At 45.2% G+C, this 60,948-nt stretch overlaps 1 protein-coding gene across 2 annotated transcripts; it reads left to right on the forward strand.

Annotated features, from left to right (window-relative positions):
- The first annotated feature begins 8,147 nt into the window (after positions 1–8,147).
- On the forward strand, positions 8,148–60,594 carry LOC110501322 (cytoplasmic protein NCK2). Of its 2 annotated transcripts, none has more exons than XM_021578799.3 (4): positions 8,148–8,407; positions 47,716–47,960; positions 54,932–55,752; positions 56,025–60,594. In XM_021578799.3, the coding sequence occupies exons 2-4, from the start codon at positions 47,732–47,734 to the stop codon at positions 56,217–56,219; spliced, it is 1,245 nt and encodes a 414-aa protein (XP_021434474.2). In that variant the 5' UTR covers positions 8,148–8,407; positions 47,716–47,731; the 3' UTR covers positions 56,220–60,594. The 2 variants fall into 2 exon arrangements, with proteins under 2 accessions (XP_021434474.2, XP_090071515.1); XM_090215389.1 differs by lacking the exon at positions 8,148–8,407 and adding an exon at positions 34,177–34,314.
- Positions 60,595–60,948: the final 354 nt, after the last annotated feature.

The raw sequence follows: 60,948 nt of genomic DNA on the forward strand, positions 1-60,948 counted from the left end.
ATCTCAGTTTACTTACTTACTTATGGAACTGCCTACTCCTGATGATTAGTTTTTCAAATCATATTAGCAACAAATATGTTGCTTTATCTGGGATGCTAAACCAGACTAAATAGGCACTAAGCGTGCCTATCTATATAATTAATATGAACTGGGTTGATTGAGATGATTAAATATAAAATCACTAAACCTCTCTCTAAAAACTTTACTTATCCAAAAGTTTTACTTGAACTCTAAATGGTTCTCAACTAGATTTCTAAGAAAAGCTCATCCATTGTTTAAAACTTCTTATGGCTGAGATCCCTTTAACGGGATCAATATGACAACAGCCAGTGAAAGTACAAGGCACCAAATTCAAAACAACAGAAATCTCATAATTAAAATTCCTCAAACATTCAAGTATTTCACACCATTTGAAAGATACACTTCTTGTTAATCCCATCACAGTGTCCGATTTCAATTAGGCTTTACAGCGAAAACACCACAAACGATTATGTTAGGTGAGTGCCTATTCAGAGAAAAACAGCTAAAGAGAAGAGTCACAAAAAGCAGTAATAGAGATAAATGAATCACTAACCTTTGATGATCTTCATCAGATGACACTCATAGGACTTCATGTTACACAATACATGTATGTTTGGTTAGAATAAAGTTCATATAAAAAAATCTCAGTATACATTGGCACGTTATGTTCAGTAGTTCCAAAAACATCCGGTGATTTTGCAGAGAGCCACATCAATTTACAGAAATACTCATCATAAATGTTGATGAAAATACAGGTATTATACATGGAACTTTAGATAGACTTCTCCTTAATGCAACCGCTGTGTCAGATTCAAAAAAACTTTACTGAAAAAGCAAAACATGCAATAATCTGAGTATGGCGCTCAGAGCCCAAAACAACACCCGCCATGTTGGAGTCAACAGAAGTCAGAAATAGCATTATAAATATTCACTTACCTTTGATGATCTTCATCAGAATGCACTCCCAGGAATCCCAGTTCCACAATAAATGTTTGTTTTGTTCGATAATGTCCATCATTTATGTCCAAATAGCTCCTTTTGTTAGCACGTTCAGTTCACAAATCAAAATTCATGACGCGCGTTCACTAGGAGCAGACGAAAAATCGAAATGTTCCGTTACAGTCCGTAGAAACATGTCAAACGATGTATAGAATCAATCTTTAGGATGTTTTTAACATAAATCTTCAATAATGTTCCAACCGGAGAATTACTTTGTCTGTAGAAATGCAATGGAACAGAGCTCGCTCTCACGTGAACGAGTGTCACCAGCTCGTGGCTCTCTGGCAGACCTCTGACTCCCCTCTCCCCTTCACAGTAGAAGCATCAAACAAGGTTCTACAGACTGTTGACATCTAGTGGAAGCCTTAGGAAGTGCAACATGACCAATATCCCACTGTATCTTCAATAGGGAATGAGTTGAAAAACAACCAACCTCAGATTTCCCACTTCCTGGTTGGATTTTTTTCTCAGGTGTTTGCCTGTCATATGAGTTCTGTTACACTCACAGACATCATTCAAACAGTTTTAGAAACTTCAGAGTGTTTTCTATCCAAATATACTAATACTATGCATATATTAGCAACTGGGACTGAGTAGCAGGCAGTTTACTCTGGGCACCTTATTCATCCAAGCTACTCAATACTGCCCCCAGCCATTAGAAGTTAAAAATGTCCTTTTACCTTTATTCAGATTGTCATGTCTCATGTTTGATTAATTGAAAATGAAACTTTTTTCAAAGTATCTCTCTTTTTCAAACAAGCATTGCAGAACTGGCTAGAATTTCAATTTCATCCCCCTGAAAAGATAGAACAACCATTACAACAAATATTATGGCTAAACTCTAATGTATTGGTTAATAAAATACCTGTATTTATGGAAAATAGTATTTTTTGTTTGAAAAGGGTATTTTGTTTTTAAATTATATTTGACATTGGAATGGTAGAGTTATGTCTTTCATGGAGTTATCAGAATTGTAAAGGAAGGACTGCTCAATCCAAGATTACAACCAATTGATAACAGCGTTACCCCAAAAATGGAGGACAGGTGGCAGCGGGAGGAGGTTGGGAACTGGTCTGTCTGCCCAATATAAAGGATCAAAACTGGCGGAGGAATAAAAATAGCATAAATAGGAAAGTATACCAGTTTCATTTGAGGACCAGGATGTTGACAGCTGTGCCGTACAGATTGCAAAATAGTTGGGAAGAGATTTTTGATGTACCGATTCCATGGTACAGGGTGTATGAATTGATATATAAAATGTTGCAAGATTCAAGACTTCGTGCTTTTCAGCAAAAATTATTGTACAGAATTCTTGCCACCAACAAAATTTTGAATATTTGGGGCATACAATCATCGCTGCTCTGCAGATTTTGTTGTGAGGATACAGAATCATTAGACCATTTGTTTTGGTATTGCTCTAAGGTAGCCTGTTTCTGGTCTCAGGTTCAGGAATGGCTGAAAATGACATTGATAACAGTCAAGGTGCCAGGTTTAGAGGTTCCAAAACCCTTCTATGGGTTATATGTCTATGGCCACAACACAACAAGCTGTTCCACAGATATAAGAAGTGATTGGAGGGGGTAAAAAGGTTATTGTGCATTGGTGAGCACACCAAAGACGGCATTAACGATAAGTAAAAAGATAAAGACGGCACTTCTAAAAGCCTATTTCACACCATCACCAGCTTTCACTCCATCGTCTCTCCTACAGCAGCACCCTGGAGAGGCGCGCTGGGAATGGACAAGATAAATATTTTGCACCTCTGTCTTTGAAAAAGTGTGAACTGCTTATCATAGGACAGCATCAGCGTTCACATAAAAAGCCCATACGCCACTGGCTGTCATTGTTTTTGGCCAGAATTATGTGAGATTTGTGTTGCTGGATGTGCGTCTTGGTCAGTTTAGCTCAGAAAATTACGCCCTCTTCAAACCGCCTAATCCTACCTAATGAGCGGGTCAGCCCTGCCTGTATTAGCGGACCAATCGCAGTCTTCTGCAGTGCAAAACATTTTTATCTGGATTGACACAGCTTTCTGCAGCGTGGGGGAAATTATTTTTCTCCCATAACCCCCCCACCCATGCAAAATATTCACAGCACCCCCATACAACTTCCCACAGCTATACCAGTCGATCAGTTACCATCATAGAGCGTTCTTCCATCCGTTGGGGATAGTAACACTAATAAAGATGTCTGCAGCGCTCTCCAAATGTAATGGTCTCCTCAGTCATTCTTCAAATCACTGATTATCTGTTGGCCCTATGTTGCCACAGTAGGGACCACTCATTAAGGAGAGAGCCGATTCAGTCTAATTGAACCCATTACCCAATTAATTGTTCTCCCGTTTTGCAATGACCGCATTCAAATTGTCTCCATTAGAGGAATTCACATTGTTTCCTTCCTTGCATTGTATCGTTGTCATGTTTGTTTACACTATGCTATTAAATGGAGCATGTAATGCAATGATTTACTTCTAAAGAACCAAAGCCAAACCAGATCAGGGAGGGAAATGGAAGTGCAACAGAGAGATTAGTTCTAGTAGTTTGTTGTTCTTTAGCCTCGTCGAGAACCAGGCTTACCTATACGGAGGGGTGTCACGCCCTGACCTGCGTATTCTTTGTTTTCTTTATTGTTTTGGTTAGGTCATGGTGTGACATGGGTGATGTATGTGTTTTTGTACTGTCTTGGCGTTTTGTAGGTTTATGGGGTTGTTTATCATCTAGGTGTTTATATATGTCTATGGTTGCCTAGATTGGTTCTCAATTAGAGGCAGGTGTTTATCGTTGTCTCTGATTGGGAACCATATTTAGGCAGCCATCTTCTTTGGGTATTTTGTGGGTTATTGTCTATGTCTAGTTGCCTGTGTCTACACTTGTTTATAGTATAGCTTCACGTTCGTCTTATTAGTTTGTTTGTTTTGTTTAAGTGTTCTTCGTCTTATTAAAGAAGATTTATTCATATCACGCTGCACCTTGGTCTCCTCCATACGATGAACGTGACAGAATAACCCACAAACAAAGGACCAAGCAGCGTGGTAAAAGGCAGCAGCAGCGATCGCAGGACTCATGGACTTGGGAGGAAATTCTGGACAGCGGAGGCCCCTGGGCACAACCAGGGGAATATCGCCGCCCCAAGGTAGAGCTCCCCGCACTCACCCTGAGGTGCATGTCCTCGGCCCGGTACCACCAGTGTCGGCACCATGTACCAGGCCACCAGTGCGCCTCCAGGATCCAGTACTCCTCGCATTCGCCCTGAGGTGCGTGTCCCCAGCCCGGTACCTCCAGTACCGGCACCACGCACCAGGCCTACAGTGCGCCTCGCCAGACCAGAGCGTCCAGCAACAGTACCCAGTCCAGAGCGTCCGGCAACAGTACCCAGTCCAGAGCGTCTGGCAACAGTACCCAGTCCAGAGCGTCCGGCAACAGTCTACAGACCGGAACCTCCTACGACGGGCCGCAGACCGGAATCTCATACGACGGGTCGCAGTCCGGGAACCTATCACGACGGGTCGCAGTCCGCATCCGCCAGAGTCTCCCTCCTGTCCGGAGCCGCCAGAGTCTCCCTCCTGTCCGGAGCCGCCAGAGTCTCCCTCCTGTCCGGAGCCGCCAGAGTCTCCCTCCTGTCCGGAGCCGCCAGAGTCTCCCTCCTGTCCGGAGCCGCCAGAGTCTCCCTCCTGTCCGGAGCCGCCAGAGTCTCCCTCCTGTCCGGAGCCGCCAGAGTCTCCCTCCTGTCCGGAGCCGCCAGAGCCGTCAGTCAGCCAGGAGCCGCCAGAGCCTTCAGCCAACCAGGAGCTGCCAATGCCGCCTGTCACGCCGGCGATGCTGGTGGAGTGGAGGACAGAGGAGCCTCTTAAAGAAGAAGGTCTGTAAGAGCCAGAAATCTTGCTTGTTTGTAGGTGACCAAATAGTTATTTTCCACCATAATTTGCAAATAAATTCATTAAAAATCCTACAATGTGATTTTCTGGATTTTTTTTTCTAATTCTGCCTGTCATAGTTGAAGTGTACCTATGATGAAAATTACAGGCCTCTCATCTTTTTAAGTGAGAGAACTTGCACAATTGGTGGCTGACTAAATACTTTTTTGCTCCACTGTATGTGTTTTTGTACTGTCTAGGGTTTTTGTAGGTTTATGAGGTTGTTTATCATCTAGGTGTTTTATGTCTATGGTTGCTTAGATTGGTTCTCAATTAGAGGCAGGTGTTTATCGTTGTCTCTGATTGGGAACCATCTTCTTTGGGTATTTCGTGGGTTATTGTCTATGTCTAGTTGCCTGTGTCTGCACATTTATAGTATAGCTTCACGTTCGTCTTATTAGGTTGTTTGTTTTGTTTAAGTGTTCTTCGTCTTATCAAAGAAGATGTATTCATATCACGCTGCCGTTTGGTCTCCTCCATACAACGAACGTGACAAGGGGGGACAACGACCTAATTTTGTAGGTCTGGCTACACCAGACTAGTTGTTCTGTAATTACACAGAGAGCAGGGTTTCCTTATTGGAATTAAGAGCTGGTCAAAGGCAGAGTTGGCCCTCTTCTTCTTTGAGGTTTAACGGTGGTTGGCATCCAATAAATGTTGCATTGCCGCCACCAACTAGACTGGGGTATAAATCCCTTATACTTTGCGTGGAAAAAGGGGAAAGGGAAAAAATAACCACTATATTAAAAAAAAAAAAATACCCTGCCATCTAACCCTGCACTCATTAAAAACCCACCACCCTATTACACTATTGAAACCTACCTGGTCCTAGCTCAGGCCAACGGCCTGGGAGGACGGGATTCAACCACTCAACACACCCTGTAACTCTTCTGACATCAAATCTCGTACACTCAAATTGTTCTCTGCCACCGCACGACCTCTATTTTCTGCAACTGAAGTTCCATCGCTGAAATACAGTTAACTATTGCTATGAACGTTATAAAGTACGTCTTACTGAAGCATATATCACTCAAGGTCCTATCCCTCTGTGTTGGCACAGATCTACTGCTCACACGAATCCTCTCAGGATCCCTCCCCATTGACCCATCTTCCTCCACTTTTTTATTTAATGTTTTTATTTCATCTTTATTTAACCAGGTAGGTCAGTTGAGAACAAGTTCTCATATATTACTTTCTTCACTGCCTCATCATATGACACCCTCTGCACTACTCTAACACTGGTAACCTCAAACTGCCTCTCTCATACTGGACACTTCTGATCCCCAACCCCATGAGCACCCCTACAATTAACACATACCACTTCTTTCCCCAATACTACACATTCCTTTGTCTCATGCCCTTCTGCACACCTACCTCCCTCCTACACACTGCTGCCACATGCCCATAAGCTTGACACCTGTAACAACGTAATGGATTCGGCACAAAAGCTTGTTTGGGATAACAGAAAAGCTTGTATGGGATAACGGGCAAAGACTCAACATCAACTCAAAATAACTCTTCTGTTCAGTGAGTCTTCTGTTCCACCACTCACGCCACCCTGTATGCGTCACACCAAACAATGAGATTCACAAATACCTGGAATCTTCCCCTTCAGTTGGTCCACTTTTTCATGTACAGCTACCCCAGTATTCACTCCTTTCAATGGCACTATTTTTTGAGAACAAAACAAGCCACAGCTCTTGACCCCATTCGTGTGGCGCCTGTTCCCTCTGACTGGCAGAAACACAAACAATTATCACAAGACCACTTCGTATTACCTTCACCGATTCCACAGCAACCAACTCCATTTTCACCCACCCTGAAACCACATATGGATCAGCCAAAAGGCAGGGGATCCACTTTCTCCAAAAATATGACTCATTTTTTGTGTACTTGCAATGTGGAGGAGGTCGAAGAGAGTGAGGGAGGTAGAGGGTGAGCTTGAATCGGTTGAAGATGGCGGGGAAAATGTTTTGTCATATTTTTGGAGAAAGTGGACCCCTTTTATTCCCGCCATCTTCAACCAATTCACTCTACCTCCCTCACTCTCTTCAACCAATTCACTCTACCTCCCTCACTCTCTTCAACCAATTCACTCTACCTCCCTCACTCTCTTCAACCAATTCACTCTACCTCCCTCACTCTCTTCAACCAATTCACTCTACCTCCCTCACTCTCTTCAACCAATTCACTCTACCTCCCTCACTCTCTTCAACCAATTCACTCTACCTCCCTCACTCTCTTCAACCAATTCACTCTACCTCCCTCACTCTCTTCAACCAATTCACTCTACCTCCCTCACTCTCTTCAACCAATTCACTCTACCTTCCTCACTCTCTTCAACCAATTCACTCTACCTCCCTCACTCTCTTCAACCAATTCACTCTACCTCCTTCACTCTCTTCAACCTCCTCCACATTGCAAGTACACGTCTCCTAACATGATAATATTGCACTTCTCCTAACATACATCTAGCTTTGGAACTCCACAGTGATGTTTCTTTTTATTCCCTGAGACATGGGCCACGTTCAGTAGTGACAACATTTTTTTTAATATGGGTGAAACAGGAAATTCTGTACAAAATAATACTGAACATCACAGTGGGTTGCATTCAGTAGTCACAAACTCCATTTAATTGGTTATACTTCCTCAAAATAAAAATGGATAATTGCTCGGGCTCCTGAGTGGTGCAGTGGTCTAAGGCACTGCATCTCAGTGCTACAGACCCTGGTTGGATTTCAGGCTGTATCACAACCGGCCGTGATTGGGAGTCCCATAGGTCCAGCATTGTCTGGATTAGGGTTTGACTGGGGTAGGCCGTCATTGTAAATAAGAATTTGTTCTTAACTGACTTGCCTAGTTAAATAAAGGAAAAATAAAGTTTTCATGAGGAAACAGTGCTGCAGAATAAACATTGAACAAAGGTCAGATTGGAGTGATTGTCCTGGCTTCCAGGCCAAGGCAGCAACTTGCCCTTTACACAGCAACCTGGAAACTCAACATGTCACGCAAATGCAAATAAAAACAGAATAAAGCTGATTACTTGTTATATCACTGTGTAAATTGAGCTGAATACCTATAAAGTAGACTATTTCAATTTCCTCCTTGATTATGAAGGCAACTTCCGAATGCAAAATAACCAGTCATTCAACAACGTATATTGTATGATTAGTAGCAGTAAATCAATCTCATGTCATACCACGCATTGTCCCTCGGCGGTGACGTCACCAGTCGGACGAGTGGATTGTGGTGGAGGCAGCTTGTGCTAGAGGGGGAGAGAACTAGCAAGCAGCGAGTGGAATAGCTGGGCCAGAGAAAGGAATCGTTCTGAGAAACCGAACCAAATACGTGAATTTAGTTTTGTTGCGCTTTTGCTCACGACTCGGTTGGTTTGTGACAAGGTTTTCTGTTTCTTCCCCAGTGTGTGTGGCTCTCCAGTCCCCGTTGCTTGTTCTCGTTGGAGTGAACACCAAGGTAAGGACAATTTTCAACTGAGCGTAAAGTTGGTGTGGTCGCCCGGGCTTGATGTTTGTGGCGTGAACTATAGGCTATGGCTGCTGTGTTTTCTTTTCACAAATGTAGTAATGCAAACTATGACACGTCAGTGGGTACAAACATACAACGTAGCCTATCCTTTGTTTGGTACAAGGCCTAGACGGGGACAATATCCATGGACCATGTTGTCCGTTCACTAGTGTAGACCGTCACTTTCTGATTCTTTAGGGCACTGTCTTTGTGTCCACACTCCACACGGTGCAGTTGATAGGCTATATGTGCGTTATTACAGGCTTCCAGTAAAATATGGTTAACATACAAATGTAATGTTTTCCTTTTACATTAAAGAATGCACTTATTATATTAAGTAGGCTCGAATATGTTATTACCGAGTAGCCTTCGACTCATTCATTAACATCACTTGTGCTTCCACTGTTTGATACCGTCGTGTTTGGTTTACATCGTAGGCTGTCTGTTTTCTTTAAATAATTCTAATTGCTTCCCAGTTTTTCCATTTGTTTCCATTTGTTTTGTGCTTAAATCAATTGGGGAATTGCTAAATGCTATCCCATAGCCTATTGGCTTGTTCCACAATGGGTCTACAATCCAAAAATCAAATTCCCGCACACAGTTTATATTCGTTGGGATGATTATTGTTAGCCTATTGTATCGCTGGTTGTTACACTGTTGATTTAACAGCTGCGCTTAGATGGACATTAAACACTCTTCATAGCACACTTTTTTTTCCCACACATTGCAGAAAGTGATGTTTATTTGCCAGAATAAAAGAGCTTCACATTGTAGGCTACTGTAGCCGACAGGGTTTACATACAGTAGCCTGCTTTGCTGTCTGGCAGAGTAGTTCATAAACTGCTCTCACCCACAGCCCAGACAAAAGAGCAATGACAGCAATGTGTAAGTAAATCCCATTAGAATCCGCCATGGTGTGTCCACTCTTTTGTCTACTACAGTTTAAAAACTGTAATTCAGCCCAAGGCCGATTTGTGATATTTATGCAAACTAATGTGCGGTTTGAAATGCACATTAGTTTGAGTAGCCTAATGTAGCTTCCAGTTTCTATCCACCTACACCCCACAGTTCTCTACTGTTATTCCTTCCATTAGGCTTCCGGATGTGTGAAGTGGTTCCAGCTGAGAGATACTATTTTATTCACATTGTACTGTAAATGCCGCATAAATGCCAGAACTAACCCATTTCGCTCCTAGATGTGGACAATAGCATGGACATGTTCTAGGGAATAAGAGACCTGTATGGAAACTGAGTTTATCAGTGTTCTTCTCCTTATCAGACAGTTTATTGTGATGACGGATTAAGGTACTGTAGGCTATCTGGGACAGTCAGACAATACGGACGCTCAGGGGTAAGGTGTAGTTTCAGGGCGCACCCACAGCGCCGCCACACCCCTGTGTTAAGGTAGGTCACCGTGGCAACACAGTTTTTATGGTACACGGTTTGCTGCCGCTGTTGCAATGACAGGTATGTATGTGGAATGCAGGGTTTGGCGCTCTCTGTAGTCCTGTTGTTAAATTTGGGAGGAGACCTGTTTGATTTTGGCATTAGGGAAACTACTGTTTGCTGACTGAGGGAGGGCAAGCCATTCTGCTGCTCTGTGTGGCCTGCACTTGTGTTTTTGGTTGGGGGGAAACGTGGCCTAAAGGACAGAAGTCAGAAACTACCACAGAGTCTTCTCAGCACACAACCATTACCCTCAATCCACGCCTAAAATTATTAACGAATCACCAAGCTGTTGATTAGTTGAAGGGGTGTGTTAGTGCCGGGTTAAAGGGAGACTTCGGGATTTTGTCAATGAGGGCCTTTATCTACTTCCCCAGAGTCAGGTGAACTCGTGCATAGCATTTTTATTTCTTAGTGTCCAGTATGAAGGAAGTTATAGGTAGTTTCGCGAGTCAATGTTAACTAGTGTTAGCTCAGTGACTGGAAGTTTACGGGTGTCTGCTAGTGTGCACGTGAAACTACCTCTTTCGTATACTGGACACAGAGACAAAAATGGTATCCACCAGTTCACCTGACCTCTGGGGAAGTAGATAAAGGGCCTCATTGACAAAATCCCAAAGTATCCCTTTCAAACTTACAATACAGAAATAGATTGAGCAACACTGCTGTACAACCTGATTGGAAATCAAGGTGCTAAATAATTTAGTGCTGACAGTAGAAATCATTAGTTTGTTAGCGAGACCAAACACTAGCCTAGCTCAGTTGGGTTTTCTATGGCTGACTCAACTGTTTTAAGAAAGGCCGACACAACAGTCTTAAACTCAATCACGTCAGGTCTGATAAAGGGGATACCTAGTCAGTTGCACAACTGAATGCATTCATCGGAAATGTGTCTTCATCATTTAACCCATCTGAATCAGAGAGGTGCGGGGACTACCTTAATCAACGTCCAGGTCATGTGCGTCCGGTGAAACGAAAGACTGTCATGATTCCAAGACGAAACAGTTTGTTAGAGTTCATGCATATATTACCACATTTTGTGACGTTTTTGTTCAGACTTTGGTGAGGTTTTTTTCGGGATTTTTGGGAGCACACTTTTTTCTGGAGATAGACTTTGTCTTTGAACTTTAGTTTATGCCCCTGCATCAGTGATTGGTCAACAGTAGGCATTCTTCAAAAGTCTTTGTCATTCAACCAGAGACGACTCGTTTTCATGCAGATTTTTCATTTTTTTTTTTAAATCTATAAAATTGTGCGACTAAGATCTCGTCAGCAAAAACTTATTAACTCTAATCTGTCATTAATTATCTTAGATGAATCCAGACTATATTTTGAGGAAGTCTACTGGCTACGGTGTCTCAAAATGGACAAACTGCACTATTGCCCCTTTTTTTGTTTTTCAAGTGAAGGTCTTTCAAGGGAGTTTGTGAGCACACTCGTTCGGCTGGGCTTCAGCCAAACTGAAGCATGCTGACGCCTTAAACCTGCTTTGTCATATCACAACAACTATGGGACAGTGTTCTTTCTTAAATAGCCAGAACATTTAGGCCTAATGCTATCACAACCCACCATCCTACTGAGCTCTGGAATTTGTTGTGTACACACTGTGCCCCTTCAGTGCCATTATATGATTTTACACAAAAGAGCTGTATGGAGCTCCCACTTGGTCTGGTGTATTTGTAGAGAGGGTGTATTGACCCCACTGTGAGAGAGAAACCACTATTTGTCCCTTGACGACATGGGCTCTTTCAGGCTCCTAGACACATAAACCTCTAATGCGGCGGTTTCCAAGTCCGGGCTACCGGATTCTTACATTTTTTTAAAAATATAGGCTACATGCAATGGTAAAGAAACCTCATCTGTTGTGCTTGTTATAGAGACAATCAAGGAGCTCCACATCAGAAGCCATGTTGGAAAACCACTGATTTGGTAGCAAAGTAGCCAATGCTGAAAATATCTTTCTGTGACCTCTTTCTCCCACTGCAAAATGTTAATCTTCCCAAAAGGGGAGGACTAGATGGGCACAGACCCAGATGAATGGATCATCAGCGAACATGGAGAGAGATTATTTCATACAGGCAGATAGAGTGATGGGAGCCAAATTAATTTATATAGCCCTTCGTACATCAGCTGATATCTCAACGTGCTGTACAGAAACCCAGCCTAAAACCCCCAAACAGCAAGCAATGCAGGTGTAGAAGCACGGTGGCTAGGAAAAACTCCCTAGAAAGGCCAAAACCTAGGAAGAAACCTAGAGAGGAACCAGGCTATGTGGGGTGGCCAGTCCTCTTCTGGCTGTGCCGGGTGGAGGTTATAACAGAACATGGCCAAGATGTTCAAATGTTCATAAATGATCAGCATGGTCAAATAATAATAATCGCAGGCAGAAAAGTTGAAACTGGAGCAGCAGCATAGCCATTGCTGGGGACAGCAATGAGTCATCATGTCAGGTAGTCCTGAGGCATGGTCCTAGGGCTCAGGTCCTCCGAGAGAGAGAAAGAGAGAATTAGAGAGAGCATACTTAAATTCACACAGGACACCGGATCGGACAGGAGAAGTACTCCAGATATAACAAACTGACCCTAGCCCCCCGACACATAAACTACTGCAGCATAAATACTGGAGGATGAGACAGAAGGGGTCAGGAGCCCAATGGTTCTCATTATTATTCTCCCTCTAGTCATTGTGGTAATTTGGAGCATGGCAGTCAGGGCAGGGCAGCCGTTAACCGTGGCAGCAGTTACAGTAATAATGGAACTGAACACACTGTGACCCAGGAAGAGAAAGAGGATTTGTTGTGCCATTGAGAAGACGAGACACAGTGACGGCAATCGACAGTGGTGTTAGTGTGTTTTGTTCTGTATGCCATATCGATCTGTGCACACACACATTGCAAGCCTAATGATAACATGGGGAGAGCAAATGTTGAAGAGATTCATGCCATTATAGGCACCCAATACATGATTTCATAAGAACCGGCCCTTCGAGCTTGGAACTCTTAAAGAGTTCTCCGGACACAGACAGTTCCAGGAGTCTTTGGCCTTTGGCTGAACCTTCTTAATTCTGCCCTCTCATCAATTATGGTTTCACAGCCTTCACCTTTCCTCTATTTTATTACAGAGTGTACCAGCTCTCCCTCTTCGTCACTCTTTGTTGCTCACTCACTCTCCCTGGCTCGCTCTTTCACTCATTCTCCCATTAATGATTTTAAGCTGTTTATCTCACTTCTGTCTCAATGCTCCCACTCCCATCCTTCCCTCCCTCTTTGCCCTCTCTCTCAGGCCCTCACTCTGCCTGAGTCCACCTGAACCTCCAATGCCCTTGTGTCACCACTGGGCACCCAGCCTAATCCTGTTCTGGGATGCATATATGGACAGAGAGGGGGACAGATAGAGGGTATGGGATTGATATAGGGAGTGGGAGATGGCACTGGCATGTCTCTCTCACTACCCATCCACACCCCCTGCCCCCAGCCCCTTAAACTAGGCCCTTAAAAAGACTGACCTCTCCCATGGATGCTGGAGGACAGGGAAAATAAATTGAGCATGCTTGGGAGTCACTGAAAAAAATCTGTTAACTTGGTGCGTCATGAAGACATTACGTACAGAGACCGTATACAGACTGTCAGTGTGTAAGTCCAAGAGCTTTAGAAACTCCACAGGGATGGGGGGGAGGGGAGGGGGGGGGATTTCACACCACCACAACTCTCCCTATTTGTCCCCCTCGAACTGATGTCTCCACCCCCTGACAGACAAGAGGCCATTAATTCATAAACACCCTCAGAAGTGCTCGTTAAAGAGTAATTAAGGGTCGAAGGCACTCCCGTGCCCTCTCCCAGTTTGCATGGCTGGCTTCGAATTACCCTGGTGAAAATTGCCACTTTGGGCCGTGGAGCAAGACGGAGCGAGCAGCGAAACCCAACACTCCCTGAGAGAAAGAAAGAGAGTCCTCAGTTCAGGACCTCCACACACACACAGTTAGGTAATCGCTGCATCAAGGTCTGCATTTACTTGGCTTGCTATCTAGTCACAGGAAATACAGTGGGCGGCGGGATTCTGTGTGTGTGCACTTGCCTTTGCCTGCCACCCTATGTGCAGCCTGATTGTAGGGCTCCCAAGTAGCACAGCGGTCTAAGGGACTGCATCTCAGTGCTTGAGGCGTCACTACAGACACCCTGGTTCGAAACCAGGCTGTATCACAACCGGCCGTGATTGGGAGTCCCATAGGGCAGCACATAATTGGCCCAGCATCGTCCGGGTTTGGCCGGTGTAGGCCGTCATTATAAATAAGAATTTGTTCTTAACTAACTTCCCTCGTTAAATAAAGGTTAAAAAAAACATGTATGCTGAAACTGAAATACAAAGACAACATAATTTAGTTCCGTGCAACTCGTGCACTCTCCCTGACAACTCGTGCCAGTGCTGTTCTGTGAACGTTGTGAAAAACATCCTTTCAACTTGAACACTGGGGTACTAGTGTGACTCCCCCAGAGGCAGCAGTCATATGCTGCTGCCAGTTTAAAGCAGCCAGTCACTAAGAGAAGGCAGGTTGCCAGAAGTAGCATGGAGCTGTGATTTTCCCCCTCTGCCTCCTGGCTTCAGTCATGTTCAGATAACAACCCAGATCCCCCGTGTGTTCTGAGGACAGGTCAAACCCTCAAGGAGCTGGACCGGCATTACAGAGAGAGGGGGAAGGCCGAGTGAAGGGTAAAGAGATTGGGGGGGGGGGGGGGCAGTGGAAAGATGGAGGGTACAAGGAATGGAAAAGGTCAGGCTAAAGGAGGGAGGATGGAGGACATGGTTCTTGAAATTTAAATAGCGAGGGAAGGTAGGGACGGTCCTATGAACACACAGTAACTGGTAGAAGAGTGATGTTTGTCAATTTGTTTTAGTTAGAGCATGAAGGGCCTACCAACATATCTGCTAAGTTGACACTGCAATCCTTTCTCTCTCTCTCTCTTTCTCTCTCTTTCTCTCTTTCTCTCTCTTTCTCTCGTTGTGATATTTTAATGGATTTGCTGCAGGACATCAGTTTGGCTCAGTCCCAAAATGATGGAGAATGCTTTCATGAGTGGCTCACACCTGTCCAACGGCCTCTCTGTCTCTGGGGGTGTAAATGGCATTTCTCCTCTCATGAAAAGGGAGAGTTTTTCACTCCTTCTCTTCTCTTCTTACCTCGCCATTACTGTGTTGGATGTGATCCTCTGTCCCGCTGGCTGTGTATGGATCACATAGCCATAGCCCTGATGATGAGACGGCTGTAAGGGTTAGACGTGGCTGCTATACCCTATCCCTACTATACCCTGTGTAGGTGTAATATGGCCTCCTTTGCGTACACACTCACACATGTTGAGGATGCACTACGAAACCACTATTTATGAGACGGGTGGCTTAAGAGTGACAGGGTCCTCGGGATTACCAGGGCCAAACAAATACACAGTGGACACAGTGATGCCTGTTGAATGTGGCTGTTCAGTGTTTTGCGTGACAGGGTTTCCGTGGAAGGAGACATCACCATTCTGCCTGGTAATACAAAACATTGAAACACTTCTGTTGTCAAGAGCTGGGTTGTTTAGCATGCCATTTTCAGGGGGAAAATCTATTTCATGGGGTGTTATTCTGTGACTACTTGTTATGGTGTAATGCCAGAAGTTTGTCCTGACCAAAAAATGTCAAGCTCGACTGACACGCACACACAGGTTGATGCAGAAAGTCGTGACATTTATTTATTTTGTCCTGGGCCAGAGATGTTCCACCACACACAGACTGCTTCCGTTTCTCTCTCTGATTGTGCGTCAGACTTACTCCCTGGGTCTGAGGGCCTTGTCACAACGTCAGAGCAGGGCTTGTGTATATATAACACGCACGTGCTTGGGCAAGGCAAGCAGGACAGCAGTGACTCACCCCCAGTATATACCCGCTGCTCACCAGGCCAAATGCCATGAAAGTCTCACTCACACACTCACTCACTCACTCACTCACTCACTCACACAGAAAGATCTCTTCAATCAAATCAAAAATAAATCTGATTTTATTTTTCACATGCGCTGAATACAACAGATGTAGACCTTACAGTGAAATGCTTACTTACAACCAACAATGCTTTAAGAAGTTAAAAAAAAGTGTTAAGTAAAAAATTAAAATAAAAGAAACAAGTAATTAAACAGCAGGAGTAAAATAACAATAGTGAGTCTATATACAGGGTATTAATGGTACAGAGTCAATGTGGAGGCTATATACAGAGTCAATGTGGAGGCTATATACAGAGTCAATGTGGAGGCTATATACAGAGTCAATGTGGGGGCTATATACAGGGGGTACCGGTACAGAGTCAATGTGGAGGCTATATACAGGGGGTACCAGTACAGAGTCAATGTGGAGGCTATATACAGGGGGTACCGGTACAGAGTCAATGTGGAGGCTATATACAGGGGGTACCGGTAGAGAGTCAATGTGCGGGTGCACCGGTTTGTCAAGGTAGTATGTACATGTAGGTAGAGTAAAAGTGTCTGCATAGATAATACACAGAGCGTAGCAGCGGCATAAAATAGGTGTCTGGGTAGCCCTTTGATTAGCTGTTCAGTAGGCTTATGGCTTGGGGGTAGAAGCTGTTAAGAAGCCTTTTGGCTACCGCCTGCTGTGCGGCAGCACAGGAACTATGGTGGTCTGCTTGAAACATGTTGGTATTACAGACTCAGTCAGGGACAAGTTTAAAATGTCAGTGCCATTTGGTCAGCGCATGCTTTGAGCACATGTCCTGGTAATCTGTCTGGCCCTGCGGCCTTGTGAATGTTGACCTGTTTAAAGGTCTTACTCACATCTGCGTGATCACACAGTTGTCCAGAACAGCTGATGCTCTCATGCATGTTTCAGTGTTACTTGCATCGACACGAGCATAGAAGTAAATTAGTTCGTCTGGTAGGCTCGTGTCACTAGGCAGCTTGCGGCTGTGCTTCCCTTTGTAGTGTGTAATAGTTTGCAAGACCTGCCGCATCCGACGAGCGTCAGAGCTGGTGTAGTACGATTCTAGTTTTGCCTGTTTATGGTTCGTCGGAGGGCATAGCTTCCGGTTTAGAATCCCACTCCTTGAAAGCGGCAGTTCTACCCTTTAGCTCAGTGCAGATGTTGCCTGTAATCCATGGCTTCTGGTTGGGGTATGTACGTACAGTCACTGTGGGAACGACGTCATCGATGCACTTATTGATAAAGCCAGTGACTGATGTGGTGTACTCCTCAATACCATCGGAAGAATCCCGGGAACATATTACGGTCTGTGCTAGCAAAACAGTCCTGTAACTTAGCATCTGCTTCATCTGACCACTTTCTTGTTGACTGAGTCACTGGTACTTCCTGCTTTAGTTTTGGCTTGTAAGCAGAAATCAGGAGAATAGAATTATGGTCAGATTTGCCAAATGGAGGGCAAGGGAGAGGTTTGTATGCATCTCTCTGTGTGGAGTAAATGTGGTCCAGAGTGTTTTTCCCTCTGGTTGCACATTTAACATGCTGGTAGAAATTAGGTAAGGCGGATTTGAGTTTCCCTGCATTAAATTCCCTGGCTAATAGGAGTGCCACCTCTGGATGAGCATTTTCCTGTTTGCTTTTGGCCATATACAGCTCATTGAGTGTGGTCTTAGTGACAGCGGCGGTTTGTGGTGGCAAATAGACAGCTACGAAGAATATAGATGAAAACTATCTTGGTAAATAGTGTGGTCTACAGCTTATCATGAGATACTCTACCTCAGGCAAGCAAAACCTAGAGACTTCCTTCAATCCCTATGTTTCTTCACCCATCAGTTACTTCTGGCGAACCACTGTGTATTTAAGAGGTTACGTGCCAAGTTAGTTTTCCGTGGCTTTAGCTCAGTGAGCTAACACTCTTGTGGTATGCCAACAACCAGCAAGCAGTGGGTGGTAGTGTAATGAAGGGTCATACAGTAAACATACACTCGTCACTTCAAATTGTTCTCTTCACATTCTCTCGTTACCCCTCTCTCTCTGTCAACCCCCGTGTACTGTCACTCTGTTCACTCTGTGGGGCACTGGGTGGGGCACTTAATAATTCAGCTATTCAGAGCAGTTGAGGAGGAGAGAGGGATGGAGAGGAGCAGAGAGGGATGGAGAGGAGCAGAGAGTGATGAAGAGGAGGAGAGCAGGAGGTACAAAGAAAGTGAAGCACATGCTGGGAGAGAATCAACAGCGCTTTAATGGAGGGAGGTAGAGCAAGAGATGCTTGTTACTTTTTATTATGGAGTGTGACTTTATATACAGTATGTAGCAATACGACTATTATAGCCTTTCTTAAAGTGTGGGTTGCGGACCTGTTAATGGTCGTGACGTGTCCGAGTAAATGTCTAATTATTTCATTTATTACTAAGAAAAATTTGTCCAAGTGCAACTGCGCTCTCTGTTCGGCGGCGCTCTCTGTTCAGCAGCGATGTTTGGTAGCTGTGCGAAGCCACTGGCTTCTCATTCCCACTCGCCGTCACTCACCTCTCACATTGAATTGACACAAGTTATGACTGAGCTCAATCGTCATGAAACGCAAATACAGCGATAAGTTTCTCTCTTGGTTTCATACAAACTTTGAGAAATAACTAGGAGCGCCCATAATGTGTTTTGTTTGGGAAGTACTTAGTATTGTAAGATGTAAGATGCTCCCGAGTGGTGCAGCGGTCTAAGGCACTGCATCTCAGTGCTAGAGGCGTCCCTACAGACCCTGGTTCAATTCCAGGCTGTATCACAACCGGCCGTGATTGGGAGTCCCATATGGCAGCGCACAGTTGGCCCAGTGTCATTAGGATTTGGCTGGGGTAGGCTGTCATTGTAAAATAACAATTTGTTCTTAACTGACTTACCTAGTTAAATAACAAAACGAACAAATCAAAACAATACATCCTGACCAAACATCCACAGCATGACAGTAAACCAAGGGACTTCTTTCAGAACAGGGCAAAAGGCTTCAGGACAGTTGAGTACTTCAGCTAGCATGGAATTATCATTTTATTACGTGTTGATAGTACTCCCTTATTTTTGCTTATTATATCTCATAGTAGTCGATGGGAGTTTCTCTTTCAAACAATCGCCTTGTACACAGCTAATAGCTATCTAGCGAACGTTAGCCAAAGCAAGCTAGCTAGCTACTGATAGTTCAACCCTAAGTAACCGTACAGATTAAAGAATATTAGGCCTGCTGTTAAGGATGCACGATATAGTCGGTGAGCATATCGGAATCTGCCGATATTAGCTAAAAAATGCCGACATCGGCCCGATGTCTAGTTTAACCTCTCTGATCTCCCCATCCCGGATCCGGTATCGTGACTACAGCCTCAAGCTCATTACCATAACGCAACGTTAACTATTCATGAAAATCGCAAATGAAATGAAATAAATATGCCATCTCTCAAGCTTAGCCTTTTGTAAACAACACTGTCATCTCAGATTTTCAAAATATGCTTCTCAACCATAGGAAAACAATCATTTGTGTAAAAGTAGCTAGCTAGCGTAGCATTTAGCGTTAGCATTAGCGTTAGCATCCAGCACGCAACATTTCAACAAAAACATAAAATCCTTAAAATAAAATCATTTACCTTTTGAAGAACTTTGGATGTTTTCAATGAGGAGACTCTCAGTTAGATAGCAAATGCTCAGTTTTTTCCAAAAATATTCTTTATGTATTAGAAATAGCTCCGTTTTGTATATCACATTTGGCTACAAAAAAAACCCCGAAAATTCAGTCCTCAAAACGCGAACTTTTTTCCAAATTAACTCCATAATATCGACTGAAAACATGGCAAACGTGGTTTAGAATCAATCTTCAAGGTGTTTTCACATATCTCTTCGATGATATATCGTTCGTGGAAGCATGTGTTTCGCACCAATTTCGACGCAGGACACCAGGCGGACATTTGGAAAATGTAGTCTCTTATGGTCAATCTTCCAATGATATGCCTACAAATGCGTCACAATGCTGCCGACATCTTGGGGAAACGGCAGAACGTCTAAGCTTATTCCTGTCGCATTCACAGCCATATAAGGAGACATTAGAAAACAGAGCTTCAGAAATTCTGCTCATTTCCTGTTTGACGTTTCATCTTGGTTTCGCCTGTAGAATGAGTTCTGGGGCACTTACAGACAATATCTTTGCAGATTCTGAAACTTCAGAGTGTTTTCTTTCAAAAAACTGTCAAGAATATGCATAGTCGCATCTTTTCGTGACAAAATATTGCGCTTAAGGGGTACATACCTATATAACGTAGGTAGATGACCTACATACCTATATAACGTAGGTAGATGACGTGCATACCTATATAATGGAGGTAGATGACCTACATACCTATATAACGTAGGTAGATGAGGTACATACCTATATAACGTAGGTAGATGAGGTACATACCTATATAACGTAGGTAGATGACCTACATACCTATATAACGTAGGTAGATGACGTGCATACCTATATAATGGAGGTAGATGACCTACATACCTATATAACGTAGGTAGATGACGTACATACCTATATAACGTAGGTAGATGAGGTACATACCTATATAACGTAGGTAGATGAGGTGCATACCTATATAACGTAGGTAGATGAGGTGCATACCTATATAACGTAGGTAGATGAAGTACATACCTATATAACGTAGGTAGATGAGGTACATACCTATATAATGGAGGTAGATGACCTACATACCTATATAACGTAGGTAGATGAGGTACATACCTATATAACGTAGGTAGATGACCTACATACCTATATAACGTAGGTAGATGAGGTACATACCTATATAACGTAGGTAGATGAGGTACATACCTATATAACGTAGGTAGATGACCTACATACCTATATAACGTAGGTAGATGACCTACATACCTATATAACGTAGGTAGATGACCTACATACCTATATAACGTAGGTAGATGACCTACATACCTATATAACGTAGGTAGATGAGGTACATACCTATATAACGTAGGTGGATGACCTACATACCTATATAATGGAGGTAGATGACCTACATACCTATATAACGTAGGTAGATGAGGTGCATACCTATATAACGTAGGCAGATGAGGTACATACCTATATAATGGAGGTAGATGACCTACATACCTATATAACGTAGGTAGATGAGGTACATACCTATATAACGTAGGTAGATGACCTACATACCTATATAACGTAGGTAGATGAGGTACATACCTATATAACGTAGGTAGATGACCTACATACCTATATAACGTAGGTAGATGACCTACATACCTATATAACGTAGGTAGATGACCTACATACCTATATAACGTAGGTAGATGACCTACATACCTATATAACGTAGGTAGATGACCTACATACCTATATAACGTAGGTAGATGACCTACATACCTATATAACGTAGGTAGATGAGGTGCATACCTATATAACGTAGGTAGATGAGGTACATACCTATATAACGTAGGTAGATGAGGTACATACCTATATAACGTAGGTAGATGAGGTACATACCTATATAACGTAGGTAGATGACCTACATACCTATATAACGTAGGTAGATGAGGTACATACCTATATAACGTAGGTAGATGACCTACATACCTATATAATGGAGGTAGATGACCTACATATCTATATAACGTAGGTAGATGACGTGCATACCTATATAATGGAGGTAGATGACCTACATACCTATATAACGTAGGTAGATGAGGTACATACCTATATAACGTAGGTAGATGAGGTACATACCTATATAACGTAGGTAGATGAGGTACATACCTATATAACGTAGGTAGATGACCTACATACCTATATAACGTAGGTAGATGAGGTACATACCTATATAACGTAGGTAGATGACCTACATACCTATATAACGTAGGTAGATGACCTACATACCTATATAATGGAGGTAGATGACCTACATACCTATATAACGTAGGTAGATGAGGTACATACCTATATAACGTAGGTAGATGACCTACATACCTATATAACGTAGGTAGATGAGGTACATACCTATATAACGTAGGTAGATGACCTACATACCTATATAATGGAGGTAGATGACCTACATACCTATATAACGTAGGTAGATGAGGTGCATACCTATATAACGTAGGCAGATGAGGTACATACCTATATAATGGAGGTAGATGACCTACATACCTATATAACGTAGGTAGATGAGGTACATACCTATATAACGTAGGTAGATGACCTACATACCTATATAACGTAGGTAGATGAGGTACATACCTATATAACGTAGGTAGATGACCTACATACCTATATAACGTAGGTAGATGACCTACATACCTATATAACGTAGGTAGATGACCTACATACCTATATAACGTAGGTAGATGACCTACATACCTATATAACGTAGGTAGATGACCTACATACCTATATAACGTAGGTAGATGAGGTGCATACCTATATAACGTAGGTAGATGAGGTACATACCTATATAACGTAGGTAGATGAGGTACATACCTATATAACGTAGGTAGATGACCTACATACCTATATAACGTAGGTAGATGACCTGCATACCTATATAATGGAGGTAGATGACCTACATACCTATATAACGTAGGTAGATGAGGTACATACCTATATAACGTAGGTAGATGACCTACATACCTATATAACGTAGGTAGATGAGGTACATACCTATATAACGTAGGTAGATGACCTACATACCTATATAATGGAGGTAGATGACCTACATACCTATATAACGTAGGTAGATGAGGTGCATACCTATATAACGTAGGCAGATGAGGTACATACCTATATAATGGAGGTAGATGACCTACATACCTATATAACGTAGGTAGATGAGGTACATACCTATATAACGTAGGTAGATGACCTACATACCTATATAACGTAGGTAGATGAGGTACATACCTATATAACGTAGGTAGATGACCTACATACCTATATAATGGAGGTAGATGACCTACATACCTTTATAACGTAGGTAGATGACCTACATACCTATATAACGTAGGTAGATGACCTACATACCTATATAACGTAGGTAGATGACCTACATACCTATATAACGTAGGTAGATGAGGTGCATACCTATATAACGTAGGTAGATGAGGTACATACCTATATAACGTAGGTAGATGAGGTACATACCTATATAACGTAGGTAGATGACCTACATACCTATATAATGGAGGTAGATGACCTACATACCTATATAACGTAGGTAGATGACCTACATACCTATATAACGTAGGTAGATGACCTACATACCTATATAATGTAGGTAGATGAGGTGCATACCTATATAACGTAGGTAGATGAGGTACATACCTATATAACGTAGGTAGATGAGGTACATACCTATATAACGTAGGTAGATGTTGTAATGACACCATGAAAAATGCAGCGCTACACAGAACAAAAGCAGAAAAACACTAAGAGCTACACTTCCAACGACTAAACAAGTTCAAGTCGAGCAGTCATTTGAAATAATAATAACATTTCAGCAAGACAACACAAAGGCAAATCCATCAACGCCAAGATAATGGAATTAATTTCCCTTGACAATCAACCGTCCTCTGTCGTGGATGATATTGGCTTTCGCCGGCTGGTCAAGCCCCAGGACACACTATATTTCAGATGTTGCCCTACCAGAGTTACAGTATTGTTGAAACGTACGTCTGTGATCTACTTGCTATGGGTGTCACTGTTATTAGCTTCACGACTGACATTTGCACCAGCAATGTCAACCCCATGAGCATGCAGAGTCTGACAGCACAGTGGGTCGATGAGGATTTTGTACTGAGGAAAGCCGTATTGCTCGTATTCCCTCCGAGCCTCTACTCTTTTGCCACCATGCTCCATGCTAGGTACAAGGACTGCTACTTCGATGCAGACAAGAAACATGGTTTACGTGAAATGTTACACACACAGCTGAACAAGATGGAAACGGGCACCAAGGAAGAGAAGCCACGGACAGACAGCTGAAACTTCACTGCTTGACATGCATGATGAAATCCTGGTTGAGAATGAAACAAATGAACAATGAAACAGCACAGCAAGTAAGGGATATAAATAGGTTTTGATTATGTTCTACTGGTAATGGGGACATGGGTAAATGCCAACAAAATAACTTTTGTTATTTTTCTTTACCCCGGCCAAACCTGGAGGACGCTGGGCCAATTGTGCTCTGCCCTATGGGTCTCCCAATCACGGCCGAATGTGATACAGCCTGGATTCGAACCAGGGACCGTAGTGACGCCTCCTGCACTGACATGCAGTGCCTTAGACCGCTGTGTCCGTGTCCGTGTGTGTTAACTATTTAATTGTACTAAAATGCTTAAAAGGGCGCTAAATATTATAAGTATTGGTGGCGTTTTTTTACCAAGGTAAATATCGGAAATCGGTATCGCTAACTGACAAAGCAGTAGATGTTCTGATCCAGTTTGGCACCACATACCTACGCGAGTCAGGGTTCTCAACTCTGACGCACTTAAAAAAAAAAAAAGTACAGAAACAGACTAAAAAACGAAGCCCAGAATAGACCTGCTTGTTGAAAACTTCAACCAGCCACACACCTCTTATTAGGAGTGTTTTTGTTTGTTTGTCTTTCTGGTCAACATCTGTGTGATTTGATCAGTTTATTCTAGTTCATAATAACAATGACCTATTTTATTTTAAGTCACAGTTCCAACAATCATTTCTACAGTAAGATGTACAGTAGGCCTGACCATTTATCTGTACTGTTACTTAGGGTTGCACGATCAAACGGAGCCTGTCTGTGTTCTGTTATACCTGTGTGATGCGATCAGATTCTTCCTGTTCAGAATGAAAATTACTTATTGTATTTTGACAGCAACAGTTCCAACCTTGACGAATATGTAAGTGTTTTTAATGGGGAACAATAAACATCCATAGCTATTCATATGGGTATCTAATTTCATTGTTATTGTCTATATTGCTATAGTTTTAGGCATAAGGGCAATGTAATGTACCCATATTTACGTATAGTTGCATGTTTTCCTAAGCTTGGGTCCCGTGCTGAAAAAGTTGAAGAACCCAATGGCTATTAGCATCGAGCAGTGATGTCATCTTCCTCAGGGCTTGAAGTTCAGTTGCAAGGGTACACGACTGCCTTGTGTAGTCAGATGGAGGGCTGGGAGATGTATCGAATTCATGTTTTTGTTCCAAATGCCTGTACCAAATGCCTGTACCAAATGCCTGTACCAAATGCCTGTACCAAATGCCTGTACCAAATGCCTGTACCAAATGCCTGTTCCACAAGAATCAAGCTTTTTTTGTATTCGTTTTTATGTGCGTTTCTTGTACGCTTGTTCTCATGTTGTCTTTTTAGTCTTGTCTCCTTCTGTGCTGTGTGCACATTCCTATTTACACCAGAAATCTGCATATGACGAGATGCTCATGCCTCCCACCTTAACAATGGGAGTCGTTGTCCCAAAGGCGGGAAGGCAGGCGACAAGCTTAGGTCCAAAATAATCCCATTGGGCTTCTTTTGGATCCATTTTGGAGAGAGAAACTTCTCTCTTTTTATACACACACACCAAGCCCCTCCCCCTGCCACTCACACCAGTTTAAGTTTAGAGATCACTTCTTCCTCTCTGACATTTGCATTTGAGGTTTGGCCCAACAGAATCGGTCATATAGATACCGAAACGAACACATTGAGCCATTATTTTACTGTAATAGAGGTAGGGCTGTCCCCGACTAAAAAATAACTTGGTCGAACGAAAGTCTTGTATCGACCAATCGAATGGTCTAAATGATAAAACCTGTATTTTTTTCATAGACACACCCTATGCATTTTAATAAAATCAATTATATTTGCATTGAGCTTGTCTGATGCAGGAAGCCTGATGGTTAGAGCGTTGGGCCAGTAACCGAAAGGTTGCTGGATCGAATCCCCGAGCTGACAAGGTGAAAATCTGTCGTTCTGCCCCTGAGAAAGGCAGTAAACCCACTGTTCCCCGGTAGGACTTCATTGTAAATAAGAATTAGTTCTTAACTGACTATCCTAGTTAACTAAAGGTTCAATAACAATAAATAAATACAATTTAAGGGCACTGTTTGATGAAATCAGACACAAATGACTTGAGGGAGCCAGAGATCAAGATAACCAGGAAATATACCCTCCTACTGGTTATTGCAGATTCTGCCGTTACTCTCCTGAAGTTGTGGGTAATAGGCTACATGAGGAGTCTCCAACCTTTCTCATGTGGAATGGCAATTTATCTGACCATTTCTACCGATCTGCGTTGCGTGCCAGTTTATGGTTTTCAGATGCACATTTTTGTGGAACGTTTTCATTTAATTTCGACTAATCTCTCAACTAATCCAATTGCGCGCAGAGCAGACACTACTAAAACAAGAGTATCAATGAACATTGATTTTGGAAAAAGTATGCTCAGTTTGTCTCGCGGCATTGCACATACCACTAGCTGCATTTCAGCCAACGTCTGTTATACTAGCTGTCTAGTCTGTTTTAGAAATGGACAATAATCATAACACACAATTCTATAAGGAATTGTCAACTCGTTCTCATTCTGAGAAATAAGGTAGACCACTTGAGTTCAACATCTGAACGAAGTGGACAGCCTGGCATGCTGTTCAAACAGTTGGAGATGGACAGAAGGGTTTGTTCATAACAATTCAAATGTTCCACCTTGTTCTAGTAAATAGATCAAATGTGTCTAAACTTGAAATATAAAGATTAGCTGGCTACTCTCTAGCATGTGGGCTTGTGCTAGAGAGATGAGACCTGTGTTAATGTTCTGTAAAACCTACCACAAGAAGTTATTATTAGTGAATGTGCATTTTGCATAGTTCTGGGTCAATTTGTAACAAAAAGGGAAGAAAATTGTTTTTGTACAGACTTCAATGCCAGATCGATCAGTGCTTATTTTTGATAACATGATTAGTGGGGCTTATATTTAGTGTAGTTTCACACACCCTTAATTCATTCAATTATTGCTGACGGTTTAAAATGCAGTTTATTTGACCTTTTTAATTGTACAACAAAGCTTATTTAGAGAGAACATTTGAAATATGTAGATACCATTTTTAGGCCATGTTGCCCAGCCCTAGTCAGACTCTGTTACACATGCTGATCTGAACTCCCTGAAGGCAGGCTGTGCGTGAAGCCTGGGAGACACACAACCACATGTTATGCTTTGCTTCTTGAATATACACACACACACACACACACATTATCACACCTAATGGTGCCCACAGTGACTGCACTGCACCCTGTATGTGTACACAAAGCTGTCGATCTCTCTCACACACATGTAGTTAATGTAGTAGAGAATAGTCATCCTTCCCAGGTTAGCTGCCTTCCATTGCCTTGGAGGGATCCCACCCACTTGGGAGCCAGCCATTTGAACATCTTGGCCATGTTCTGTTATAATCTCCACCAGGCAGAGCCAGAAGGGGACTGGCCAACCCTCATAGCCTGGTTCCTCTCTAGGTTTCTTCCTAGGTTCCTGCCTTTCTAGGGAGTTTTTCCTAGCCACCGTGCTTCTACACCTGCATTGCTTGCTGTTTGGGGTTTTAGGCTGGGTTTCTGTACAGCACGTTGAGATATCAGCTGATGTAAGAAGGGCTATATAAATTAATTTGATTTGGTGTCGTGCATTTATACGGAACAAAAATATAAACGCAACATGCAATTTCAAAGATTTTACTGAGTTACAGTTCATATAATGAAATCAGTCAATTGAAATGAATTCAAATCAAACCAGGCCCTGATCTGTGGATTTCACATGACTGGGCAGGGGTGCAGCAATGGGTGGGCCTGGTTTTGGCATAGGCCCACCCACTTGGGAGCCAGCCAATTAGTTTTTCCTGAAACATGGGACCAACACTTTACATTGCGTTTTACATTTTTGTACAGTATATAATTACACATGTACATAAACACATCATTACATTAATGATGGGTGAAGGTGTCTGATGTTTGAACCCATTGTAGTACCAGCCCCCATTGTAGTACCAGACCTCTTCAACCCCCCCTTTAGGCTTCTACGTTTCTTAACTCAAACTCGTAACATGAACACCCACGTGCACACTGGTCTGCTGCGTCTGTTCTCCCAGGTAGGCATGGCACCGGTACTAATGAGCAAAACAGGAACAGTTCACTAACAGGAGTAGCTTGGAGGTTCTTGTTTCTGTTCACGTACTTGTGAACAGCGAACGAGAGAGTTTGTGGCATCTGAAGCTAAATCTTCCCCCACATTGATTCTGAAGTTCAGACAATGTTTTCCCCCTACACGTGTTTGCTGTGTGTGTGTTCAATTCAGCTGGCGTAGTGGTCTCCATTGTGTTGAGTGACAGATAGTTAGGTGGAGCTCTACTAAATCAGAGAACACATGCATCATGTTTTGACAGGTGTTTTAGCAGCCAATCACAGGAGAAGGACACAGCCTGACCTGTACTAAATGGCAGGGTAAACAGTAGTGGGAGACTAACCTGCAGGTAACTGGACACTAGTGGCATCACATTCCCTCTGTGTGCTGAGTGTGTATAAGCTACAGACAGCTGAGTTTACCCTTTGAGCTAACTGTATTGCTTACACCAGCAGATCTGTGTTCTGCTTCACTGTTTCTTACTCTTTCCTACATATCGGAGGGGTTGTGGAGCGTGGAGGGGTTGTATAGGGGTTGTGCAGCGTGGAGGGGTTGTGGAGGGGTGGAGGGGTTGTATAGGGGTTGTGGGGTGTGGAGGGGTTGTATAGGGGGTGTGGAGGGGTTGTGCAGCGTGGAGGGGTTGTATAGGGGGTGTGCAGCGTGGAGGGGCTGTGGAGCGTGGAGGGGTTGTGGAGGGGTTGTGCAGCGTGGAGGGTTGTGCAGCGTGGAGGGTTGTGCAGCATGGAGGGTTGTGCAGCGTGGAGGGGTTGTGGAGGGGGGAGGTTTGTGCAGCGTGGAGGGGTTGTGGAGCGTGGAGGGGTGTTTAGCGTGGCGGGTTTGTGCGGCGTGGAGGGGTTGTGCGGTGTGGAGGGGTTGTATAGGGGTTGTGTAGCGTGGAGGGGTTGTATAGCGTGGAGGGGTTGTATAGGGGTTGTATAGCGTGGAGGGGTTGTATAGGGGTTGTATAGGGGTTGTATAGCGTGGAGGGGTTGTATAGGGGTTGTGTAGCGTGGAGGGGTTGTATAGGGGTTGTGTAGCGTGGAGGGGTTGTATAGGGGTTGTGTAGCGTGGAGGGGTTGTATAGGGGTTGTGTAGTGTGGAGGGGTTGTATAGGGGTTGTGTAGCGTGGAGGGGTTGTATAGGGGTTGTGTAGCGTGGAGGGGTTGTGTAGCGTGGAGGGGTTGTGTAGCATGGAGGGGTTGTATATGGGTTGTGTAGCGTGGAGGGGTTGTGTAGCGTGGAGGGGTTGTATAGGGGTTGTGTAGCGTGGAGGGGTTGTGTAGCGTGGAGGGGTTGTATATGGGTTGTGTAGCGTGGAGTGTTGTGCAGCGTGGAGTGTTGTGCAGCGTGGAGGGTTGTGCAGCGTGGAGGGTTGTGCAGCGTGCGTTTGTGTGTGATCAACAGAACCAGGAATCTTGTTGATGTTCAGGGGATGGGTTTTTACATACCTACATTACTGCCGTTACATTATAAGTGTTACCTACATTACTGCCGTTACATTATAAGTGTTACATATCCCAACCCAGTCCTTGAGGACCTCCACATTCCACGTCTTTGTTCTATTCGAACATTAGCACACTTGATTTGACAAGTCAACTATTTGTTGTCATCAGAGAAATATGATGCGTATCTGTCCCTGTATCAGTTCTTAGGCTGGGCCAACGTCTAGCTACTCTGTCACTCCTGTCCTTGCTGTTCCACCGAAAGGGAAAGTAATCAACTCATGTTAAATCACACCGCTAACCCACAGGATGTCAGTGGAGGGGCTGGCCTTATTATGTGTTTCAGACGAGAAACATGATCTGTCTCTAAGTCTCATTAGTCAGCTGGGTCGGTGGGCTCCCTCTCTCTTTGCAGACTGACTACCCTAATTTGTTGTTCCTCTGCTGGCGGGCTGGATGACAAACGCCACCATCTTTGCCTCTTTTTTTGTTCATGTTTTTGAGATTGCGGTACACGTCCAGACTCGTAACGACGTTCGGGCTGTAAAATCACTAGACTATTACACCAGTGATAATGGAGAGTCTCAAAATGCTTCACATTGTGTCTAATTCTATGAGCACCTAGCGAGACAATTCAGATGCCCCAGGAGTCATATTTGCTCCAGGTGGTTGTGCCACAGAACCCCTTCCTGTACGGTCACTCACACCAACACAAAGGAGGCTGCATAAGTAAAGTGATGAGGATTGTGTTGGAGTGTGCTGGGGGGAGAGAGCGTGTAGTACTATAATCAATGATGATGTTCAATACAGTGCAGTGGCTTTAGCCCACAGGCATTTCTGTTGTATTTTCCCCTTTGGTTGACCCTATGGCTGATTACACTGTGGCACACACACACACACACACACACAGGCATTTAGCCGCACTCACAAACCACAGCGTTACTCCTCCAGACAGGACTTAACAAACAGATCTGTACATCAAAGCTGTTATTTTCAGTCCATTGCCTGTCATTTGCTTTGTATTGTGTGCTTTGTGATGCTGTGCCCAGGGACATGGCGCAAGCATCCAGACTCACCTCTCCGGGAGTAAAAATATAGAGAACATGATTAACACTGTTGTCGGGTGCACATCCATTGAAGCGGTAAGAAATGAACAAAGAAGGGGAGATTAACAGGAACTAAACAACGGTCATACAATAGAACCCTGAGGTAGTGAGTCATGAAAAGGAAAGGGAGGGGTTGAGACTAGTCATGTAAATAAATCAACTTTCTCCAGCACCTATACCTTTATTGGTTGACCACATTTTTAAATTCCGATTTCAATCCAACTCCGATCTGAATACTTTCTGAGTGTACAGGCATAGCTTTATTACAAATATTTTTGTCCCAGGACCCCAAACGTAAGTCATTTTTGTTTTGATCTCCTACGTCATCGTTTCCCGAGCTCTGTCCTCGGGACCCCAAGGGGTGCATGTTTTGGTTTTTGACCTAACGTTACACAGCTGATTCAAATGATCAAAGCTGGATGATTAGTTGATCATTTGAATCAGCTGTGTAGTGCTAGGGCAAAACCCTGAGTTTGGGAAGTCCTGTCCTATGTAGATGGTGAGACACAAGGATGCAGGGAGGTAATGTTTATAAATGTATGTTTAGAGTAACGGAATTCAAGGGTCAAATTATCTTTATGATAGACATATTCATGATGGATGATCGGGAGAGGTGGAAAAGGGGGGTGTGTGTGGGTGGAGGGGAGTAAGAGATGGTAGCGTGGGAGGCAATGAGAGGAAGGAAAACTCAGGAGATGTAGGAGCCATTAAATGGAGAAGAATAAGTATGGAAAGAATGAACAGAGAGTGAGAATAGAAGAGTAGCAGAGGAGAGAAAGGAGGATTTCAGGGGGGGGGGGGGGGGACCAGTCGCAGTCTGACCAGTCTGATATAGGACCAAGTAGAACCATGGAAACTCACTAAACAATGTCTCTCCCACTCAGGGGGAGGGAAAGAAATGACAGAAAACGAGTGATGTGAGAAAGGAGAGTGAATGGAGGAAAGAAGTAGGGGGGAGGACAGCCATAAAGGGAGAAATCCCTCATTTCTGTAGTCAGCCTTTTAATGAAGATGGGCATAAGTGTGAAAGCGCTGTCCAAACGCTGTCCAAGGCTGCTGACAAAAACAGAAAACCCATGCTACTATTTTCTCTGTGCAGAGGAGAAAGATGGAGTGGGGAGTGATACTGTCAGAAAATAATCACATCGCTGCTTTCTGAAGCACTAACTGAGTGGGAAAGCATTCACAGAAAGTAGACTATATCCTGATTTAGAAACGGTGTACACTGTACAGAAAATCTATCAAATGTATTAGTTTAGCTTTGATGTGTAACTTTTGTAGAAATGATGAGGAAGAGAAGGGAATCTGGCTATTTCAGTCTAACACTTACACTCCATCCCATCCACTTTGCCAAACAGGGTTTTGTCAGTGATATGGTTTAATCAGAGTTGCTTTGATCAGGACTTGCAGGAGCTTCTTCAGTCCCTATGATATCACCATGAAGTGGCTGGCTAAGTGACTGCAGGAGTGGTTCTCGTTCTGTGGTCAGAGCGTTCTCAGTAGCTTATCTCCTGAGGGTTTATTTTGAGTAGGCAGTTGAAAGGACGGCATGATGTCGTCTGCCTTTCGGACCTCCCTGAACCATCAGAACATTCGGTCTGACATTTTTCACTCTGTCCTCTTTGATGACTTCAAACACGATAGTCATTTTCCACCGCTCAAACTGAACCCTGTCAGAGAGATGGGCCTAGCCAACTGCATTGCATACCAGGGCAGGTGTGGAAAGAATGCTCTGGCATGACAGTGGCACTGGGCTCACTATAAAACAGATCATTAACATTGACAGTGTTCCAATTCATTTGGCCCCGATGACGAGGGCTTTGACCTGTTTTCATTCACAACCAGCCAAAGCAGTCTGTTGTGGGTGCTTTTCAGATCACAGTGAACCGGTTGGTCTATGGGAGTACCAGGAGCTTATTCTGTATGCTGCAGTGTATTTATTCAGGATGGTCCAAATGGATATTAACCAGCTTCCTACTCTGAGAAACAACTCAAAACAAACAGCATCAAACAAATGAGAGTACTGGGAAAAGAAGGGAAGGAGGAGAACAGTTTGTTCCATTGGTTTTTTCTCTTACTGTGTTTTTGACCTGAATGCCAAACAGAGAACTGTGCCAGTCTTTTTCTCTTTAAAAAAAAAAACTTTTATTTTCTTTAATCCTCTTTTACTATCCCTTCCTCTTTGTGTTGTGCTGAAAAGGCCTGGGAGCTTTTTTCTCTCCCCCTCAATGAGGAGCTGTGAAGTCCAGGAGGAATTCAACTCAGCATTCTGTCGTGCTTCTCTCCTTTTAACTCTCTCAATAGAGGGATGGGGCGAGCAGAGACTCCCTCTCTTTCTCCCCTTTATTCTCCCGCTACCTCCTTTTTTTATTTTCCATTTGTTTACCTCAATGTCTCCCTTCCTTGGTTTCTCCCAGATTTATCCTTTACAGACGCAATTCGACAATAGCAGGCAGGCACACATGGCAATGCAGCTAAAGCTAGATGGCTGTAGGGAAAGAGACTCAGTAATTGAATTAAGAGAGTTATGTACTACAGCTCTGCCTGGAGACCAGAAGTGTGAGCTGTAACACATCTCACACAGAACTGAGGTAAGCTGATCGTGTGTGGCTGATGGTGTGTTTGCCGCCTGTTGGCGCGTGTGTGAGCGTCCAGCGAGGAGGATTGATGTGATTCTGAGTGGCATCCCCATCACTCTCCCTAATGAGCACGGTCATTGGGGAGACTGAATAATCATCGTTGATACGCGGGGAGGCAGGGCCATCACTCTGAGGGAGAATGAGTCAGTATTAGAATGCTGATAAATGGGGCGATAAATGAGAGCGAAAGAGGAGAGGGAGAACGAGAGGAGAGAGAAGGGGGGATACAGGTGGTTTATTGTAATACTCTTTTTGCCTGTCGGATCCTTGCAAATCTACACGAGTGTGTGCGGTTGATTTGAAATTGGATGTGTGTGTAATCTCGATACCAGACACTTCCGCCCCATTATCGCCTGGGGACAAAATTGGTGTGTAACTGTGACATACAGCTGTTCTGTAAGCCACATTGGTTATACCTCACTAACTGATCATTCTACATTTCTCCCAGGGCAAGGATCACAGGCAAGATTTGACCTGCTCCTCTCCTCCCAAAGTCCCTCCTCCTCCCTTCCTCTACCTCCTCCCTTCCTTCCCAGGCCTGTGAGGGAATCCTGTTGTGCAGCTTTGGGGTGTGCAAGCAGGGTCACGTTCACTGTATTTCAATGCTACACAAATGCTTGTACTCTCTTATCAGACTCATGGCACTCCAGAGTAGAGGTCGACCGATTAAATCGGAAAGGCAGATTTAATTAGGGCCGATTTCAAGTTTTCATAACAATCGGAAAACGGTATTTTTGGGCGCCTATTTATTTATTTATTTATTTATATATATATATATTTATTTATTTATATATATATATATATATATATATATATATATATATATATATATATATATATATATTCACCTTTATTTAACTAGGCAAGTCAGTTAAGAACACATTCTTATGTTCAATGACGGCCTAGGAACGGTGGGTTAACTGCCTTGTTTAGGGGCAGAACGACAGATTTTCACCTTGTCAGCTCGGGGGATCCAATTTTGCAACCTTACAGTTAACTAGTCCAACGCAATAACGACCTGCCTCTCTCTCGTTGCACTCCACAAGGAGACTGCCTGTTACGCGAATGCAGTAAGCCAAGGTAAGTTGCTAGCTAGCATTAAACTTATCTTATAAAAAACTATCAATCATAATCACAAGTTAACTACACATGGTTGATGATATTACTAGATATTATCTAACGTGTCCTGCGTTGCATATAATCTGACTGAGCATACAAGCATACAAGTATCTAAGTATCTGACTGAGCGGTGGTAGGCAGAAGCAGGCGCATAAACATTCATTCAAACAGCACTTTCGGGCGTTTTGCCAGCAGCTCTTCGTTGTGCGTCAAGCATTGCGCTGTTTATGACTTCAAGCCTATCAACTCCCGAGATGAAGCTGGTGTAACCGAAGTAAACTGGCTAGCTAGTTAGCGCGCGCTAATAGCGTTTCAAATGTCACTCGCTCTGAGCCTAGTAGTTGGTACCCTTGCTCTGCATGGGTAACGCTGCTTCGATGGTGGCTGTTGTCGTTGTGTTGCTGGTTCGAGCCCAGGGAGGAGCGAGGAGGGGGACGGAAGCTATACTGTTACACTGGTAATACTAAAGTGCCTATAAGAACATCCAATAGTCAAAGGTTAATGAAATACAAATGGTATAGAGGGAAATAGTCCTATAATAACTACAACCTAAAACTTCTTACCCGGGAATATTGAAGACTCATGTTAAAAGGAACCACCAGCTTTCATATGTTCTCATGTTCTGAGCAAGGAACTGAAACGTTAGCTTTCTTACATGGCACATATTGCACTTTCTCTTTCTTCTCCAACACCGTGTTTTTGCATTATTTAAACCAAATTGACCTGGTATGCATGTTTCATTATTTACTTGAGGCTAAATTGATTTTATTGATGTATTATATTAAGTTAAAATAAGTGTTCATTCAGTATTGTTGTAATTGTCATTATTACAAATAAATAAAAAATCAGCAGATTAATCGGCATCGGCTTTTTTGGTCCTCCAATAATCGGTATCGGCGTTGAAAAATCATAATCGGTCGTCCTCTACTCCAGAGGCTGTGACGAGTCTAGTGTGACAGTAGGAGGTCTGATATACTATACATTATATTTATATTTTACCTTTATTTAACTAGGCAAGTCAGTTAAGAACAAATTCTTATCTTCAATGATGGCCTAGGAACTGCTTTGTTCAGGGTCAGAACGACAGATTTGGGGATTCGATCTTGCAACCTTTCGGTTACAAGTCCAACGCTCTAACCACTAGGATACCTGCCGCCCCAAATGACCCACACATTTAGCTAAAACACCCGTAGACACTGCATTAAGAGATGAGCCTGTCCTGGATAGCATTCATAGGGGATAGTTGTGTAGAATTTCTTCAGCCTCTCTGTGGATCTGGCCTTATTGAAGTGGAGTTTAATATCCTGTGTTAAACGCCCGAGTCTCGGAGTAATCCATTTGAATTTATGAAATACAGTGGTCTATATCTGAAGATATTTATCTTTCCAGCGGTAATGGAATCTTTTATGTGGTGTAATTGTGTGGCTACTCTTCTCGTGAGTTATACGGTCCTTTGTGGCGGAGCTTCATCTGTGAATTGCCCTCATTAAAGAATAAAGTGTAGAAGACGATATGAGAAAGGAAATGTGTGATCCCTAGTGTCTCTCTTTTGTGGGACTGGATGTTTTGTCATTTATTGCTGTGCCTGTCTGTCTGCCTGTCTGCCTGTCTGCCTGCTTGCCTGCTTGCCTGCTTGCTTGCTTGCTTGCTCCAGTTTTTTTGACACACCCCCACACTGTAGCAGCATTCTGTTTTTCCCCACTGGGTTGTTCCACCTCAAAAAACACAAGAAAAATGATTTTGACCCCCAACAATGCAAAGTGTACAAAGCTGTCATCGAGGCAAAAGGTGGCTACTTTAAAGAATCTCAAATATAAATACATATATTTTGATTTGTTTAACCTCTCTAGGGTATGTGGGACGCTAGCGTCCCATCTGGCCAACATCCAGTGAGATTGCAGAGCGCCAAATTCAAATACAGAAATGCTCATTATAAAAATTCAGAAAACAAAACATATTTTACATAGGTTTAAAGATTAACTTCTTGTTAATCCAAACACGGTGTCAGATTTATAAAATGCTTTTTGGCGAAAGCGTACCTAGCCCAGAACATACCTAGCCCAGAACATAGCCCCGTTGACAAATTATTACAAACAGTAACCAGCCAAGCAGAAGCGTTACAAAACTTAGAGATAAAATTAATCCCTTACCTTTGATGATCTTTATATGGTGGCACTCAGAATACATTAATTCACTCAATAAATGTTCCTTTTGTTCGATAGTCTCTTTATATCCAAAAAGCCTGAAACAATTTCTAAAGACTGTTGACATCTAGTGGAAGGCATAGGAATTGCAAATTGAGACCTACGTCAATGGATACTGTAATGGCATTGAATAGAAAACTACAAAACCAACAACAACAAAAATACTTCCTGAATGAATTTTTCTCAGGTTTTCGCCTGCCAAATCTGTTCTGTTATATTCACAGACACGATTTTAACAGTTTTAGAAACGGTAGAGTGTTTTCTATCTGAATCTACCCGAATGGGCCCGAGTAGCAGGCAGTTTAATTTGGGCATGCTTTTCATCCAAAATTCCGAATGCTGCCCCCTCCCCTAGAGAGGTTAACACTTTTTTTTGGTTACTACATGATTCCATATGTGTTATTTCATAGTTTTGATGTCTTCACTATTATTCTACAATGTAGAAAATAGTCCAAATAAAGACTGGAATGAGTAGGTGTCAACTTTTGATTGGTACAGTATTTCTCTATTAACATGCTGATTTGCTGGTGTCTTTATGTTAAAAAGAACCAACACTTTTTGGGGAAAAAATATAGGCTTACATTACTAAAAAAGGTTTGTCTAAAATAAAATGGTCTGTGACATTTCTACATACATGGCTAAACCATGATATTAGACATTATTCAACTGTCTGAATGTAGCGCACCCCGTTAAAAAAATACTAGGCTATTCATGTACGTATCTAGTTATTGTGGGTCAAGCAAAGCAACACTACTGTCAGAGGCTCCATGTGTGGCAAGTGAAGTGGGAGATTTCCAATCAATGCCAAATGGAATTACGATAATACGTTGGCTAAATGAGAAGGGGTAGGCTACAAGGATCAACCAACAGATAGGCTGTTTAATATGAATGGAGTTGTTGTAGACAAGAATGCGGTGAGAGCAGCAAAATAGACTCCATTAGTCTCGCTAGCTGGCTAACTAATTTAGCTAGATAGTGTAGCTCGCCTGGATTCTATGCATGGATTTGATGCAGTCAAGATAGACACTACCAGATGAGATGTTAATCTATTGCAGCAACAAGTTTGTCTAGATAACATGAGCGAGTTGGTTTGGCTACTTTCTCTCTCTCTCTCCCTCCTTGTGAGACACACCTGCTTCTATTGTGCCCCTCCCCCACCCATCTGTACTGAAACAACAAGCAGAGTGCCTCTCCTGAGTCATGCAAGTAAGTCCCAATTGAAGTGCAAAGGAATATATATATATATATATATATATATATATATATTAATGATGCACCGATATGACATTTTCGGCTGATACCCAATATTTTCCTTGCCTCCCCCCAAATAACGATACCGATAACCAATATTTAAAATTAGTACAGTTAAATAGTTACGCACACACACACACGGACGCAGCGGTCTAAGGCACTGCATCTCAGTGCAAGGGGCGTCACTACAGTCCCTGGTTCGAATCCAGGCTGTATCACATCCGGCCATGATTGGGAGTCCCATAGTGCGTCACACAATTGGCCCAGCGTCGTCTGGGTTTGCCCTGGGTAGGCCGTCATTGTAAATAAGTATTTGTTCTTAACTGACTTCCCTAGTTAAATAAAGGTTACACACACACAGACCAAAAAGTTATTTTGTTGGCATTTACCCATGTCCCCATTACCAGTAAAACCTATTTTTATCCCTTACTTGCTTTGCTGTTTCGTTGTTCATTTGTTCAGTTGTTTCATTCTCAACCAGGATTTCATCATGCATGTCAAGCAGTGAAGTTTCAGCTGTCTGTTCCTGGTTTCTCTTCCTCGGTGTGCACTGTCACTTTGTGTCCGTTTCCATCTTGTCCAGCCATGTATGTAACATTTCACGTAAACCCTGTTTCAAATCAAATCAAAAACTTTATACGTCACATGTGCGGAATACAACATGTGTAGACCTTACTGTGAAATGTTATAAGCCCTTAACTTTTCTTGAACTGCACTGTTGGTTAAGAAAATATTTACTAAAGAAACTAAAGTAAAAAATTATAAATAGTAACACAATAACGAGGCTATATACAGCTTAGAGGTAATGTGTACATGTAGGTAAGGGTGAAGTGACTATGCATAGATAATAAACAGCGAGTAGCAGCAGTGTAAAAACAAATGGAGGGGGTGTCAATGTAATAGGCAGAGTGGCCATTTGATTGTTCAGCAGTCTTATGGCTTGGGGGTAGAAGCTGTTAAGGAGCCTTTTGGTCCTAGACTTGGCGCTCCGGTACCGCCTGCCGTGTGGTAGCAGAGAAAACAGTCTATGACTTGGATTTTAGGAAGCTTGGCCCCAGTCATGTACTGGGCCGTATGCACTTGTCTGCATCGAAGTAGCAGTCCTTGTACATAGCATGGACCATGGTGGCAACACAGTACAGAGAGAATACCACCAAATCACTTGTTCACAGCCTGTGTCTGCAGTTTTGTTGAGCAGGCGTTTCAATGCCATGCCAGAGGGTATCACGTCTGCTGCAAGCACAGTTGATGAGCTTATTTCTCCAGTCCGTTGTTTGAATGGAGCTAGCTAGTGTGTTCATGTGTCCAAGTTTCAAACATGTTCTCAAATGCCATTGCAATGGCAGCAGCGGTATGAGAACCAGCACATTATTGAGCAATACGGCTTTCCTCAGACTCAGCATGCTCATGGGGTTGACATTGCTGGTGCAAATCTCAGCAGTGCCGCTATTACTGTGGTACTCCGGGAGGGCAACATCTGAAAAATAGCTCACTTGGTAGTGTGTACCGGTGTTTGACCAGTCGGCGAATGCCAACTTCACCCACGACAGAGAACGGTTGATTGTCAAGGGCAATGAATTCCATTATCTTGCCGTTAATGGATTTCAACTTTGAGTTGTCTCGCTGAAATTTTCTTACTCTTTCAAATGACTGCTGGACTTGTTGACTGCTCGATCCTCACAGCAGACATTGTGGGCTAGGTTAGGAATGCTGTGTTGCACGTGTAGAGCAACATTTTACATGGCGTCATTACGTCATGTACTTACGATATATAGGTATGGACGTCAGCTTTGACATTGGTTTTGCACATTGGCGTTAAATTAGACATCGGGCCGATGTTGGCATTTTTAGCTGTTCACCGATATATCGTGCATCCCTAATATTTATACGATCTAGATATCATAAAATTATTCATGATGTTCTTATAGTGAAACCATTTAAAATGCCCATCCCAAGTTAACTTTTACACGTTTTTAGTGTTCTCCTTTAACAGTTGGACAATGTTGACTATTGGACATTCATTCTCTTTTCCTCTTAGTAATCATCGCTGTTTCATGTTAACTAGGCAATGCTTCCTTAATCTATTTGAATGTTCAGTTTCCCATCTGCAGTGGTTGAACGCTGGCGTACACTACCGTTCAAAAGTTTGGGTCACTTAGAAATGTCCTTTTAAAAAGAAAAAAAAAGCACATTTTTTGTCCATTTTAAATAACATCAAATTGATCAGAAATACAGTGTGGACATTGTTAATGTTGTAAATGACTATTGTAGCTGGTAATGGCAGATAAAAAAAAATGGAATATCTACGTACAGAGGCCCATTATCAGCAACCATCAGCAACCATCCAATGGCACGTTGTGTTAGCTAATTCAAGTGTATCATTTTAAAAGGCTAATTGATCATTAGAAAACCCTTGTGCAATTATGTTAGCACAGCTGAAAACTGTTGTCCTGATTAAAGAAGCAATAAAACTGTCCTTCTTTAGGCTAGAGTATCTGGAGCATCCGCATTTGTGGGTTCGATTACAGGCTCAAAATGGCTAGAAACGAATACCTTTCTTCTGAAACTCGGCAGTCTATTCTTGTTCTGAGAAATGAAGGCTATTCCTTGCGAGAAATTGCAAAGAAACTGAAGATCTTGTACAACGCTGTGTACTACTCCCTTCACAGAACAGCGCAAACTGGCTCTAACCAGAATAGAAAGAGGAGTGGGAGGCCCCGGTGCACAACTGAGCAAGAGGACAAGTACATTAGACTGTCTAGTTTGAGAAACAGACGCCTCACAAGTCTTCAACAGGCAGTTTCATTAAATAGTACCCCTCAAAACACCAGTCTCAATGTCAACAGTGAAGAGGGGACTCCGCGACGCTGGCCTTGTAGGCAGAGTTCCTCTGTCCAGTGTCTAAAGAAGGCCAGTTGTGTTGCTTCTTTAATCAGAATAAGAGTTTTAAGCTGTGCTAACATAATTGCAAAAGGGTTTTATAATGATAAACTTGGATTAGCTAACACAGCATGCCATTGGAACACAGTAGTGATGGTTGCTGATAATGGGCCTCTGTACGCCTAGATATTCTAGAAAATCAGCTGTTTCCAGCTACAATAGTCATTTACAACATTAACAATTGTATGTTATTTTACTGGACAAAAAATTTGCTTTTCTTTCGAAGTGACCCTAAACTTTTGAACGTTAGTGTACGTTCTCACATAGACACTGAATTGTGAGGATGCTTTTCGTTCCACTGGCACTGTGGGACCCAGAGAATATCATTAGGCTGTCAGAGGGCTTGACGGGACAGAACTGTTAGACTGAGCACATCCAGCCTGGGATTGTGCTGGATTCACAATGATTTAAGTTCTTGTTGGTGCTTTCTATTACTATACAAATAATATAGTGCTCATCGCATGCACACAGCCGCTCACACATACAGCCGCTCACACATACAGCCGCTCACACACACAGCCGCTCACACATACAGCCGCTCACACATACAGCCGCTCACACATACAGCCGCTCACACACACAGCCGCTCACACATACAGCCGCTCACACACACAGCCGCTCACACATACAGCCGCTCACACATACAGCCGCTCACACATACAGCCGCTCACACATACAGCCGCTCACACACACAGCCGCTCACACACACAGCCGCTCACACATACAGCCGCTCACACACACAGCCGCTCACACACACAGCCGCTCACACATACAGCCGCTCACACACACAGCCGCTCACACACACAGCCGCTCACACATACAGCCGCTCACACACACAGCCGCTCACACACACAGCCGCTCACACACACAGCCGCTCACACACACAGCCGCTCACACATACAGCCGCTCACACATACAGCCGCTCACACATACAGCCGCTCACACATACAGCCGCTCACACATACAGCCGCTCACACATACAGCCGCTCACACATACAGCCGCTCACACATACAGCCGCTCACACATACAGCCGCTCACACATACAGCCGCTCACACATACAGCCGCTCACACATACAGCCGCTCACACACACAGCCGCTCACACATACAGCCGCTCACACATACAGCCGCTCACACACACAGCCGCTCACACATACAGCCGCTCACACACACAGCCGCTCACACATACAGCCGCTCACACACACAGCCGCTCACACATACAGCCGCTCACACATACAGCCGCTCACACATACAGCCGCTCACACATACAGCCGCTCACACATACAGCCGCTCACACACACAGCCGCTCACACATACAGCCGCTCACACATACAGCCGCTCACACATACAGCCGCTCACACACACAGCCGCTCACACATACAGCCGCTCACACATACAGCCGCTCACACACACAGCCGCTCACACATACAGCCGCTCACACATACAGCCGCTCACACATACAGCCGCTCACACATACAGCCGCTCACACATACAGCCGCTCACACATACAGCCGCTCACACACACAGCCGCTCACACACACAGCCGCTCACACATACAGCCGCTCACACATACAGCCGCTCACACATACAGCCGCTCACACATACAGCCGCTCACACATACAGCCGCTCACACACACAGCCGCTCACACACACAGCCGCTCACACATACAGCCGCTCACACATACAGCCGCTCACACATACAGCCGCTCACACATACAGCCGCTCACACATACAGCCGCTCACACACACAGCCGCTCACACACACAGCCGCTCACACATACAGCCGCTCACACATACAGCCGCTCACACATACAGCCGCTCACACATACAGCCGCTCACACATACAGCCGCTCACACATACAGCCGCTCACACATACAGCCGCTCACACATACAGCCGCTCACACATACAGCCGCTCACACATACAGCCGCTCACACATACAGCCGCTCACACATACAGCCGCTCACACATACAGCCGCTCACACATACAGCCGCTCACACATACAGCCGCTCACACATACAGCCGCTCACACATACAGCCGCTCACACATACAGCCGCTCACACATACAGCCGCTCACACATACAGCCGCTCACACATACAGCCGCTCACACACACAGCCGCTCACACACACAGCCGCTCACACATACAGCCGCTCACACATACAGCCGCTCACACATACAGCCGCTCACACATACAGCCGCTCACACATACAGCCGCTCACACATACAGCCGCTCACACATACAGCCGCTCACACACACAGCCGCTCACACACACAGCCGCTCACACATACAGCCGCTCACACACACAGCCGCTCACACATACAGCCGCTCACACATACAGCCGCTCACACATACAGCCGCTCACACATACAGCCGCTCACACATACAGCCGCTCACACATACAGGCGCTCACACATACAGCCGCTCACACACACAGCCGCTCACACATACAGCCGCTCACACATACAGGCATACAGCCGCTCACACACACAGCCGCTCACACATACAGCCGCTCACACATACAGGCATACAGCCGCTCACACATACAGCCGCTCACACATACAGCCGCTCACACATACAGCCGCTCACACATACAGCCGCTCACACATACAGCCGCTCACACATACAGCCGCTCACACATACAGCCGCTCACACATACAGCCGCTCACACATACAGCCGCTCACACATACAGCCGCTCACACATACAGCCGCTCACACATACAGCCGCTCACACATACAGCCGCTCACACATACAGCCGCTCACACACACAGCCGCTCACACACACAGCCGCTCACACATACAGCCGCTCACACATACAGCCGCTCACACATACAGCCGCTCACACATACAGCCGCTCACACATACAGCCGCTCACACATACAGCCGCTCACACATACAGCCGCTCACACATACAGCCGCTCACACATACAGCCGCTCACACATACAGCCGCTCACACATACAGCCGCTCACACATACAGCCGCTCACACATACAGCCGCTCACACATACAGCCGCTCACACATACAGCCGCTCACACATACAGCCGCTCACACATACAGCCGCTCACACATACAGCCGCTCACACATACAGCCGCTCACACATACAGCCGCTCACACATACAGCCGCTCACACATACAGCCGCTCACACACACAGCCGCTCACACATACAGCCGCTCACACATACAGCCGCTCACACATACAGCCGCTCACACATACAGCCGCTCACACATACAGCCGCTCACACATACAGCCGCTCACACATACAGCCGCTCACACATACAGCCGCTCACACATACAGCCGCTCACACATACAGCCGCTCACACATACAGCCGCTCACACATACAGCCGCTCACACATACAGCCGCTCATACATACAGCCGCTCACACACACAGCCGCTCACACACACAGCCGCTCACACACACAGCCGCTCACACATACAGCCGCTCACACATACAGCCGCTCACACATACAGCCGCTCACACATACAGCCGCTCACACATACAGCCGCTCACACATACAGCCGCTCACACATACAGCCGCTCACACATACAGCCGCTCACACATACAGCCGCTCACACATACAGCCGCTCACACATACAGCCGCTCACACATACAGCCGCTCACACACACAGCCGCTCACACATACAGCCGCTCACACACACAGCCGCTCACACACACAGCCGCTCACACACACAGCCGCTCACACATACAGCCGCTCACACATACAGCCGCTCACACATACAGCCGCTCACACATACAGCCGCTCACACATACAGCCGCTCACACATACAGCCGCTCACACACACAGCCGCTCACACATACAGCCGCTCACACACACAGCCGCTCACACACACAGCCGCTCACACATACAGCCGCTCACACATACAGCCGCTCACACATACAGCCGCTCACACATACAGCCGCTCACACATACAGCCGCTCACACATACAGCCGCTCACACATACAGCCGCTCACACATACAGCCGCTCACACACACAGCCGCTCACACACACAGGCGCTCACACACACAGGCGCTCACACATACAGCCGCTCACACATACAGCCGCTCACACATACAGCCGCTCACACATACAGCCGCTCACACATACAGCCGCTCACACATACAGCCGCTCACACATACAGCCGCTCACACATACAGCCGCTCACACATACAGCCGCTCACACATACAGCCGCTCACACATACAGCCGCTCACACATACAGCCGCTCACACATACAGCCGCTCACACATACAGCCGCTCACACATACAGCCGCTCACACATACAGCCGCTCACACATACAGCCGCTCACACATACAGCCGCTCACACATACAGCCGCTCACACATACAGCCGCTCACACATACAGCCGCTCACACATACAGCCGCTCACACATACAGCCGCTCACACATACAGCCGCTCACACATACAGCCGCTCACACATACAGCCGCTCACACATACAGCCGCTCACACATACAGCCGCTCACACACACAGCCGCTCACACACACAGCCGCTCACACACACAGCCGCTCACACACACAGCCGCTCACACATACAGCCGCTCACACATACAGCCGCTCACACACACAGCCGCTCACACACACAGGCGCTCACACACACAGGCGCTCACACACACAGCCGCTCACACACACAGCCGCTCACACACACAGCCGCTCACACACACAGGCGCTCACACACACAGGCGCTCACACATACAGCCGCTCACACATACAGCCGCTCACACACACAGCCGCTCACACACACAGGCGCTCACACACACAGGCGCTCACACACACAGCCGCTCACACACACAGCCGCTCACACACACAGCCGCTCACACACACAGCCGCTCACACATACAGCCGCTCACACATACAGCCGCTCACACATACAGCCGCTCACACATACAGCCGCTCACACATACAGCCGCTCACACATACAGCCGCTCACACATACAGCCGCTCACACATACAGCCGCTCACACATACAGCCGCTCACACATACAGCCGCTCACACATACAGCCGCTCACACATACAGCCGCTCACACATACAGCCGCTCACACATACAGCCGCTCACACATACAGCCGCTCACACATACAGCCGCTCACACATACAGCCGCTCACACATACAGGCACACATGCAGTGCATTCAGAAAGTATTCAGACCCCTTGAACTTTTCCACATTTTATTTAAAGTAAAAAACATACCCAATTTACATAAATATTCAGACATGTTGTTATGAGACTTCGAAATTGAGCTCCGGTGCATCCTGTTTCCATTGATAATCCTTGATGTTTCTACAACTTGATTGGAGTCCATAGAGCTCCAAGACAGGATTGTGTCGAGGCACTGATCTGGGGAAGTGTACCAAATAGTTTCTGCAGCATTGAAGGTCCCTAAGAACACACTGTCCTCCATCGCTCTTAAATGGAAGAAGTTTAGACCACCAAGACTCTTCCTAGAGCTGGCCGCTCGGCCAAACTGAGCAATCGGGGGAGAAGAGCCTTGTTCAGGGAGGTGACCAAGAACCTGATGGTCACTCTGACAGAGCTCAAGAGTTCCTCTGTGGAGATGGTTGTCCTTCTGGAAGGTTCTCCCATCTCTGCAGCACTCTACCAATCAGGCCTTTATGGTAAAGTGGTCAGACGGAAGCCACTCTTGGAGTTTGCCAAAAGCCACCTAAAGGACTCTTAAACCATGAGAAACACGATTCTCTGGTCTGATGAAACCAAGATTGAACACTTTGGCCTGATTTCCAAGTGTCAGGTATGGAGAAGAATGGTAGTGGCAGCATCATGCTGTAGGGATGTTTTTTAGCAGCAGGTGCTGGGCGACTAGTCAGGATCGAGGGGAAAATGAACGAGCAAAGTACAGAGAGATCCTTGATGAAAACCTGCTCCAGAGCGCTTAGGACCTCAGACTGGGGCAAAGGTTCACCTTCCAACAGGGCAATGACCCTAAGCACACAGCCAAGACAACGCAGGAGTGGCTTCGTGACAAGTCTCTGAATGTCCTTGAGTGGCCCAGCCAGAGCCCAGACTTGGACCTGATCAAACATCTCTGGAGATACCTGAAAACCACTGCGCTGCCAATGCAACGTGACAGAGCTTGAGAGGATCTGCAGAGAAGGATGGGAGAATCTCCCCAAATACAGGTGTGCCAAGCTTGTAGCTTTATACCCAAGACCCAAGGCTGTATTCACTGCCAAAGGTGCGTGAACAAAGCACTGAATACTTACGTAAATGTGATCTTTGTCATATATTCGCAAACGTTTCTAAAAAAACAAACATTTTCCTCCTTTTTAGAATAAGGCTGTAATGTAAAAATGTGGAAAAAGTGAACGGGTCTGAATACTTTACAAATGCACTGTACGTACATGTACGGATGCGCGCATACATGCATACACACACTTTCATTTACATTCTCGTGCTAACACAGAGTAGCTAAAGGTGGTGCTGTAAAACTGTGTTCACCTGACTCCTCTCCTGCACTGTGAAATAGAGCATGCTTAATCCCTGTCACTCACACACACACACACACACACACACTAAGCAGTGCCCTCATGCCTGCGGTGTGATTGGATAGATGTGGTCTGTAGTTAGATGGTAAAGCTGATGATCTAATGTGAATGTGGTAGTGATTTATCTTATCTGACGTCGTAATTCTGGCGTGTGTGAAATGGAGAGAGGATTACTTTAGTATGATTCTATATATTCGTGTGCTTTTCTGCTTTCTTTTTCAATCTCTCACACACTTAACATCTCCCCATTACCATAATTGTCTCATCGTTAATTTATTTCTAGCGTTAAGATCAGTTCATCGCACATTCCCGTGATAATAGGTGGCTAATGCTTTGGCTAACATTTAGACAACCCTCTGTCTTTCTGTCTCTCGTCTTATTTGGGGTCGATGTGTAACTTTCCATCTCTCCCTCTCCTTTCCACCCCCCTGCCAGGGGGACTCCATGAAAGATGACGGAGGAGGTGACAGTTGTAGCCAAGTGGGACTACACGGCCCAGCAGGACCAGGAACTTGACATCCGGAAGAATGAGCGGCTCACCCTGCTGGACGACAGCAAGACGTGGTGGAGGGTGAGGAACGCCTCCAACCAGACAGGCTACGTCCCGTCTAACTACGTGGAGCGCAAGAACAGCCTGGTGAAGAAGGCATCTCTGGTCAAGAACCTCAAAGACACACTGGGTAAGAGGGGTGGGGCTGGGTAAGAGGGGTGGGGCTGGGTAAGAGGGGTGGGGCTGGGTAAGAGGGGTGGGGCTGGGTAAGAGGGGTGGGGCTGGGTAAGAGGGGTGGGGCTGGGTAAGAGGGGTGGGGCTGGGTAAGAGGGGTGGGGCTGGGTAAGAGGGGTGGGGCTGGGTAAGAAGTGCTGAAGATGGAGAGGTCGTAGAGTATGTTGTTGGTAGTTTATCAGCAGAGAAGAGTGGAGCGTCTCTTGACTCCCTCCGCCTCTATTTTTTCATCCTCCTCTAAACTCCAGCTAGAAATGCATGAATTCATTATTTGCATCTATCCTGAATTGTGTGTGTGTGTGTCTCATCCCGCCCTCACTCAGTCTCTGTCTGACAGGGTCTGGTACTGGGGTTGTGTGTGTCATCCCGCCCTGACTCAGTCTCTGTCTGACAGGGTCTGGTACTGGGGTTGTGTATCATCCCGCCCTGACTCAGTCTCTGTCTGACAGGGTCTGGTACCGGGGTCGGGTGTGTGGATGTGAGCCTTTGTGCTATTTTAGAGGAGCTCTCCACCAGCACCCCAAGGACTGTGGTCAGTTGGCCATCGCTCTGAGCTGCCACACCTTGGTGTCTGTAGGTCCTCACATGTGTGTGTGCTAGGGTTATCAAATGGCTGGTGGAGACTGGAGAGAAACTCTTGCATGTTCCGTCTCTCTGTCTCCTTATTCCACTGATCTTATTTTTCAGTAACTCTTTTTATACTTTCTTATACATACATTTTCTGAATTGCAAATTTCAGGAATCAGTCTATTTCTTGCCTGCTTCAAAGAGAGAAACATATGAAGCTGAGCACACATGCCTTATTGTTCCTGTCAGTTGTGAGTAATTCAATTAAATCTTGTTTGTAGACTGTCAACAGACATTAATGGAATTTGTAAACCGCTGGGTTTGAATATCTGCTGCTGGTTAGAGAGAGAGTGTGAAGTTTACAAAGAGAGAGACAGAGAGACAAACATACAGAGAAAGAGAGTCTGTGAGGGGAGGGCAGAGTGAGGGGAGGGGAGAGCAGGGCAGAGTGAGGGGAGGGGAGAGCAGGGCAGAGTGATGGGAGGGGAGAGCAGGGCAGAGTGATGGGAGGGGAGAGCAGGGCAGTGATGGGAGGGGAGAGCGGGGCAGAGTGATGGGAGGGGAGAGCGGGGCAGAGTGATGGGAGGGGAGAGCGGGGCAGAGTGATGGGAGGGGAGAGCGGGGCAGAGTGAGGGGAGGGGAGAGCGGGGCAGAGTGAGGGGAGGGGAGAGCGGGGCAGAGTGAGGGGAGGGGAGAGCGGGGCAGAGTGAGGGGAGGGGAGAGCGGGGCAGAGTGAGGGGAGGGGAGAGCGGGGCAGAGTGAGGGGAGGGGAGAGCGGGGCAGAGTGAGGGGAGGGGAGAGCAGGGCAGAGTGAGGGGAGGGGAGATCAGGGCAGAGGGAGAGGAGAGTGATGGAGGGTTAGGGCAGAGTGAGGGAGGGCAGAGTGAGGGAGGGCAGAGTGAGGGAGGGCAGAGGGAATGCAGAGTGAGGGGAGTGGAGGGCAGAGGATGTGCAGGGGAGGGCAGAGTGAGGGAGGGCAGAGGGAATGCAGAGTGAGGGGAGTGGAGGGCAGAGGGAGTGCAGGGGAGGGCAGAGGGAGTGCAGGGGAGGGCAGAGGGAGTGCAGGGGAGGGCAGAGGGAGGGCAGAGTGAGGGAGGGCAGAGGGAGTGCAGGGGAGGGCAGAGTGAGGGAGGGCAGAGGGAGTGCAGGGGAGAGCAGCGTGAGGGGAGTGGAGGGCAGAGTGAGGGAGGGCAGAGGGAGTGCAGGGGAGGGCAGAGTGAGGGAGGGCAGAGGGAGTGCAGGGGAGAGCAGCGTGAGGGGAGTGGAGGGCAGAGTGAGGGAGGGCAGAGGGAGTGCAGTGGGTGTAGAGTCTGTTACTGACACAGGGATTCCTCTCTGCTCCGTGGACCTCTGCCCCCAAAAGGAGCTCCATGAGACTGTGTGGGCCAACACTGCACAGCCTGTCACTTTCATTCACCAGCAGCACGTTGTGTGCGCGGCGTGTGCGGCGTGCTCAGATCTTTAATAACTATCAATAAGAACATTTCACATAATCCTAGAGCAGGGATGGGCTTTATCCGAGGGCCAGTTACCCATCCCTGCCCTTCAGGCACTGAGCCATCATTCAACAAACATTCTAATCTCACTCTGTTATCCCCTGTACTCTGTTATTCTGACACCACTATGAGTGTATCCATAATTAAAGGGAAAGTGTGTCTGTATATTCCATTAAAGGATGAGTCATGTGTGCAGGCCAGTGAACCTAACCAGGGTTGTAGTGTGGGCCCTAACACAGCCATGCTGTTCCCCATCCATCCATTAGAGCATTGAACAGTGCTCCACTCACCAGCCTAATGGTGTTACAGCCCGTGGCGAAACCACGGAACAACGAATCATCCCCGTCTGTTATTGAGTTATACATTATGCCCTGGTTCCTATTCAACCCCTAGCATTTCAATATGTTGTATTTGATCATTAATCTGTACTCGGATAGTTAATATTCGGGCTTGGCAGTAACTTGTAATGTGTCTTATTTTGAATCAGTTCTGTGTGCGCACACGTGTTTGTGTGTGTTTGTGTGTGTGTGTGTGTGTGTGTGAAGTCAGCGCTCTATAAGTTATGATTGGACTGGGTTCCTCTTTGCTCTTCTTGAATGGAATAGACGCTCAGCAACACTGACTCAAAATGGCTGTGCCATTGACAGACTCTGCAGGCCAATACAGGGTAACCATCTCCCCAGTGATCCAAAATGGCTGTGCTCACTCATCCAGTGACACCTACTGCAGGCCAATACAGGGAAACCAATGATCTCCAGACTGAATCAAAATGGTTCCCTTGGCTTTAGTCCATCTGACAGATTTACAGGGTGCACAGTACACACTGTCACCGTGCCAACGCTGCCTGCCCATAATGTTTGTGAAGACATAAACAGCTGGACGTTTATGGACTGTTTTATAGACTGGGCACTGAGCTACAGTAGTGCTCTGTGTTAATAGCACCCTGCTAACATAATGTTATGACCTTACAGTGCAGGAAATGGAAAATATATGACCATTTCTTTTTTAAAGTGCTTGTTAACTGTTAATAGCTTCTCATTTGTAGTGGTATGCAAACTAGAATGGTGATGATGATTTATGGGTTGGATGTGTAGTGTTTCTCCAAGTGCTGAAAGTGGGGGGGGGGGGGGGCTTACCTCATTCAATACCTCTCATAACACCTGTTACTATATTACCTCTGACTCCCCTGGGTTTCATTGTACTGCTCCCTGTGACCCCGTCAGGTGGTCCTGTGTATTGGTACGCCAACCTCTGATGCCCCTCTGGGTTCTTATAAAGACATGCTGAGGTAGGAGTCTCCTGGGTCAGGCTCCAGTGCTGAATGAGGTCTCTGTGTCCAGGGCGGTGAAAGAATGGAGGGATGGAAGGAGAGGGAGTGTGGGAGGAGTGAATTGAGACTGTTCCCCTGCCAACCAGCAGGCCAGAGCCTTGAAGTGGAAATGAGCGAGAGCAGAAGAAAGTGTGTGTGCGTGCGCACGATTCAGCTGGGCTGTGTGGGTCTCAGGGGAGTTTTATGTCTGCTGTTCCCTGCATATCTCTGCTCTCTATCCTGTGACAGTCGACAGCATAGTCTCTCCACGGGATGGCTTGAAGTAGACCCCGGAGGAGAGCATTCAAGTTGGGTCACATCAAGTGGGGCCACACACACACACACACAGTGCATTCTGAAAGTTTTCCGACCCCCTCCACATGTGGTTACGTTACAGCATTATTCAAAATATATAAATACATTTCCTCAATCTACACACAATACCCAGTAATGACAAAGCGAAAACAGGTTTATTTTGCAAAAATGTTTGCAAAATAAAAAATAACAGACCCTTTGCTATGATACTGGAAACTGAGCTCAGGTGCTTCCTGTTTATATTGATCATCCTTGAGATGAGTCTACAATTTGATTGGACATGACTTGGAAAGGCACACACCTGTCTATATTAGGTCTCACAGTTGACAGTGCATGTCAGAGCAGAAACCAGGCCTCTGTGGAGATGGGAGAACCTTTTAAAGGACAATCATCGCTGCTGCTCTCCACCAATCAGGTCTTTATGGTCGAGTGGCCAGCCGGAAGCCACTCCCCAGTAAAAGGCACATGACAGCCTGCTTGGAGTTTGCCAAAAGGCACGTAAAGGATTCTGACCATGAGAAACAAGATTCTCTGGTAGACGAAAAACAAGAGAACTATTTGGCCTAAATGCCAAGCGTCACATCTGGAGGAAACCTTGCACCATCCCTACGGTGAAGCATGGTGGGGGCAGCATCATGCTGTGGGGATGTTTTGAAGTGGCAGGGACTGGGAGACTAGTCAGGATAGAGGAAAAGATGAACAGAGCAAAGAACAGAGAGATTCTTGATGAAAACCTGCTCCAGAGCACTCAGGACCTCAGACTGGGGTGAAGGTTAACCTTCCAACAGGACAATAACCCGATCAACTTGAACCCGATCGAGCATCTCTGAGACCTGAAAATAGCTGTGCAGCGATGCTCCCATCTAACCTGACAGAGCTTGAGAGGATCTGCAGAGAAGAATGGGAGAAACTCCTCATATACAGGTGTGCCAAGCTTGTAGCATCCTACCCAAGAAGACTAGAGGCTGTAACCACTGCCAAAGGTGCTTCAACAAAGTACTGAGTAAAGGGTCTGAATACTGATGTAAATGTGATATTTTATTTTTTTATACATTTGCAAAAAACACACACACACGCAGGTGATTACGTATTGTTTGGAATTGCACACAGAGGGTGAGACACTGTATGCTCTTTCCATGACAAGCTGACAACCCTTATTGATGTCACCTGTTAAATCCACTTCACTCAGTGTAAGGGAGGAGACAGGTTAAAGGAATTTCAAGCCTTGAGACAATTGAGATGGGTCTTTCATTCTTAAGTGTCTGTATCGAGAATGGTACACCACCCCCAGAACATCCAGCCAACTTGACAACTGTGGGAAGCATTGGCGTCAACATGGGCCAGCATCCCTATGGAATGCATGTGACACCTTGTAGAGTCCAGGCCCTGACAAATTGAGGCTGTTCTGAGGCTAAAAGTGGGTGCAACTCAATATTAGTAAGGTGTTTTGTTCACTCCGTGTGTGATGTATGTTTGGTGTCTTATGTCTCCTTCACTGTCGTCACTTCTCAGGCGCTCTGAAAAACAAGCCTTTCACATAACCCTTGTTTTACATGGACCTTGACTATTCTATTAAACATTATGGTCTGTTCAATATTTCTGTCTTGTTTGCATTTGCCCATCCCTTTGTCTTTTTCATCCTCTCTTTCTGTCAGCTCTGCCCTGTGATGTCTGGTCTTCTGTGTGTTAGTAACAGCTGCCAAGGGACTCCTCTCCTGCTCCCATCTCCTGCTCCCATCTCCGCTCTCACACAACAAAACAGCAGGAAAGTTTAGTGCCACTCTGTGTGAACCCAATAACTTCCTGAGTTAATTCACACAGTCATCTAAACAGATGTGACCTAGCTCTATCTACACTGCAACACACACACACACACACGTGTCACTTTTCCCTGTGTGGTGACTAAACAAACGACGGCGTTGGGAATGTTTTGTGTGCAGTGGAATTGAATTGTGCCTACTTTAGTTATGAAATATGTTTGGTTACATTTGTATTAGTCAGATGTAATTGGTTTGTACAGTAAGCGATGCCCAGATGTAGGTCTGTCTGATATGTTCCAATCAACCACCTGAGCCATGAGACATCTGTATGCCAGTCATCTGTCTCCCTGGGTCCGGCAGATGAACGCATCAGAACAACTCTTAGTTGGCCCCGGCTGGCGCTCCCACGTGGGTTACACGATGGGTAAACAAGCAGCATGGAGGAGACGATCGCTTTGTTGTTGCTGCTGTCTTTTTGTTGTGCAGAAAGAGGCAAGGAGACAGGTAGGAGGAGAGGAACCTTTGATCCCCTGCTTGCCTGTCAGTCAGGACCACAGCAGAGCCACGCACCAGACACCCTGTCTGCTCCACTTTCCTCCCCAGCCAGCATGCACTAGTTTCATCCTTTTGATGAGTGGAGACGCAGGTAGCTGAGTGGTGCTGAACACCTGGTTTAATGAGGAGATGTGAGTTGTGACAAATACACTAACAGTTGTGACCGAGGGAGTGTGTATGTATGTCTGTCACTTGGGTGCATTTATTGTATGTGGGTGGAGAGAATTTCTGTGTATGTAGAGTCTGATCTTGTACTGTATGTATGTGATTGTGAACTATAGTATGTGTGTGCTTGCCCTCTCTCAGCTCTTTGAGGAGGAGGTCCTCTATCTTCTATATTAAGTGTTGACATCTTCACTGGGCCTAGAGTACAGCCTGCAGCCCCCCCTAACCCTAACTCCTGCCTGGTCTCTCACTGGAGCTTAAGGCTGCCCTGCCCACACACACAAATCCACTTCGTCTCCTGCTGCCTCATTTACTCAAAGCTTTCTCAGTACCACTGGATTAATGACTTACCAAAGGACTTGGGTTGTAGATATGCGGCAGGGGTGGCAGAGCGTTGGGCCGAAAGGAATCCCCGAGCCGACAATGTGAAAAATCTGTCTGCCCTTGAGCAAGGCACTTAACCCTAATTGCTCCTGTAAGTAGCTCTGGATAAGAGTGTCTGATAAATGTAAAAATGTAGATTTAGTGTCTGGTTACACAGGTGTAGATTTAGTGTCTGGTTACACAGGTGTTGTAGTACCAGTTTCTGCCACCTGCTAGAAGAAACCTGAAATGCTTTTGATTCATTCCACTGGCAACAACAGACTGTTGTCTTTCACTGGCTGTCTAAAATGAAATAAAATGTCAGGTCATGTTAGCTTAACATACTGATGTAGTGATTCTCTTCCTTTCTCCACCATCTCTCTCTCCTCTCTCTCAGGACTGGGTAAGGGCAGAAGGAAGCAGAGTGCCCGTGATGCCTCTCCCACACCTAGCACGGATGCAGAGTACCCCTCCAATGGGAATGGGGGAGGAGGAGGAGGAGGAGGCGGTGCCGAACGCATCTACGACCTCACCATCCTGGCCGTTGTCAAGTTCTCGTACATGGCGGAGCGCGAGGATGAGCTGACCCTAGCCAAGGGGTCCCGGGTCACTGTGATGGAGAAGTGCAGTGACGGTTGGTGGCGGGGCAGCCAGGGAGGTCGCGTGGGCTGGTTCCCCTCCAACTATGTCCTGGAGGACCCCGCAGAGAGAGAGGGCGAGGGGGGTGGAGGAGGAAGGGACTCTCCAGGTTATCCAGGGCAGGGCAGGGGGGCCACGATGACCAACGGACGGGCGGGAGGTGGTGGCGGCCGGGATGGAGAGGGAAGTGGTGCGCTCCATCTGGTCCAGACTATTTACCCGTTCAGCTCAGTGACGGAGGAAGAGCTGAACTTTGAGAAGGGAGAGGTGATGGAGGTTGTGGAGAAACCAGAGAATGACCCAGAGTGGTGGCGCTGCAGGAACGCCCAAGGCCTGGTGGGCCTAGTGCCTAAGAACTACGTGCTGGTGCTGAATGATGCTGACGGGCCTCCCGGGCTCCCCGCCCTGCCGCAGTCGCCCCCTGGCTCCCCACAGATCCGCTACGTGGGGCCGGCGATCGTGGGCAAGTTTGCAGGCAGGGACTGGTACTATGGAGGGGTGACCAGACACCAGGCAGAACTGGTCCTCAACGAGAGGGGAAAGGAGGGGGACTTCCTCATACGGGACAGCGAGTCATCGGTGAGTGGGGGAAGAGAGGATGAAGGAATGATTGAGGATAGTGGGAGGAAAGGAGTGTTAAGGGAGCAGGATGGAGGGAAGAGTAGAATAATACGTTGGAGAATAGGAGAGATCTGCACACATGAACAGCAGAAATATTGACCTGTGATTTATAAATGAAGTCATGGTGCCCTCTGCTGGTGGATAGTGAGTAGCGTTAGTAAAGGAAAGCATGTTTTGTTGGAGACAAATTGGTGAGTAAATGAACCGACTCTCCCTTTTTCTCCCTCTAGCCCAGTGATTTCTCTGTGTCTCTGAAGGCACCTGGGAAGAACAAGCACTTCAAGGTGCAGTGTTCAGAGGAGGTCTACTGTATCGGCCAGCGCAGGTTCAGCTCCATAGATGAACTGGTGGAACACTACAAGAAAGCCCCCATCTTCACCAGCCAACACGGAGACAAGCTCTACCTGGTCAAACCGCTGCTGTGACACACATACATGAACACAGATACACCCACAGGCACTCAGACATGCATATATACACACACACATACGCACTCCACCAAATGCCCATATCCCAGCAATCCTCAACATGCTGAACTTGGGGAGATAACTTAGTCTGTTTTAGCCTAGTCACATTGCTGGTCTTGGTTCTGTTTCCTTTCTTTGGTTTGAGGTTTTCTGTTTGTTTGGAATTCACACATTTTTGTTAACTCATTTAAAACCCTCTCCAGAGGTTCCGATGATTTCTAAAGGAAATAATGACTTCACTAAGTGGCCATTTGTAAACACCCTCTTGCCTTTTCTCCTCTTCTCTGCCTTCATCCTCCTCTTCTCTGTAGTCATTTTCTTCCACCTCTACCTCCTCTTCATCACTCTATCATCGAGGAGAAGTAGGAGAAAGCGAGAGAGCAAATTGAAAAGAGTGTAGAGTTTGAATGTCTGTCAATGTACAACACGTACTGTATTGCTCTTCTATTGGCTCCAGCTCTACACTACACTTATGGTGTAGTCCAGTGTTTTACACACAAGGCTCAGACTTTTCTGTTTCCCTCTACTCGGGCCGGCACCCGTGTCTCACTGGGCCATGGCTCCGGCGGTCCTGCTCTCATTTGGGGCCAATAACAGGCCACAGGTACTTTTCAGCTGGCATTTACATAAATGGCTAACTGAACTTTAACACCTTCTCACAAAGCAACTGTTTTGATTATGCAGAGGTTGTTTATTCAGTTCTTCACAAATCTTCATTGTCAGCCCTAACTATGGAAACATCATTTCCCTAGTATAACATTAGGCTGTATACACTAACTAGTGTAACGCTGGTGTTACAGTCCAAAAGCAGCATTACTGTTTTGCTAGTCTATTGGTTCCAGCTCTACGCGACACTTACTGTTCTGATGTTCTATTGGCTCCAGCTCTACACTACTTCTATTTGATTGTCTCCAGCTCTACACGACACTTGCTGTACTTCCTCACTCACTCATTCCCCGGCCCTAGTGCTGTTTTCCAATGAAGATCAGGTCTTCAGGCGTTTTACTCTCAAAGTTATATACAGTGCATTCAGAAAGTATTCAGACCCCTTGAGTTTTCCACATTTTGTTACATTAGTCTTATTCTAAAATAAATTCAATTATTTTTCCCCCTCATCAATCTACACACAATACCCCCATAATGACAAAGTAAAAACAGGTTTGTAGAAATTTTTGTAAATGTATTAAATATAAAAAACTGAAAACTGAAATCAGATCAGTTACTCAGTAGTTTGTTGAAGCACCAATTACAGCATTGAGTCGTCTTGGGTATGACACTACAGGCTTGGCACACCTGAATTTGGAGAGTTTCTCCCATTTTTCTCTGCAGATCCTCTCAATCTATGTCAGGTTGGATGAGGAGCGTTGCTGAACAGCTATTTTCAGGTCTCTCCAGAGATGTTCGATCGGGTTCAAGTCGGGGCTCTGGCTGGTTCACTCAAGGACATTCAGAAACCTGTCCCGAAGCCACTCCTGTGTCGTCTTGGCTGTGTGCTTAGGGGTCGTTGTCCTGCTGGAAGGTGAACCTTCGCCCCAGTCTGAGGTCCTGAGTGCTCTGGAGCAGGTTTTCATCAAGGATTTCTCTGTACTTTGCTCTGTTCATCTTTCCCTCGATCCTGACTAGTCTCCCAGTCCCTGCCGCTGAAAAATATCCTCACAGCATGATGCTGCCACCACCATACTTCACAGTAGGGATGGTGCCAGGTTTTCTCCAGACATGATGCTTGGCATTCAGGCTATAAGAGTTCAATCTTGGTTTAATCGGACCAGAGAATCTTGTTTCTCATGGTCTGCGAGTCTTTAGGTACCTTTTTGCAAACTCCAAGCTGGCTGTCATGTGCCTTTTTACCGAGGAGGGTTTGGCCACTCTACTATAAAAGCTTGATTGGTGGAGTGCTGCAGACATGGTTGTCCTTCTGGAAGGTTCTCCCATCTCCACAGAGGAACTCTAGCTCTTTGTCAGAGGGACCATCGGGTTCTTGGTCACCTTCATGACAAATGCTCTTCTCCCCGATTCCTCAGTTTGGCCGGGCGGCCAGCTCCAGGAGGAGTCTCTGTGGTTCCAAACTTCTTCTATTTAAGAGTGATAGAGGCCCCTGTGTTCTTGGGGACAATCAATGCTGCAGTCATTTTTTTTGGTACCCTTCCCCAGATCTCTGCCTCGACACAATCCCGTCTTGGAGCTCTACGGACAATTCCTTCGACCTCATGGCTTTTTTCCCCCTGACATGCACTGTCAACTGTGGGACCACATAGACAGGTGTGTGCCTTTCCAAATCATGACCAATCAATTGAATTTACCACAGATGGACTACAAACAAGTTGTTGAAACATCTCAAGGATGATCAATGGAAACAGGATGCACCTGAGCTTAATTTAGAGTCTTGTAGCGAAGGGTCTGAATACTTGTTTAAATAAGGTATTCATGTTTTTTTATTTGTAATACATTTGCAAACATTTCTAAAAACTTGTTTTTGCTTTGTCATTATGGGGTATTATGTGTAGATTGAAGATTTATATCTATTTAATCAATTTTAGAAGAAGGCTGTAACTGAACAAAATGTGAAAGAAGTCAAGGGGTCTGAATACTTTCTGAATGCACTGTATGTGTTTATGTAGCTGATGGCAGGCACTAATTCAAGAGTACTTAAACTGTTGTTTTGATTTGCTTTTTGCTCTGTGCGTCTGTTTACCAATGTATCGATCATGGGGTTCTCAGCTTTTCCAAGTTGATATATCTGAATGTTATTGAGCATTGTTATTTCATTCTTGTTCCCACTGTATGTATATATTCAGAAGAAGATGAGGTACGTAATATGAATCATTTCGATCCAACCTGTGCCGCTAATGACGTGGTGAGAATTATAATACTTTTGTTCAATAAAAGTTTTTGCAGAATAACTCAAATCATGGGCTGTGTGGCAGCATCTACGCTTTCTGTCTCGGATGTTGTACTGTGTGACAAGTGGGGATTGCTGCTGGTCTCTGGGAGTGGATGGATACAACATGTTGTTATTATTCTCCCCTATAGTTACCATCAGAGCCATGTATTTACCTAGTTGCCATTGTGGTTTCTGCATTATGATGCATTTACACGACACTGTAACATTCTATTTCAACCATGTTGGCACCCTGTTAACATTACATGGGGAATATTTAAATCTTGCCATGTAACTGCCCACTAAGCATTAGGCGATGTCTTCTGGGCGTCTTTTTTTTTTTGTCTTGACCGGTGGTGGGGTTTTTTTTGGTGCCTTGATTTGTCGTCTATATTTGGCCTTGATTTGACCCCCCAAAAAAGACATCTGTGATTGGTTCGGATTGGCCTTGATTTGACCCCCCAAAAAAGACATCTGTGATTGGTTCGGATTGGCCTTGATTTGACCCAAATATAGACGTGTATGATTGGTCCAGTATGGTGTTTGCCTTTCACGCCAAAACCCGGGTTTGTCTGTCGCTACATTGGTGTCAGAAATGGGTTGGCAGCTATGACCGTAACATCATGACTTGGTACCCTAAGCAATATGGTGAAATCTCCTACTAGCCCAGAATTCCACGGATCCTCCTTTTAGATTTGTGGGGGAGTACTGTAGTGAACAAGTATAGGCCTACACTTCCCACTTAGCATTTACCGATAGCGTTGTCTTTTGGCCGTATTTTTGGGGTCGTATCCAAGGACATTGATTCTTGGTCCGGACCAAATTGGAACTAATCATAGACCTCTGTCAGTAAAGAAACATAGAGCACAGAGTACAGTATGGTACTGTATTGTACCCTACTTTACTCTAATGTACTTTACTGAACTAAACTGTACTGCACTATACTGTTTTTACTGTACTGTAATGTACTGTACTCTACTGTAATCTACTCTGCTGAATAAAACTTGACTGTCCTGTACCATACTGTACTGTGTTCTACTGTACTAAACTGCTGTACTGTAATGTGAAGTTCAATCTTGGGGAACAGCCCAGGCGTCTATGATTTGTTCAGATTTGACTCTGGTCCGCACCGACCATATTTGTATGTGGCGGAGGTCATTCGAATAATACCAGTATGCTTTACAAGTGTGTTTGTTTTTACGTTTACATTTTGGTCATTCAGCAGACACTCTAATCCAGAGCGACTGACAGTCATTGCGTTCAACTAAGGTATATAAAAAAATACATCTCTAACCATTACTGAGAATGTTAATGTAGTTGAAGTGGTCTGAGGGTTTATTCTGTAGGTTGGACTACTTTGAACATCATCGCTGCCAGTTTTAAAGCTTTTGAAAACGCTAACATAAGTCCATGTGACAGATGGGAGCAATAATAAATATTCTGTTGCACTCTTCAGTTGGCTCTTCTATATTATTGTCATGTGACGCTTACTTCATTGAGAATGCATGTGCAGTCAATTTCTCCATAGAATCATGAATCAACTTCACAGATCTTCATTGTAAAGGGTTATAACACTGTTTCCCATGCTTGTTCAATGAACCATAAACAATGAATGAACCTGCACCTGTGGAACGGTCGGTAAGACACTAGCAGCAATTAAGCTCACAGTTATGAAAACTTGGGCCTTTCCTACTGACTCTGAAAAACACCAAAAGAAAGATGCCCAGGGTCCCTGCTCATCTGCGTGAACGTTCTTTAGGCATGCTGCAAGGAGGCTTGTTGTCATTGCAGGCAATCTCAACGCTGTGC

This window comes from Oncorhynchus mykiss, chromosome 22 (assembly GCF_057628025.1).
Source record: "Oncorhynchus mykiss isolate SJ-2025 chromosome 22, ASM5762802v1, whole genome shotgun sequence".
Lineage (NCBI taxonomy): Eukaryota > Metazoa > Chordata > Actinopteri > Salmoniformes > Salmonidae > Oncorhynchus > Oncorhynchus mykiss.

What these genes read in the sequence shown, in the direction of transcription:
- LOC110501322 (XM_021578799.3), top strand. Translation starts at nt 47,732, where the DNA reads ATGACGGAGGAGGTGACAGTTGTAGCCAAGTGGGACTACACGGCCCAG. An exon ending in GAACCTCAAAGACACACTGG is followed by an intron (nt 47,961 to 54,931) that starts GTAAGAGGGGTG and finishes CCTCTCTCTCAG; the next exon opens with GACTGGGTAAGGGCAGAAGG. An exon ending in TACGGGACAGCGAGTCATCG is followed by an intron (nt 55,753 to 56,024) that starts GTGAGTGGGGGA and finishes TTCTCCCTCTAG; the next exon opens with CCCAGTGATTTCTCTGTGTC.